The sequence below is a fragment of the Cherax quadricarinatus genome, chromosome 3 (genome assembly GCF_038502225.1).
Source record: "Cherax quadricarinatus isolate ZL_2023a chromosome 3, ASM3850222v1, whole genome shotgun sequence".
NCBI lineage: Eukaryota > Metazoa > Arthropoda > Malacostraca > Decapoda > Parastacidae > Cherax > Cherax quadricarinatus.
In genome coordinates this window covers 77016016-77088104 of record NC_091294.1, presented here as the reverse complement: position 1 = coordinate 77088104, position 72089 = coordinate 77016016, and the positions used below count along the sequence as shown (strand labels likewise).

Below are 72089 nucleotides of genomic sequence, written 5' to 3'. Positions count from 1 at the left end.
AGATCTAGGCTGGAAAACTGATGTAAACTAAGATCTAAGCTGGAAAACTGATGTAAACTAAGATCTAGGCTGGAAAACTGATGTAAACTAAGATCTAAGCTGGAAAACTGATGTAAACTAAGATCTAAGCTGGAAAACTGAAGTAAACTAAGATCTAGGCTGGAAAACTGATGTAAACTAAGATCTAAGCTGGAAAACTGATGTAAACTAAGATCTAAGCTGGAAAACTGAAGTAAACTAAGATCTAGGCTGGAAAACTGATGTAAACTAAGATCTAAGCTGGAAAACTGATGTAAACTAAGATCTAAGCTGGAAAACTGATGTAAACTAAGATCTAGGCTGGAAAACTGATGTAAACTAAGATCTAGGCTGGAAAACTGATGTAAACTAAGATTTAGGCTGGAAAACTGATGTAAACTAAGATCTAGGCTGGAAAACTGATGTAAACTAAGATCTAGGATGGAAAACTGATGTAAACTAAGATCTAGGATGTAAAATTGATGTAAACTAAGATCTAGGCTGGGAAACTGATGTAAACTAAGATCTAGGCTGGAAAACTGAAGTAAACTAAGATCTAGGCTGGAAAACTGAAGTAAACTAAAAGTCCTTTTCAAGTTAGGCTAAATTGCAGATCTGCAAAATATGCAGAAGTTCATCATGGCACATCTGATGGCTGTAGATCCTGGGAGTGCAGGTGAGGAAGGTACAGCATAATTTATACCTAGAAAATCCTAGAGGGACTAGTCAAAAATCTGTACACAGTGTCCTGTGTACAGAGTACAGTGTATTGTATATACCTGGAGAAGGTTTTGGGGGCCAACGCCCCGCGTCTCGGTCTGAAACCAGGCCTCGTAGTGGATCAGGGTCTGATCAACCAGGCTGTTACTGCTGGCCGCACGCAAACTGACGAACGACCCACAGCTGTACGCTAAGAAAAAACACAGTAAGTGTCAGGGGCCCAAGACTATACAACAGCCACCCATCATATATAAGAAAGATTGCCAACAGATCCCTGGCTGTCTTCAACAGGAAGCTGGACAGGTACTTAAAATCAGTACCTGACCAGCCGGACTGTGGTTCCTACGCTGGATTGAATGTAACCGGTAGTAACAGCCTGGTTAATTAATCAGACCCTGATCCACCAAAAGACCATAGGACCCTACCCACAGGGATGCCCCTCGGAAACCACAAGTAAAACCTCCTCATTAGAGAAGGTATTTAGGATGGCGATCTGTCAAAACACAAAGGATTATGATATATATTGTGTCAAATTACATAAGATTACTGTAACAGAACCAGATACGATAATGTTACGACTGGTAACACGTAAGTAACAGATGGAATCTTACCAGTAACACTGACAACAAGGGAACTGTAACAGAACCAAACACGATAATGTTACGACTGGTAACACGTAAGTAACAGATGGAATCTTACCAGTAACACTGACAACAAGGGAACTGTAACAGAACCAAACACGATAATGTTACGACTGGTAACACGTAAGAGGCAATAAGTTAACAGTTACCAGGGTACAAGGTTACTAGCTGCCCTCTCATGTGTTGTGGATCCTCACTTAAATATTATGTAAATGAAGAATTATTATACTTAGTGAACACAGTTTTCTTATGTTTTCTTAATCTTGTGTATCAACAGAAGGTAAACTTTTTGTTTTGTTTGTTTTCTTGGTGGAAATTGAATACATTTGTGTTAATTATAAGAATAAGATGGTCATACGGCTGGCAGTGAGCGCAGACACTACTAAGTTATCTTACTCTCCCTCCCTCCAAAACTCCCTCCAACATTCCTTCCCTCCCTCCCTCCAACAACACACTCTCCATCACTCCTTCCCTCCTATCTTCTCTTCTTGCCTCCCCCTCTCTATCGATTTGTGACGCACTGGCCTCACACACTGAGGGCCGTGGTTCGATCCCCGGTGCGGGTAAAAACATTAGGGTACTAGTGTTGTCCTGGAGGAAAGTACTCCAGAGGGTCCTAGTGTTGTCCTGGAGGAAAGTACTCCAGAGGGTCCTAGTGTTGTCCTGGAGGACACTGAAGACAACCTTATTCAGTCCACAGACGTACAAAATAGAGATACTGCTGGAGATGGATCAAAATGGGATGATGCCTCAGGGAACAGTGTCGACACTACCAGCAAAACCTGGTGGAAGCACTGATGTCCATACAGGGGTAAAAAATATTGAGGAAACAGGAAAAATAAATGCACCAGCAGTGAACGCAGCTACAATAAATCCTAGCAAACAGAAGTACAATCTATGTAAATACTATGCCTTGGGTATCCGATCACAACCTAATCGAAGTCCAGACGTACATGCATAGGGGTACTGATCAGCAGAATGCATGTACCTGTGAAGGTGTCTTCACAAAATACAACTTCAACAACAAGAACATCAACTGGGACCAGGTAAACCATGTCCTAAACGAAACATGTTGGGAAGATGTCTTAAATGACATGGATCCAAACCAGTGCCTTGAAAGGATCAACTTCCTGGTAGCCGAAGCATGTTCTAGGCATATTCCCCTAAGAAAGAAGAAGAGCAGGAGTAAACTGGAGAGAAAAAGACGCTCCCTCTACAGAAGACGACGAAGAGTCACTGAGCTCCTCAGGAGTGCTAGAATATCTGATACACGAAAGGAGGCGCTGACCAGGGAAGTGGAAACTATCGAACTTAAGCTAAATGACTCTTACAGGAACCAGGAGAGGCAGAAGGAGCTTAAAGCTATTAGTGAAATTGAAAGAAATTCAAAATATTTCTTTTCATATGCCAAAAACAAGGCAAATACCACATCTAGTATCGGGCCCTTACTCAGACAGGATGGGACTTACACAGATGACAACAAGGAAATGAGTGAAATATTGAAATCCCAGTACGACTCTGTGTTTAGTGAACCACTAATCGGTCTGAGGATCGACGACCCAAATGATTTCTTCATGAATGAGCCTCAAAACTCCATAAATGTATGCCAGATTTCCGACATTACCCTAACTCCGATAGATTTCGAAAAAGCCATTGACAACATGCCTATGCACTCAGCCCCGAGCCCAGACTCGTGGAACTCTGTTTTCATTAAGAACTGCACGAAACCCCTCTCGCGTGCCCTAAGTACACTATGGAGGAGGAGCTTGGACATGGGTGAAATTCCACAGTCACTTAAAACAACGGATATAACCCCACTCCATAAAGGTGGCAGCAAAGCATTAGCTAAGAACTATAGACCAATAGCTCTGACGTCCCACATCATAAAAATCTTTGAAAGAGTGCTAAGAAGCAGGATTGCAAATCACCTGGATTCCCAAAATCTGCACAATCCAGGGCAACATGGGTTCAGGGCAGGTCGCTCCTGCCTCTCACAACTACTGGATCACTATGACATGGCCTTGGATGCACTGGAAGAAAATCAGAATGCAGATGTAATATACACAGACTTTGCAAAAGCATTTGACAAATGCGATCATGGCGTAATAGCCCATAAAATACGTGCTAAAGGAATAACTGGGAAAGTGGGGAGATGGATCTTCAACTTCCTAACAAATCGAACACAAAGAGTAGTGGTCAACAGAGTTAAATCGGAGGCTGCCATAGTGAAGAGCTCTGTTCCACAAGGCACAGTACTCGCCCCCATCTTATTCCTTATCCTCATATCAGACATAAACAGAGATATACACCACAGCACCGTATCATCCTATGCGGATGATACTAAGATCTGCATGAGGCTGTCATCTGCTGAGGACGTGGTTAACCTCCAAGAAGATATAAACAAAGTTTTCCAGTGGGCAACGGTAAACAATATGATGTTCAATGAGAACAAATTCCAACTACTCCGTTATGGAAAACTGGAGGAGATAATAACTAGAACAGAGTATACTACTGACTCCGGCCATACAATAGAGCGGAAAAATAATGTAAGGGACCTGGGAGTAGTAATGTCTGAGGATCTCACTTTCAAGGATCACAACAGTGCCACGATCGCACGTGCAAAGAAAATGATAGGATGGATAATGAGAACTTTCAAAACGAGAGATGCCAAGCCCATGATGATCCTTTTCAAATCACTTGTTCTTTCTAGGCTAGAATACTGCTGTACATTAACATCTCCATTCAAAGCAGGTGAAATCGCAGATCTAGAGAGTGTACAGAGATCCTTTACTGCACATATTATCATGTGGGAGTTCGACACGTGGATTAGGTAAGAAATACTCACGTAGGCTGTTATTACGTATAATTGCAGATATGTGGAGAGAGCCCTTGCAACCGTACCTATCTCCTTGCTCACACTCGTAACACTAACTGACCGGCCGCCCACGTACCCATAGAGGGTCTTTGAATAATGCCAGGTCAGCTCAATATGAATAGACAGTGACTCAGGCAGAGACGGTTGGTCGTTGAGTCAACGGTACACTGGTTACTGGTAACTGGTTGCTACTACTGAGAATATAAGTTCTGTCAAACACCTTAACTACTGGGAACGCTTGGAAGCACTTGACTTGTACTCGTTGGAACGCAAGAGGGAGAGATATATCATAATCTACACTTGGAAAATCTTGGAAGGAATGGTCCCAAATCTGCACACAGAAATCACTCCCTACGAAAGTAAAAGACTGGGCAGGCGATGCAAAATGCCCCCAATAAAAAGTAGGGGCGCCATTGGTACACTAAGGGAAAACACCATAAGTGTCCGGGGCCCAAAACTGTTTAACAGCCTCCCATCAAGCATTAGGGGAATTGCCAATAAACCCCTGGCTGCCTTCAAGAGAGAGCTGGACAGATACCTAAAGTCAGTGCCGGATCAGCCGGGCTGTGGCTCGTACGTTGGACTGCGTGCGGCCAGCAGTAACAGCCTAGTTGATCAGGCCCTGATCCATCGGGAGGCCTGGTCATGGACCGGGCCGCGGGGGCGTTGATCCCCAGAATAACCTCCAGGTAACCTCCAGGAACGGTATATCTGGTAAAACAGGTGGGACATGCACCTTTGACCATCTCAAAAAATGCGAGCGCTGTATAGCCCTTGTGGCTTAGCGCTTCTTTTTTATTCTAATAATAATAATAATCAAAAAATGCGGCACCTACATGACAAGAGAGTACAACTTCCTTTTTTGCAACCTATTTCACCCAGAAATGTGTCACTCATCAATCCATGAAAGAAAATGTTACAATACATACTGCCAGGTGCATCATCTAAAGGGGACTAGAAGACACAGACCAGTCAGACTATGGGAAACAGAGAGGAGCCACAACCTCTCCAGGGACAGAGTTTTTTTTAGGGCCAGGAGGGACAAAAGACTGGCAAGAAATGACAATAATCCTACACCACCTGAAAACACTTCTGGAGCAGAGGCACAGACACTGGCCTCTACCCCAGAACAACAGATATTAGAGCCAGCAAATAAAACTCTCCTAAATTCCACCAATACGACATTTGTCCTTGCAAACATACAGGGTCTAAAGCCGTCAAAAAAACAACAAAATTCCTTACATCAAGGGACTGCTCATGGAGTCAAATGCAATGTTTGCAGCATTCACAGAGACCCACATAAAGGATCATTATGACAATTCAATTCAATTCAATTCAAGTTTATTCTCTATAATGGTTACAATGTGGGATTTACAGGTTCTGGGTATTTTGTGGTTTACATGTTATAAAATACTAATTACAGAGGGGGCCACTAGGACACCTAGCATGGCTAGGCATTTCGAGCAGACTTAGATTAATTCTTAACATTAAATCCTTACAGATTATAGTATTAAGGCTAAGTGACTACATCATAATTTGTGAGTTTAGCAATGTGAATGCTTTTGTTTTGGCACAATATGGATATGGATCCCAGGTTATAACCTATTCCGATGCGACAGACTAAACAGACAACAAGATGGGGTTGTCCTGTATGTCACAGAGTCGCTCATTTGCACAGTACTACCAAACACCCTAAATGATGTAGTTGAAGTTTTGGGGGTAAAGATCGAAAACCAAAACCTTGTCATTGTGGTAGTATACAAGCCTCCAGGTGCAACTTCCCGGCAATTCCAGGAGCAGCTTGAGAAAATTGACCAGTCTGGAAAATCTCCCAACTCCTGCCCCAAACATCTTACCACTAGGAGATTTCAACCTGAGACACCTAAAATGGAGGAGAATAGCAAACAATGTTTTAGCAGAAATCACCCCGGGAGGCAGCTCAGATGAATATAAACATACACACGAACTATTAAACCTCTGCAACAAATTCACCTTAAACCAGCAAATATTAGATCCTACAAGACTGGAAAATACACTAGACCTCATCTTCACTAACAATGATGATCTGATACGTAACATAACTGTACCAGAAGACAATTCACCCAGATCACAACATAATAGAGGTACAGACATGTACACACAGGGCTCCAGACCAGTAAAATGTGAGCAGTCATGAAGGTCTCTTCACGAAATTCAATTTCAATAACAAAAACATACAATGGCATCTGCTAGAAAAATGACAGGATGGATAATGAGAACCTTCAAAACTAGGGATGCCAAGCCCATGATGACACTCTTCAGGTCACTTGTTCTATCTAGGCTGGAATATTGCTGCACACTAACAGCACCTTTCAAGGCAGGTGAAATTGCTGACCTAGAAAATGTACAGAGAACTTTCACGGCGCGCATAACGGAGATAAAACACCTCAGTTACTGGGAGCGCTTGAGGTTCCTAAACCTGTATTCCCTGGAATGCAGGCGGGAGAGATACATGATTATATACACCTGGAAAATCCTAGAGGGACTAGTACCGAACTTGCACACGAAAATCACTCACAATGAAAGCAAAAGACTTGGCAGACGATGCAACATCCCCCCAATGAAAAGCAGGGGTGTCACTAGCACGTTAAGAGACCATACAATAAGTGTCAGGGGCCCGAGTCTGTTCAACTGCCTCCCAGCATACATAAGGGGGATTACCAATAGACTCCTGGCAGTCTTCAAGCTGGCACTGGACAAGCACCTAAAGTCGGTTCCTGACCAACCGGGCTGTGGCTCGTATGTTGGATTGCATGCAGCCAGCAGTAACAGCCTGGTTGATCAGGCTCTGATCCACCAGGAGGCCTGGTCACAGACTGGGCCGCAGGGGCGTTGACCCCCGGAACTCTCTCCAGGTAAACTCCAGGTAATGGGATCAAGTAAACCATGTCCTAAATGAAACAAGCTGGGAAGACACATTGCATTAAGAAAAAGAAAGAGAAGATGTAAACTAGGAAGAGAGAGACGTTCCCTATACATACGAAGGCAAAGAGTCACAGAGCTGCTGAGTGGGGTCAATATATCTGAAATACGAAAGGAAGCACTAGTCAATGAAATTGCAAATATCGAACTTAAGCTGAAGGAATCTTATAGGAGACAAACATCACAGGAAGAACTAAAAGCCATAAAGGAAATTGAAAAAATCCAAAATACTTCTTCTCTTATGCCAAACCTAAGGGAAAAACAACATCCAGTATTGGGCCCCTGGTTAGGCAGGATGGGACATACACAGATGATAGCCAAGAAATGAGTGAGATACTGAAGTCCAAATGTGACTCAGTGTTCAGCGATCCACTGCCCACTCTAAGGGTTGACAATCCAAATGAATTCTTTAAGAACGAAACCCAAAATTTGGTCATCCCAAAACTCTAGGATATTATTATAACTCCAAAAGATTTTAAGGAGGCAATTAATGACATTCCCATGCACTCTGTCCCAGGCCCAGACTCATGGAACTCCGTGTTAATCAAGAATTGCAAGAAGTCCCTATTGCGTGCCTTCAGCATTTTGTGGAGAGGGAGCATGGACACAGGGGTCATCCCACACACACTAAAAACAACAGACATAGCTCCACTCCACAAAGGTGGCAGTAAAGCAATTGCAAAGAACTACAGACCGACAACACTAACATCTCATATCATAAAAATCTTTGAGAGGGTTCTAAGAAGCAAGATAGCCACCACCTTGATACCCGTCAGTTACACAACCCAAAGCAACACGGGTTTAGAACAGGTCACTCCTGCCTGTCCCAGCTACTGGACCACTATGACAAGGTCCTGCATGCTGTAGTGTAGAGGATAAACAAAATACAGATGTAGTATACACAGACTTTGCAAAAGCTTTCGACAAGTGTGACCATGGTGCAATAGCACACATAATGCGGGATAAAGGAATAACAGGAAAAGTTGGTAGATGGATCTACAACATCCTGACAAATAGAACACAAAGAGTAATAGTAAACAGAGTAAAGTCTGAGGCAGCCATGGTAAAAAGCTCTGTTCCACAAGGCACAGTACTCACTCCCATTATATTCCTCATCCTCATTTTTGACATAGACAGAGATGTAAGCCATACCTCCGTGTCTTCCTTTGCGGATGACACCTGGATCACCATGGCAGTGACCTCCATTGAAGACACTACGAGACTCCAAGCGGACATCAACCAAATCTTCGAATGGTCCACTCAAAACAATGTGAAGTTCAACGAGGAGAAATTTCAACTTCTCAGATACGGCAAACTTGAAGAAATTAAAAATTCTAACCATGCAATAGAGCGGGAAAAGTAATTTGAAGGACCTGGGAGTGATAATGTCAGAGAATCTCGCCTTCAATGACCACAACAATGTATCTACCTCATCCGCTTGGAAAATGATAGGATGGATAATGAGAACCTTCAAAACTAGGGATGCCAAGCCCATGATGATTCTCTTCAAATTTCTTGTGCTCTCTAGGCTGGAATACTGCTATACACTAACGGCCCCCTTCAAGGCTGTCGACATTGCAGACCTGGAGAGTGTACAAAGAACTTTCACGGCACACATAAGTGCGATAAGGCACCTAAACTAGTGGGAACGGTTGAAGATCCTTGATGTGAAAATTTGTCTGGGCTGCCTCCAAGTGAGTCGCCTACCCTGGCAAACTCTGTTGACACCGAGCTCTGAGATGGGTACCTCAGCCTCACAAGTGGCTTATAGGACAGATTTTTTCACAAATGATTGGTATTGCAAGAAACCTCGCCTGCATGCACGTATAAAGGACTAACTTACTTGGTGTTGCAGCATATATCCTGATCTTCAACTTCCTAAGCCTAGCTTTAGCCCCCTTGGACTTCCCCTTGGGAACCACGTGCAACCGGGAGCATTAATTCCTGCAATATTCAATCGTTATTAGTGTCCTGCCTGCACCTCAGAAATTCCTATATCCAAGAGGGTATGTATCCCCTACCTGGAGTTTACCTGGAGAGAGTTCCGGGGGTCAACGCCCCCGCGGCCCGGTCTGAGACCAGGCCTCCTGGTGGATCACAGCCTGATCAACCAGGCTGTTGCTGCTGGCTGCACGCAAACCAACATACGAGCTACAGCCCGGCTGATCCGGAACTGACTTTAGGTGCTTGTCCAGTGCCAGCTTGAAGACTGCCAGGGGTCTGTTGGTAATCCCCCTTATGTGTGCTGGGAGGCAGTTGAACAGTCTCGGGCCCCTGACACTTATTGTATGGTCTCTTAACGTGCTAGTGACACCCCTGCTTTTCATTGGGGGGATGGTGCATCGTCTGCCAAGTCTTTTGCTTTCGTAATGAGTGATTTTCGTGTGCAAGTTCGGTACTAGTCCCTCTAGGATTTTCCAGGTGTATATAATCATGTATCTCTCCCTCCTGCGTTCCAGGGAATACAGGTTTAGGAACCTCAAGCGCTCCCAATAATTGAGGTGTTTTATCTCCGTTATGCGTGCCGTGAAAGTTCTCTGTACATTTTCTAGGTCGGCAATTTCACCTGCCTTGAAAGGTGCTGTTAGTGTGCAGCAATATTCCAGCCTAGATAGAACAAGTGACCTGAAGAGTGTCATCATGGGCTTGGCCTCCCTAGTTTTGAAGGTTCTCATTATCCATCCTGTCATTTTTCTAGCAGATGCGATTGATACAATGTTATGGTCCTTGAAGGTGAGATCCTCCGACATGATCACTCCCAGGTCTTTGACGTTGGTGTTTCGCTCTATTTTGTGGCCAGAATTTGTTTTGTACTCTGATGACGATTTAATTTCCTCATGTTTACCATATCTGAGTATAACTATAACTAGTATAACTAGTATAACTAGTATAACTATGCAGACTCAGACGCTAGCTTCAGACGACTCTGAGACGCTGGTACTTACTGGGCATACTCTCTCTGTAGCACGCCGAGCCCTCAGTTAACTCAACCCACAAATCTCCTAAGTCACTGGCCAGATCCTACGGAAAAAGGTGAATATCTCGTCTTACTGTATGGGCTGATGGAGGAGATCATCTACGGTACATCGAGGTGTCTCTACCAGATTTCCCCAGGTCTCAGATGTGAAGACACGTGGGGGCGCCGCCTGATGTTCACGGCACGTCTTGTCTAGTCGAAGTCTATCGTAAGAAGGACGCTATTCTGTCTTTGTGACCTGCGCCCCGCCATTCAAGCTAGGGCTGCCAGTTCTCCCTAGCTAACTTATCCTAATGTTTGCCTACATTATCGGCCTATTACTACCTATGTTAAGGTCTTAGGTCTACTCTATCATTATCTACAGATGCCTTAGTAAACCTAATATTAGTGTATTACCAGTAAACCTACCTACTCCTTCCCTGAAGAGTAAATCTATAAATTAAATAAGCTTACCAACCGCCAACCAGAGAATGCCTTGCTTGTTTGGGAGGGTTTAAGGGTCGCTCGGCTCAGACGACCAGACGCTCATGCTGGATCTGAGCTGTGGAACTATTTGGACCAAATAAATTTCCACATCCTCCCGCCGGCGAAGGTAGGCGCTAAGTCTAGATCAAGTCTGCCTCCCGCAGGCCCCCCCAGTGGGCCCTGGACTCGAGCGCCGTTCGACGGGTCGTCCGGCCGCTCAGCTCACTCAACCTCTGGTCTGATTTCTCATGTCCCGGTCCCACCGTGTGGACCTCGAGAGGCAAAAGCCTGTTGATGGGTCTTATAGTCTCGACACCGTTCATTCTCACTTTCACCATTCTCAACCGCCCAGCCTTGTCTGGGTGGGTTGACACTACCAGGCCAAGAGGCCAGTATGCCCTCGGCGCCTCGGATTCTACTAGCACCAGGTCCCCTTCACTTAGCATCATCTTATTCGCCTCGGGGTCGGCACCATAGAAATGTTCCCGCAAGGTTGTCAAGTAATCCCTGCGCCACACCTGGTTCCATTTGTCCAGGATGTTCACCAGTCTGTTGTGACTCCTGTGCAGTTCTTCATTGATGGGGGGACCATCTGGCCCATAATAATCCAGCTCCTTGGAAGACTGACTCAAAATTGCGGGGAAGGGCTCAATCCTTCTTCCAAACAGCATGTGATTGGGGGTGAGAGCTTCTTGCTCGTCAATCCCATTTTGTACGTAGGTCAGAGGCCTGTTATTAACTCTTGCCTCTATCTCAACTAACACTGTCCTCAGTTCATCACAGCTCACCCTCCTGCCGTGCAAGACCTTCCGAATGCACCTTTTGACTGTGCCCACCATGCGTTCATAGAATCCCCCTTGCCAGGGTGCCCTGGGAGCTATGAACCTCCACTCGCACTCTATTCTCTTCAGGTGTTCTCGTACTTCTCCGTTGTCCCTAAGATTCCTGAAAACTTTATCGGCCGCCCTAAAGCTTGTGCCATTGTCCGAGATAATCAATCGCGGGCACGAGAATCTGGCAGTAAACCTCCTGAACAACTTCACGAAAGTCTCTGTCGTCATATCTTCTGCCAACTCCAAATGCACCGCTCGAGTAGTGGCACAGGTAAACAGGCAGACATATACTTTCTGAGGGCCCTCCTTAACGTCTCCTGGGTTCTTCAATGTGATAGCCCCCGTATAGTCTATTCCTACAGTCTCAAAGGGCCTGTCACTATGTACCCGCTCCTGAGGCAGCGGTGGTGGACCTGGGTAGGGTAGGGTCCTCCCATCGTACCGCCGGCAGACCGTGCAACTCTTTAGCACCCTTTTGACGGCAGCTCGACCCTTCAGTACCCAGTAATTCTGATGTAGGCAGGTGAGGGTATCTCCAAACCCCCCATGTAAGGTCCTCTGATGGGCATCTTGTATCAATAGCTCTGTCGCCCATCCCTCCTTTCCCAGCAGCACGGGATGTTTGGCCCCATAGCTGAGCTCAGAGTTTTGTATTCTTCCCCTGCATCTTATTAGCCCCGCATGATCTAGGAACAATCCCAATGAGTGAACCAATTTGCTGTTCCCTGAGTCGTCATCGCTGGACACGCGTCCTGATGCCATAACCTGCTGCCGGGTCGCAAGTACTTCCAGCACTCCTGGAAACCTCCCCCTTTGGTACTGCCTTATCCAATATTCTCTGGGACCCACTAGAGACAACTGTCGACCCTGGCTTACCTTGTCATGCAGCTTCCTCACGAATCGAAATACCATTTCCGTGACTCCTATAAGTTTTCTCCACGAGGAGTAGCGCCTGGGGTCAAATAATTCAGTGTCGTGTTCCCCCGCAAAATGTACTATGCTGCTGATTGTCTCCACGAATTTCTGCTCCGGCCAGCAATCCCTTGCCGGTAACCAGTCTGGGCCTTTGAACCAAAGCTCGCTTTTACTCAACTTTCTGTGTGTCACCCCTCGGCTTATCAGGTCGGCTGGGTTTTGATCTGTAGGCACATACAGAATTGTTGATGTTGACTGTAGTTCCCGTATCTCCTTTACCCGATTCCTGACATAGGGGAGCTTAGACCTGTCATTCTGGACCCACTGTAAGGCCACCTCCGAGTCTGTCCATACATAGGTGTGTGTCACCCTCAGATTACTTAACACCTCCTCTACGTACTTACCCAGTCTTGCTCCCAGCAACATCGCTGTGAGCTCTAGCTTTGGGATCGAGCAATCCTTCAGGGGTGTCACCCGCGCACGACTGGTGACCAGATTGACTTGGTCCCCGGCCACCAAATACGCTACTGCCCCATAGGCCCTGGAGGAGGCATCACAAAAGACGTGCAAGTCATAATCCCGCCCGGTGCACCCGATGGACCTGGGGAATGTGAACTCGTGCAATTCCGCTAGGTCTTTGTTAACCAGATCCCACTCCTGGCAGACTGTTTCTGGCAGTGGGTCGTCCCAACCTAGGTTCAGCTCCCAGGTCTGTTGTACTAGCATCCTCCCTCGAACGGTGATGGGTGTCAACAAACCCAAAGGATCGAAGGCAGTCTGCACTTTGCTCAGCAAAGACCTCCTGGTCAGCTTCCCTTCCCCATCAGGCTTCCTCTTTAGCCTAAGTCTGTCTTCCTTGACTTCCCACTCTAGTCCCAACACCGATGTTACCTCAGGCACTGAGTAGCCAGTATAGTCATGTTCCACCATGCCCCGCAACGTTGGATTGTTTGTCACCCATTCTCTCAATGGCATGTTAGCTGAGAGCATCTCCTGATTAGACTCTCGGTAAATATCCATCAACAGCCTTTCATCTGAGGTGGTACCCTGCATGTTGTCTACATAAAATAGGGTCTTCAGTAATTCTTTAAGCGGGCTGTTACAGTTCACAAGGTGGTAGTCTATGGTAGCCTGTAATAGGAATGGTGAACTAGTGGCACCAAACAACACTGCCCTGAATCTATAGGTATCATACCCTTGCTTGGGCATCTCCCTGTTAGCCAGCCACAAGAACCTTGTGTAGTCCCTATCCTGTGGCTGCAACCCAATACGTAGGAAGGCTTTGCTAATGTCTGCCGCATAGGCGTACTGTTCCGTCCTGAATCTCAACAACACATCTGCTAATTTCTGCGTCAGGGAGGGCCCTGTGAGCAGACAGTCGTTCAACGATGGCTCTCGGGGACTCGCCTGCGAGCTGCAGTTGAAGACTACTCTGATGGGAGTGGTTACCGACTCCTTGGTGACTGCCATGTGTGGAAGATAATGGGTGTTTTCCCCAGGGCTGGCATTGGGCACTTTCTCGATGAACCCAAGGGCCAGCTGTTCCTTAATAATATCATCATATTTCCCCACCAGACCCTTCCTGGTCAGGCTGTTCACCAATGAATTCAACTGACCACGTGCCCTCTTGAAATTAGTGGGCAGCGTTGGGTGGCCCGGTTTCCATGGGAGTCGCACCCAATACTGCCCATCCCTGAACTGCACATGGTTCAAGTAATCTCGATACGTCTCTTCGTGTTCGGGGGGCGGCTGGTCACCTTTAATCCCTACTACATCCAGGTCCCATAGTTTATGGACCGGCTCACTGTCGGATATGCCAACTTGCGCCTCTGACAGGCCTTCGTGCACACCAATCTGCATCACCAGTACAGCCTCAGTCGCTGTAATACCAGAGCCCTCCTTTCCCGGGGTCGCAGGGAAGTGAGCTGGTATTCTGCCTCCTACGATGTACCCCGCTGGAGTCCTGTACAGGCCCACACCTTCCTTGATAACCCTTCTCGTAGACACGAACTCGTCTAGGTAATCCCCTCCTACCAATATGCCTACATTACTAACATTGTCTGTAGCAATGTCTGGTTCTGCTAGCTTCACACCCAACTCCCTCAAACGTTTGACTGCTTCAGCCAGTCCCCTAGTGGTAATGATATTGGGCAGCCTCTTCACCATCAAGGCTGAAATTTCCCGTCGATGCCCGGCTAACCTGACCGTCACATTGACTACTGGATAAGACCTGCGTGGGACTTCCCCACCAAACCCTTCCACCTTCATGTCAACTTTACCAACTGTCTCCAGCTTCAACCTAGTGGCTAGACTCTCTGCTATGAAGGATCTCTGTGCCCCACTGTCGAAGAACAAACGGGTTGTTTCAGACTTCTTCCCGTTCGCGACCACCGCCATTATGGTGGGCAAGGCCACCGAGCCTTGAAATTGCTCACCAGAACAAATTCTCGGTGCCGTACTCACCACACTCATCGTTACTTCTGACTTGTTCTTGCTCTCCGCCCTTTCTTGCGGTTTGCTCTCCTTAACTTGTGCTAATCCGGCATCATTAGGACACAGTGCACTGTGGTGCTTTCCCTTCCGGCAGCCCCGACACTCCCTGAGCATGGTGTTACAGTCCCTGGCAAAATGTTCTCCACAACACTTGAAACAAAGTCTCAACTCTCTTAGCCGTTGAACCCTTTGGTTATAGGTGGTGAAGCTTGAACACCCTGAACTAGCGTGTTCTTCATCACAAAACACGCACCGTCTCATACTGGCCGCTTTAGTGGCTTCTCCCTTGGCCCTGTGGGTGGAGGGTTCGCCCTGGGCATAATACGTGCCTACTTTAGTGGGAGGTGGTTTAGGTCTATCTCTCGAATGTCTGGGGAAGTCGACCGACTTCTCCTTGGTAGGTAATTTCTCCCCCTGACCTATGCTCAGGTGAGATATGAGATCCCCTAACCCTTCAACAATTTGGTCTATCGTGAACCTATTCGTCCGATGTTTTAAGTGTAACTCATGCACTGTCGTGCTAGCCAGTTTCCTCTGAATCACCTGGCTAAGGATCCATTTTGAATCATTCTCATCATGCAAATCTCTGAAACTATTGGACAAGCTCATAACCTCAATACGGAACTTCTCTAGACTTTGACGGTCATGTCGGCAAGCCTCTAGATCCAACAACCGATAAAGTATAGCTACCTTTATCTCCTCAGTGTTGCCAAACATGTCTTCTAATTGGTCTTTGGCATGTTGGTAATTAGCGTCAGTAATCGGGTAGTGCCGGACCAGATCTAAGGCTTTACCCTTGAGCTGCGACCGCAAATACTGCAACTTGACGGCATCTGACAAATCATTTCTGTCATCTATCTGGGCTCTAAACTGATCCCAGAAACCAATGTACTCTGTTAAGGTTCCGTCAAACGTTGGTAAATTCAGCTGGGGCAACTTGGGCAACATATTGACAGGTGTGTGGTTGTTTGGGGTACCTGCGGTGTTCAACACCATCCTTGGAATACTAGCCTTTAATGTACTTAACTTATCTTTGTACATATTCATCTCCTGATGACAATCTACATCATCCTTAGTGAATTCGTCCACAGCCTGCTGAAGACTTCCCTGGGATTCCTCATCCTCAATAGCCTGTAGCTCATATGCTGAGAATGCTTGTTCATAGGCTTCCCATTTTTCCCCCAAACTCTTCAAGCAGTTCTGCAAATCATCGCAGTCTACATTACTGCGTTGGCAAGTAGCCTTGCACCTGTTACGCGTTCTGTTCAGATGCCCTTTGTATGCTGCTACTGATCGTTTTAATTTTGTTAGCACTGAACCAGACTCTCCTGAACCCCCATCTGCCATTGTCGAAGTTTAATGAGGAGTGTGACACTAATTGTACTTTACCCAGTCCACCCCACAGCACGTCACGGTGTTAGGTGAGAATGAACGAGTCTTAAGGCTTCTCAACAAGCTTAACAATTCCCTTTGTTATATTGACTCTACTATGAATCAAAAATGTACACTGTTAGCTCTCAAATCCCAATCAAAATGTGTATCGATGTGAAAGCTTAACCTAGCACTTAACTGTACAATGCCAGCAAATAATTACAGGACTTAACCTAGTCTCAGGTATAATTCACAAATCCCACATTAACATGAATCAAAGATGATGAAAATCACAATAAAAGTGCAGTGTACAAATTAAATCACTTGGTTAACACAAGCAAATTCAACAATTCAACTTGTGAAACAGTAAATAAATAATGTATGTAAACAGCTTGGCCTAACTGTGCCCAGCTTACTCTGTTTAGCGTGGATGGTTGGATAAGGTAAATCCTAACCTAGCTAGTGTGCTATAACTTAAACCTGGCTTTATAACTCCCTGTAAATAATAACTAGGTTAAATCTGTCCTAGCTACTATAACCTTTTGTAAATATTGCACAAGCCTAGCCTAACTGTGGCTACCTTGCAAATCCACTGTAAGTAATTAACACACAAGTCTCCTACTCTGGATTACTTGTAATCACTGTAAATAATTAAATTCACAAGCTTCTCTAGCCTACCTGGCCTGCCTGTAAATTACTGCAAATAACAACTTCTGTGTATAGTCAGCTTGGCCTAGCCTCTGAGTAACTTTGACCTAGGTGTGCTAACTTAAACCTAACTTTTTTAAACTGGTTCCTAACTGTGGCCTAGCTATGATAGCTTAACCTGTGGCCTAGCTATGATAGCTTAACCTAACTTTGTTAAACTGGTTCTTAACTGTAGCCTAGCTATGATAGCTTAACCTAACTGTGGCCTAGCTATGATAGCTTAACCTAACTCTGTAAAACTGGTTCCTAACTGTGGCCTAGCTATGATAGCTTAACCTAGCTATTCCACATCCGGTTCGAAGGACCACTTTTGTGAAAATTTGTCTGGGCTGCCTCCAAGTGAGTCGCCTACCCTGGCAAACTCTGTTGACACCGAGCTCTGAGATGGGTACCTCAGCCTCACAAGTGGCTTATAGGACAGATTTTTTCACAAATGATTGGTATTGCAAGAAACCTCGCCTGCATGCACGTATAAAGGACTAACTTACTTGGTGTTGCAGCATATATCCTGATCTTCAACTTCCTAAGCCTAGCTTTAGCCCCCTTGGACTTCCCCTTGGGAACCACGTGCAACCGGGAGCATTAATTCCTGCAATATTCAATCGTTATTAGTGTCCTGCCTGCACCTCAGAAATTCCTATATCCAAGAGGGTATGTATCCCCTAGTATAACTATGCAGACTCAGACGCTAGCTTCAGACGACTCTGAGACGCTGGTACTTACTGGGCATACTCTCTCTGTAGCACGCCGAGCCCTCAGTTAACTCAACCCACAAATCTCCTAAGTCACTGGCCAGATCCTACGGAAAAAGGTGAATATCTCGTCTTACTGTATGGGCTGATGGAGGAGATCATCTACGGTACATCGAGGTGTCTCTACCAGATTTCCCCAGGTCTCAGATGTGAAGACACGTGGGGGCGCCGCCTGATGTTCACGGCACGTCTTGTCTAGTCGAAGTCTATCGTAAGAAGGACGCTATTCTGTCTTTGTGACCTGCGCCCCGCCATTCAAGCTAGGGCTGCCAGTTCTCCCTAGCTAACTTATCCTAATGTTTGCCTACATTATCGGCCTATTACTACCTATGTTAAGGTCTTAGGTCTACTCTATCATTATCTACAGATGCCTTAGTAAACCTAATATTAGTGTATTACCAGTAAACCTACCTACTCCTTCCCTGAAGAGTAAATCTATAAATTAAATAAGCTTACCAACCGCCAACCAGAGAATGCCTTGCTTGTTTGGGAGGGTTTAAGGGTCGCTCGGCTCAGACGACCAGACGCTCATGCTGGATCTGAGCTGTGGAACTATTTGGACCAAATAAATTTCCACACTTGATCTGTATTCCCTCGAACGCAGGCGAGAGAGATACATGATAATATACACTTTGAAGGTCCTGGAGGGATTGGTACCAAACCTGCGCACGAAAATCACTCCATATGAAAGTAAAAAACTCTGCAGGAGATGCAACATTCCCCCGATGAAAAGCAGGGGCGCCACGAGTACACTGAGAGACAACACAATAAGTGTCAGGGCCCCAAGACTGTTCAACTGCCTCCCTGCATACATAAGGGGGATTACCAATAGACCCCTGGCTGTCTTCAAGAAGGCACTGGACAAGCACCTAAAGTCAGTACCTGACCAACCAGCCTGTGGTTCGCACGTCAGCTTGCGTTCGGCCAGCAGTAATAGCCTGGTTGATCAGTCCGTGATTCACCATGAGGCCTGGTCTCAGACCGGGAGGCGGGGGCGTTGACCCCCGAAACCCTCTCCAGGTAAACTCCTTAAGACACCTGCTATCACTGTTCACCTAGCAGTAAGTAGGTACCTGGGTGTTAGTCACCTTACACCTGCTGTCCCTGTTCACCTAGCAGTAAGTAGGTACCTGAGTATTAGTCACCTTACACCTGCTGTCACTGTTCACCTAGCAGTAAGTAGGTACCTGGGTGTTAGTCACCTTACACCTGCTGCCACTGCTCACCTAGCAGTAAGTAGGTACCTGGGTGTTATTCACCTTACACCTGCTGCCACTGCTCACCTAGCAGTAAGTAGGTACCTGGGTGTTAATCACCTTACACCTGCTGGAGATAGAGATGATACAAGGTAGAGATGATACAAGGTAGAGATGATACAAGATAGAGATGATACAAGGTAGAGATGATGCAAGGTAGAGATGATACAAGGTAGAGATGATACAAGGTAGAGATGATACAAGATAGAGATGATACAAGGTAGAGATGATACAAGATAGAGATGATACAAGGTAGAGATGATACAAGGTTTCTGCAAAGATGTCCTGTATTTGCTGGTTTGTTTTCCTGTCACAATCACTACACCCAACTTACGCTCCTAAGAAGGTCAAACCACTATACCCAACATACGCACCTAAGACCGTCAAACCACTATACCCAACACACACACCTAAGACCGTCAAACCACTATACCCAACACACACACCTAAGACCGTCAAACCACTATACCCAACATACGCACCTAAGACCGTCAAACCACTATACCCAACATACGCACCTAAGACCGTCAAACCACTACACCCAACATACGCACCTAAGACCGTCAAACCACTACACCCAACACACACACCTAAGACCATCAAACCACTACACCCAACATACGCACCTAAGACCATCAAACCACTACACCCAACACACACACCTAAGACCGTCAAACCACTACACCCAACACACACACCTAAGACCGTCAAACCACTACACCCAACATACGCACCTAAGACCGTCAAACCACTACACCTAACATACGCACCTAAGACCATCAAACCACTATACCCAACATACGCACCTAAGACCGTCAAACCACTACACCCAACACACACACCTAAGACCGTCAAACCACTACACCCAACATACGCACCTAAGACCGTCAAACCACTACACCCAACATACGCACCTAAGACCGTCAAACCACTACACCCAACATACGCACCTAAGACCGTCAAACCACTATACCCAACACACACACCTAAGACCGTCAAACCACTATACCCAACATACGCACCTAAGACCGTCAAACCACTATACCCAACATACACACCTAAGACCGTCAAACCACTATACCCAACACACACACCTAAGACCGTCAAACCACTATACCCAACATACGCACCTAAGACCGTCAAACCACTATACCCAACACACACACCTAAGACCGTCAAACCACTACACCTAACACACACACCTAAGACCGTCAAACCACTACACCTAACACACACACCTAAGACCGTCAAACCACTACACCTAACATACGCACCTAAGACCGTCAAACCACTACACCTAACACACACACCTAAGACCGTCAAACCACTACACCTAACATACACACCTAAGACCGTCAAACCACTACACCCAACAGCCACAACAACAAAGGCAGACATTACTGACGCCGTCGTCACCACTAAATAACCTCGTCAGTGCTCATCTTGCTGCGGGAGGAAGGAGATGTGTCTCGGTGCCTCCTGGAGACGGTGTCCTGGCAGTGACTGTTCACCAGCAGTGAGTGAACAGTGTTGAGAACAGTTCTGGGCGGTGTTATAAGTGTTCTTTGTGTGGGGGTGGAGTGTCAGGCGGCCTGGTGGTGTTCATTTTGAACTCTTTGTTATGGTTGTTGATGTTCAGCAAGAACCACTGATGAAGGTTCATGATATTCAGCTAGAACTCTTTCTTCATGTTCACTGTTATGTTCAAGAACCCTTCATGGGCCTTCTTCATGTTCACTGTTCATCAAGAACCCTTCATAATGTTCATCATGAACCCTTCATAATGTTCATCAAGAACCCTTCATAATGTTCATCCAGAACCCTTCATAATGTTCATCATGAACCCTTCATAATGTTCATCATGAACCCTTCATAATGTTCATCATGAACCCTTCATAATGTTCATCATGAACCCTTCATAATGTTCATCAAGAACCCTTCATAATGTTCATCCAGAACCCTTCATAATGTTCATCATGAACCCTTCATAATGTTCATCAAGAACCCTTCATAATGTTCATCAAGAACCCTTCATAATGTTCATCAAGAACCCTTCATAATGTTCATCAAGAACCCTTCATAATGTTCATCAAGAACCCTTCATAATGTTCATGAACCCTTCATAATGTTCATCAAGAACCCTTCATAATGTTCATCAAGAACCCTTCATAATGTTCATCAAGAACCCTTCATAATGTTCATCAAGAACCCTTCATAATGTTCATCAAGAACCCTTCATAATGTTCATCATGAACCCTTCATAATGTTCATCATGAACCCTTCATGCTGTTCATCATGGACCTTTCATGCTGTTCATCAAGAACCCTTCATAATGTTCATCAAGAACCCTTCATAATGTTCATCAAGAACCCTTCATGCTGTTCATCCAGAACCCTTCATAATGTTCATCATGAACCCTTCATAATGTTCATCCAGAACCCTTCATAATGTTCATCATGAACCCTTCATGCTGTTCATCATGGACCTTTCATGCTGTTCATCAAGAACCCTTCATAATGTTCATCAAGAACCCTTCATAATGTTCATCAAGAACCCTTCATAATGTTCATGAACCCTTCATAATGTTCATCAAGAACCCTTCATAATGTTCATCATGAACCCTTCATAATGTTCATCATGAACCCTTCATGCTGTTCATCATGGACCTTTCATGATGTTCATCAAGAACCCTTCATAATGTTCATCAAGAACCCTTCATAATGTTCATCAAGAACCCTTCATGCTGTTCGTCCAGAACCCTTCATAATGTTCATCATGAACCCTTCATAATGTTCATCCAGAACCCTTCATAATGTTCATCATGAACCCTTCATGCTGTTCATCATGGACCTTTCATGCTGTTCATCAAGAACCCTTCATAATGTTCATCAAGAACCCTTCATAATGTTCATGAACCCTTCATAATGTTCATCAAGAACCCTTCATAATGTTCATCAAGAACCCTTCATAATGTTCATCAAGAACCCTTCATAATGTTCATCAAGAACCCTTCATAATGTTCATCAAGAACCCTTCATAATGTTCATCAAGAACCCTTCATAATGTTCATCAAGAACCCTTCATAATGTTCATCATGAACCCTTCATGCTGTTCATCAAGAACCCTTCATAATGTTCATCAAGAACCCTTCATAATGTTCATCAAGAACCCTTCATAATGTTCATCCAGAACCCTTCATAATGTTCATCCAGAACCTTTCATAATGTTCATCATGAACCCTTCATAATGTTCATCAAGAACCCTTCATAATGTTCATCAAGAACCCTTCATGCTGTTCATCAAGAACCCTTCATAATGTTCATCATGAACCCTTCATAATGTTCATCATGAACCCTTCATAATGTTCATCATGAACCCTTCATAATGTTCATCATGAACCCTTCATAATGTTCATCATGAACCCTTCATAATGTTCATGAACCCTTCATAATGTTCATCCAGAACCCTTCATAATGTTCATCATGAACCCTTCATAATGTTCATCATGAACCCTTCATAATGTTCATCATGAACCCTTCATAATGTTCATCCAGAACCCTTCATAATGTTCATCATGAACCCTTCATAATGTTCATCATGAACCCTTCATAATGTTCATCATGAACCCTTCATAATGTTCATCATGAACCCTTCATAATGTTCATCATGAACCCTTCATAATGTTCATCCAGAACCCTTCATAATGTTCATCATGAACCCTTCATAATGTTCATCATGAACCCTTCATAATGTTCATCCAGAACCCTTCATAATGTTCATCATGAACCCTTCATAATGTTCATCATGAACCCTTCATAATGTTCATCATGAACCCTTCATAATGTTCATCATGAACCCTTCATAATGTTCATCATGAACCCTTCATAATGTTCATGAACCCTTCATAATGTTCATCATGAACCCTCCATAATGTTCATCATGAACCCTTCATAATGTTCATCCAGAACCCTTCATAATGTTCATCATGAACCCTTCATAATGTTCATGAACCCTTCATAATGTTCATCATGAACCCTCCATAATGTTCATCAAGAACCCTTCATAATGTTCATCCAGAACCCTTCATAATGTTCATCCAGAACCCTTCATAATGTTCATCATGAACCCTTCATAATGTTCATCATGAACCCTTCATAATGTTCATCCAGAACCCTTCATAATGTTCATCATGAACCCTTCATAATGTTCATCATGAACCCTTCATAATGTTCATCATGAACCCTTCATAATGTTCATCATGAACCCTTCATAATGTTCATCCAGAACCCTTCATAATGTTCATCATGAACCCTTCATAATGTTCATCATGAACCCTTCATAATGTTCATCATGAACCCTTCATAATGTTCATCATGAACCCTTCATAATGTTCATGAACCCTTCATAATGTTCATCATGAACCCTCCATAATGTTCATCCAGAACCCTTCATAATGTTCATCATGAACCCTTCATAATGTTCATCCAGAACCCTTCATAATGTTCATCATGAACCCTTCATAATGTTCATCATGAACCCTTCATAATGTTCATCATGAACCCTTCATAATGTTCATCATGAACCCTTCATAATGTTCATCATGAACCCTTCATAATGTTCATCCAGAACCCTTCATAATGTTCATCATGAACCCTTCATAATGTTCATCCAGAACCCTTCATAATGTTCATACAGAACCCTTCATAATGTTCATCCAGAACCCTTCATAATGTTCATCATGAACCCTTCATAATGTTCATCATGAACCCTTCATAATGTTCATCATGAACCCTTCATAATGTTCATCCAGAACCCTTCATAATGTTCATCATGAACCCTTCATAATGTTCATCCAGAACCCTTCATAATGTTCATCATGAACCCTTCATAATGTTCATGAACCCTTCATAATGTTCATCATGAACCCTTCATAATGTTCATGAACCCTTCATAATGTTCATCATGAACCCTTCATAATGTTCATCATGAACCCTTCATAATGTTCATCATGAACCTTTCATGCTGTTCATCAAGAACCCTTCATAATGTTCATCAAGAACCCTTCATAATGTTCATCAAGAACCCTCCATAATGTTCATCAAGAACCCTTCATAATGTTCATCAAGAACCCTCCATAATGTTCATCAAGAACCCTCCATAATGTTCATCAAGAACCCTCCATAATGTTCATCAAGAACCCTCCATAATGTTCATCAAGAACCCTCCATAATGTTCATCAAGAACCCTCCATAATGTTCATCAAGAACCCTCCATAATGTTCATCAAGAACCCTCCATAATGTTCATCAAGAACCCTTCATAATGTTCATCAAGAACCCTCCATAATGTTCATCAAGAACCCTCCATAATGTTCATCAAGAACTCTTCATAATGTTCATCAAGAACCCTTCATAATGTTCATCAAGAACCCTCCATAATGTTCATCAAGAACCCTCCATAATGTTCATCAAGAACCCTTCATAATGTTCATCATGAACCCTTCATAATGTTCATCAAGAACCCTCCATAATGTTCATCAAGAACCCTCCATAATGTTCATCAAGAACCCTTCATGCTGTTATTTATGGTTAATATAAGATGGTATCTATATTGAATAAGTTATTTGTTTAATATTAGATAAGTTATTTATTAAAAAATAAATAAATATTAGATATGTTATTTATATTTAATATTAGATATGTTATTTATGTTTAATATTAGATATTTATGTTTAATATTAGATATATTATTTATGTTTGATTGTCTCATGAAAGTAATATTGCTTCTTTTTTTTTTTTAATTCGTTGAGTAGAGTTTTGTAATTCATGAAATTTAGTGTTGATCTGCCAGAGTTGCCCCACGTAACTGGGGCTGTCTTTAATATTTCCCAAAACTTACAGGAAGTCTTCGATGTAATGGAATACAGGTGGTCCTTGACTTACTGTGGTTCAACTTAGGATTTTCAACATTCCAGTGGTTCAAATTACGATATTTCAACTTTACAATGGTTCAACTTAAAAAATTTCAAATTTGTGATGGTTTGATATGTTAGCCAAGAAGAGTACCCAGAAGGAGAATGTAGAATATAACTTTGGTATAACTGTGTCTAGCATTAGGAATAATATTAGGAGAGAAGTAAATAATGAAAATGATTGTTATAGGAATGCAGTTAGAAGCCTGAGTAGATCTATAACCCACTATGATAACATGAACGTAGATAAGTATGTTTATGGAGCAACTTGCAATGTGAACAGACTGACTGATGTTGTAGTGGCCAGGCTTAGGCTTGGTTACAAGTACTTCTGGCAGTTTGGGAGACACACAGATGATGATCAAACTAAATGTAAATTATGTGATCAGGCATATGGTCACTCTCTTGAACACTATGTGCTTAATTGTCCACTCATTGAGGAATACAGAGACAGACAGTATAATAACCTATGTGACATGTCAAGATATCTTATTAATGAAAATAAGATACTAGATATACTAAGCAAATTTCCTAAATTTGCTTGTAACAGATAAGTGAACTATAGATATGTAGATATAAATCCATATGTATTCCTGTTAACCCTTTGGGGCCTCGTTCCTAGGCCTTTTGTGTATCCATATGCTCTCGCGCTACCGTCCACAGGATGGATATGGGGTGCACAATAAACTAGCCACTTCGGTGGCAAAATCTAAAAAATCTGACTTTTGTATAAAACTATCATACATTAAGTGTGCAGTAGACCTAGGTCTAAAAACAAAAATAAGTTAAATAAGTTCACACATTACTTAAAAGAATTTTTGTCAGGCCAGAATAACGGAACCAGTGCCAAATAAATGAAAAATGGCTATAATTGATAATCGCCGCATTAGCAGAATGCCAAGAAGTGGAACTCCGTAAAGTGAGCTCCACCTGTACAGTGGACCCCCGGTTCACGTTATTAATCCATTCCTGAGAGCTCATCGTAAAGCAAAATTATCGGAAAGTGAATCAATTTTCCCCATAAGAAATAATGGAAATCAAATTAATCCTTGCAAGACACCCAAAAGTATGAAAAAAAAAAACTTTTACCACATGATATATTAAGTTTAATGCAATAGAATAATTACAATAACAATAATAACAATAGAATTATCACAATAGAATAATTGACACTTACCTTTAATGAAGATCTGGTGATGATTGATGGTATGGGAGGAGGGGAGAGTGTCGAAGTTTTTAATATTTAGAAGGGGAATCCCTCTCCATTAGGACTTGAGGTAGCAAGTCCTTTTCCAGGGTTACTTCCCTTCTTCTTTTAATGCCACTAGGACCAGCTTGAGAGTCACTGGACTTCTGTCGCACAATATATCTGTCCATAGAGGCCTGTACCTCTCGTTCCTTTATGACTTTCCTAAAGTGGTTCACAACATTGTCAGTGTAATAGTCACCAGCACGGCTTGCAGTAGCTGTGTTAGGGTGATTTTCATCCATAAAGGTTTGCAGTTCAACCCACTGTGCACACATTTCCTTAATTTTTTAATTAGGCACAATGGATTCCACAACTGGCATAGGCTTCTCAGGGTTAGCCCCAAACCCTTCAAAATCTTTCTTAATTTCCATACTAATTCTCACCCTTTTTACCACAGGGTTGGCACTAGAAGCTTTCTTGGGGCCCATGGTGACTTATTTGGCAGAAACAAGCACCAAAAACAGTGATGATATGGATAATATGGAATGTACCGAATGTATCCTTAGATGTACGCACACTGGCTGGCTTGTAAACTGGCACACACGGGGCAGTTCAGGCCACACGTGGACATGTCTTGTATGAATCGTATCGCGTACCGGGTTTTGTAATGGGAACCGAGGCAAATTTTTTGCGATATAGTGCTTCGGATACTGGATTTATCAGATACCGATGACTTCGCGAACCAGGGGTCCACTGTAATGTATTGGGGTCTTTATATTGAACATTTACTGTAATTTCACATCTCAGTCTACACCCTGTAAAAAATGAAATGGCCTGGAGATATTAGGACCCCCTTTGCCACGAGTTCAACCTACTACCCATTCCGTTATTTTTATTTTTGCTTTTGTGCCATTGCGATTTTGTAAGTCGGCTACACTCTGTAATTCTTTGAAAAAAATTTTAATTTGATTTGAACTAAATTGGCAGATCAACAAGTAAATATGATGACAATAACACCATTAATAATAAATAATAATAATAATAATAAAAATTTTAATTTCTGCAGCATACATGTTAGGTGTCCCGTGGCTGGGTTGGTAGCATACTCGCCTTACACATTGAGGTCCATGACTCGATTCCCAGTACGGGTGGAAACATTAGGACGTGTTTCCTCAAGACATCTGCTGTCCCTGTTCACCTAGCAGTGAGTAGGTACCTGGGTGTTACCTTACACCTGCTGTCCTTGTTCACCTAGCAGTGAGTAGGTACCTGGGTGTTACCTTACACCTGCTGTCCTTGTTCACCTAGCAGTGAGTAGGTACCTGGGTGTTACCTTACACCTGCTGTCCTTGTTCACCTAGCAGTAAGTAGGTACCTGGGTGTTAGTGGACTGGTGTGGGTGGCATCCTGGGGACAAAATTAACCCAAGCTGTGGGAAATGCTCTTTATAACCAAGGACTTTCTATATAGAATGTCATTGATGTCAGCTATTGTCTATATAAGTTGCATCATGTACAGTGGAACCTCAAAAATTGAACTTAATCCGTTCCAGGAGTTAGTTCTAAATTCGAAAAGTCTGAAATTCGAAGCAATATTTCCCATAAGAAATAATGGAAATACAATTAATCCGTTCCAGAAACCCAAAAATATTCACAAAAATAATACATTTTATAGAGATTAATTACAGTTTTACATACACACAACAAATGCTATAGTCTTTAATTATGTATAGTAATATAAAATAACATTTTTACTCAATTTTATTAAAGATTGGTGATGGCATCTGGAAAATAGGGAGGAGGAGAGAGGGAGTTGGGGTTATTGTTTGGAAGGAGAATCCCCCTCCATGAGGATTTTCGGTATCAAAACCCTCTCTGGGGTTGCTTCCCTTCTCTGTATTTTAATGCTTGAGAGTCATAGGACCCCAGTCTCACAAAATAACTGTCTACAGTCCTCTGTTTCTGTCTCGCAAAATAGCTATCCACCGTCGTCTGTTTCTGTCTCACAAAATAACTCCACGGTCGTCTGTTTCTGTCTCACAAAATAACTGTCCACAGTCCTCTGTACATCCTGGCAAGCTCAACAAGTCCCACTCCAATCTCATACTTCTGTATTATTTCCTTCTTCACATCTATGGTGTTTCTCACTTTCTTTACCACAGGGGTACCGCTAGCAAGTTTCTTTGGGCCCATGGCAGCTTATTTCACAGCCCCACAAGCACTAAACACAATTAAATAATCGTAAAATGTGTGAATGAGATCGCAGGTTAGTGTTCGCTCAAGCATAAACAAAGCTAGACTGCTCACGGCGCCTGCGCGGGGACGAGGACAGAGCGGGCCAGCGGACAGAGCGGGCCAGTGGACAGGTCCCGTACCTGGCGGTCCGAAATTTGAAACGCGTTTGATTTTTGGTACACAGTTTGTCCGAAAAAATGGTCTTGTTTTCAAAACATTCGATATTTGGTACGTTCGATTTTCAAGGTTCCACTGTACTTGTAGAAATAAATATTATTATTATTGTTAATCTTTCTTTCGTTCAACACACCGGCCGTATCCCACTGAGGCAGGGTGGCCCAAAAGAAAAAATGAAAGTTTCTCGTTTTATATTTAGTAATATATACAGAAGAGGTTACTAGCCCCTTGCTCCCAGCATTTTAGTTGCCTCTTACGACACGCATGGCTTACGGAGGAAGAATTTTGTTCCATATCCCCATGGAAAATTATTGTTAATATTTTTATTAAAATATTGTTAGGTACATTCACTGTATAATCACTGACCTCTCTCAATTCTTACAGAAACCTGGCTTAGTGATTGGTTAAAAAATTTTAGGCCCTGGTTCGGAATCGGGTAAATTCCTATCAGTGGCCTAGACCAGATCATTGATTGTTATCCAGCAAAACTACATGCGAGTCCAACTACATTATTACAGTCATCTCCTGTAGGAAGCAACTACAGGTCTCCCTCAACATTCGCGTTTTCAACTTTCGAGGGCTTCACACATTCGCGAATTCCAAACCACCAAATCATATTTATGTTGAGGACTTTGAAGTTGATGAACGACATTGATAGAGGCATAATTCCCTACAAAACTGTTTGTAAATATGAAGAAATGGTCTCAGTTCCCCATCACAATGTTCCTCACTACAATGTTCCTGCCACTACAGTCCCCATCCCTTTACCCAAGGTCCTATGTATGCTAAAACCTTGGGTAGTTTCAAATACATGAGTGAGAGGGGTTGGATTTGAGTGGGACTTGCACGTGAGTAAATTGAATTATCAAATAGTATTGCTTGGGTAGCGTTTATTCTGTTAGTGGGTTGGATTTGTGAAGGACCTGCCAAGTATGGGCCAACAGGCCTACTGAAGTGTTCCTCCTTTATGTTCTTAGGTTGATGAGTGGAACAGTCTGTCTAGTATGGTTATAACACCATACAAACATAAGAAAGGAGTAACAATGCAGTAGGCCTGATTTCCCCTTACTAGGCAGGTCCTTCACAATCCTTCCCATTAGCAGAATAAATATTCAGCTACCCATGCAATAAGAACATAAGAAAGTAATAAATCTTTTTCTTTTTTTGTGAATAAGAATTCAAAATGGAAAGAAAGTGTAATATAGGTGAGGCCAGAGGACATGACTAATGAACAATAGAAATGTTGTTTTAGTGCCAGAAATGTCTATACTGTTTATCCTGAACCCTTTTTGGACATTTTGCATTTTTTTTTTAATTTTGTGTGGAATTAGTCAAAAACCAATTTCTGGTCACTTGATTGGATGGTTGAAATAGTTGAACGGGTGGTTTCTTGTACTCAATCCATAGATGGAAAAGCATACTAGCAAAATAGGTAAGAATTTGGTTGACTGGGACAATGGCATTGGCCTAAAATAAGACTTTTAATTGGGCAAAATCACAGGTGAGTAAATTACACCAAGACTGCTAACTTTGCACCAGCATAATTCCCTAAGTTTTCCATTAAATTTTATACTTTTGGCATCAATACCATCAAAAAGAAATTCTCTACCATTTCAGGGCTTTTTTTTTTGGGGGGGGGGGGCTTTTGGCCATTGAGATTTTGGTGATCTGGACAATGAATGGGTTAATTATCAGGACAACCTATACCATGACCAGTTATTTTTGGTAATAATTTATTATCCAAGAAATAGGGTAAAACTTGTATTTCTTGTGATGAATTCAAAATAATACCCAGGATGCAACCCACACCAGTCAACTAACACCCAGGTATGTACTTACTACTAATTGAACAAGGATAACAGGTGTAAGGTGATTTAACACTCAGGTACCTACTGCTAGGTGAACAGGGACAGCAGGTGTCTTAACCCTTTCAGGGTTCAGACCCCTGATCTGGAAATTGTCTACAGGGTCCAAGAATTTAAAAAAAAAAAAAAAATTATGGTATAGAATCTTTTTCTGAAGGTAATAAAGCAAAAAGTACAAAATTTGATGGAAAATTGATGAAATTACACTTTCACAAATTTTGTCGTGTCAGTGATGTTTACGTATCAGCGATTCTGCCCACTTTGAGTCTTATTTTAGGACAATTACATTGCTCCAGTAGGCCAAACCCTTAGTTACTTTGCTAATATGTCTTCCATTTTTATCAACTGAGCACAAGACACCACCCAATCAACTATTTTGACTATCCAATAAAGTGATTTGGCCAATTTCACATAAATTTCAAAATATGCCAATTTCAAAATAGGGCCCATAAACAATGCAGACATTACTGGCACTAAAATAACATTTCCTCTGTTCATTAGTTACATTTCCAGGATTTACACGTGAATTCCATTTTGAATTTTTATTCACACAAATAGATTTACTGTTATGCATTATTGTAATTATCATATAAATAATGTCAGCACATTCATGAACGCATATTAGACCCACCAGTTGGATACATATTAGACCCACCAGTTGGATACATATTGGACGAGTGACAATTTGTTTACTCTGGATTATTGAAAAAATTTAACATTTCTGCTATTTAGAGCTTAATTTCAAACTATTTTCAGTCCTAAAATCCATTAAAATCATCTCTATTTCTGTAATATGTCTTCCATCCTATCAAATAAGACCAAGAAACTGAATACAACCATAAAATCCGTATGAAAATACGTACATTGCAAAGTCGCTCTTTTAAACCATAAATACGGTTGCAGTTTTTTCTCATGCACTGCGTCCTGCAGGATTTTTTTTTTACATGGTTCGGTTCCCAGTACAGGTAGAAACATTACGACAAGTTTCCTTAACCCTTTCAGGGTCCGTCCCGTAGATCTACGGCTTTATGTTCAGGGTCCAAACCGTAGATCTACGCCATGAGCTCAGCTCACTCTGATAAACTGTGAGTGGTACATTTGGGCCTAGATATGAGAGAATACATCTATGTGGTATGTGTGCACCACATAAAACAGATCCTGCAGCACACTGTGTATAATGAGAGAAAAAAATATAATCATGATTTTTCGATTAAAACAGCGACTTTGCAGTGTTTTTTCGTATGTTTTTTATAGTTGTATTTGCGATTTCTTGGTCTCATTTGATAGAATGGAAGACATATTACAGAAATAGAGATGATTTTGATTGGTTTTAGCACTGGAAATGGCTTGAAACTGAGCTCAAAGTAGCAGAAATGTTAAATTTTTGCCGATATTCAAGAGTAAACAAACGACCTCACACGTCTAATACACGTCAGCTGGTGGGTCTAATATACATTCACAAATATGGTGATGATATTTATACAATTATTACAGTATTGCATAACAGTAAATCTTCTATTTTTTGGTGTGAATAAAAATTCATTATGTGAATAAAAAATCAAAATGGAATTTATTTGTAAAGCCTCAAAACATAACTAATGAACAGAGGAAATGTTAGTTTAGTGCCAGGAATGCCTACATTGTTCATTCTGGACCCTATTTTGAAATTGGAATATTTTGAACTTTGTGTTAAATTGGCCAAATTAACAATTTCCGATCACTTTATTTTGTAGTTGAAACAGTTGACTTGGCGATTTCTTGTGCTCAATCGATAGAATAGAAGTAATACTAGTGAAATAGCTAAGAATTTGGTTGATTGGAATAATGTAATTGGCCTAAAATGGGAGTCAAAGTCGGCAAAATCGCCGATTCGTAAATATCGCTGACACATCAAAATTTGCGAGAGCATAATTTCGTCAATTTTCCACCAAATTTCGTACTTTTTGTTTTATTACCTTCACAAAAAGATTCTCTACGATTTCATAAGAAAAAATAACAAATAAGACACCTGCTGTCCCTGTTCACCTAACAGTAAGTAGGTACCTGGGTGTTAGCTGACTGTTGTGGATGGTATCCTGGGGTGTGGTAGTATACCTTAGAGCTGGTCTTTGAAATGAGCTGAGGTTCGATAACAGCTGTTGGCATGTAAAATTGGTTTGTGTATAAAAAAAACTACCTAACTATTGTTTGTGATAGAACTCTGATATCTGTTGTTGTTAACCAGAATTCTTTTGTTTCGGAAGGCCTTCTGCTATGAAATTTTGGGAAAAATGGCATTTGTCTGAAATACAGTGACTTGGTGTAGGTAGAAGGTATAATATAGCCTGTGAACACATAGAAGGTGTAATATATATTAAATATATTAAGTTCATTAATTCTTCCCAGCCTTAAAACAAGCAGTTACTTCACTGAACATAATACAGCCTCTCCTCGCTTAACAACAGAGTTGCGTTTCTAAGGCCACATTGGTAAATGAATTCGTCGTTAAGCAAGGAGCATACAGTGGACCCCCGCATAACGATTACCTCCGAATGCGACCAATTATGTAAGTGTATTTATGTAAGTGCGTTTGTACGTGTATGTTTGGGGGTCTGAAATGGACTAATCTACTTCACAATATTCCTTATGGGAAAAAATTCGGTCAGTACTGGCACCTGAACGTACTTCTGGAATGAAAAAAGTTCGTTAACCGGGGGTCCACTGTATTATAATGGTAGCGGCTTTGTGTCGACCATCTTTGATACTGTTTTAATGTCACCTTTACATCATTTGTAACATTTTTAGTATATTTTTAATTGTTTATACAGTAGTGTACTGTATATTGTAAACAGAATAGAGGAAATCAACTCTAATGTACATTATTTAGGTTTGCATACTGGTCAGAGAGCCCGTCCTAAATCCAAGGCATCGGACTTACAACGGACTACTGTAGGGCCAGACTTATATGGCAGGTTAGGTTCTGGGCTACTGTATGGCCCTGCTTATACAGCAGGTTAGGTTCAGGGCTACTGTAGGGCCCTGCTTATACAGCAGGTTAGGTTCAGGGCTACTGTAGGGCCCCACTTATACAGCAGGTTAGGTTCTGGGCTACTGTATGACCCTGCTTATAAAGCAGGTTTGGTTCAGGGCTACTGTAGGACCCCACTTATACAGCAGGTTAGGTTCTGGGCTACTGTATGACCCTGCTTATACAGCAGGTTAGGTTCAGGGCTACTGTAGGACCCCACTTATACAGCAGGTTAGGTTCTGGGCTACTGCATGGCTCTGCTTATACAGCAAGTTAGGTTCAGGGCTACTGTAGGACCCCACTTATACAGCAGGTTAGGTTCTGGGCTACTATAGGGCCCTGCTTGTACAGTAGGTTAGGTTCCGGGCTACTGTAGGGCCCCACTTACACAGCAGGTTAGGCTCCGGGCTGCTGCTGTTAAGTGAAATTTGCTGTAAAGTGAAAAACAGCCTTTTTTTTCACTTTCGAATATATATAAAAGCCTAATACAGTAATATGTTTACACTATCATATATTAAGTGAACCATAAAGCTAGGCCTAAAAAATGCATATGCAGTACGCACACTACTTGCCTTAAAATATTTAAATTTTTAGCTTATAGCGAGTGCTGAATATATTTATTATAGCAAGTCTGAATAAATGAAGAATGGCTATAATTCAAATTGACTACATTAGTGAAATGCCGTAAAATGAAGCACTGTAAAACTGGGCCCTCATGTACCGCACATAATTGTACATGCAATACTTCTGTATGATCAGCAGCGCAGGTTTGTTTACACCATCACATATGTGGTCTGTCATTCAAAGTTCAAAGTTCAAAGTTTATTCTCTATAAGGATTACAGTGCTGAGTTTACAGAAATTTGGTTATTGTTTGGTTTACATGTAGTAAAATTGTGATTACAGAGTGTACCACTAGAACGCTTAGCATGGCTAGGCATTTCGGGCAGACTTAGTTTTATTCTTAATTGTAAAATATTACAAATTATGAGGTAAGTTGGTATTATGGCTAAGTGACTAAATACTAGTTTATGAGTTTAGCAATGTGAATGCTTTTGTTTTGGCACAGTATATAGTTTCAGTATTGGAGTATCACAGGATTCATTGAAATGTCATTATGCATCACACGACTATACTGCATTGTACCACTTCCGTTTTTTTTTTCAGAATACAATGTGTGCAGGATACATTATATTTCGGATACCTTTCAATAGATGTTCTCAGAATGATCCTAGTGTTCAGGTTTATCTGTTACAGGTAAACATTACTCTGGTAGTAAAACAGTACACAGTGGTAGCGCCCAGTGTTGTCAAACTGCTGTAAATGAGACAACGACCAGCTTCGTCTAACTTCTGTGAATGAGTGTAAACAGCCGGTGTCAGCCCTGAGTGTTGCACAGCCAACAACAACATGTGAAAGGTAATCTGCTTGTTTATAATTAAGTCTTGACTACTGACTTACTTAACCCTTTCACTGTGCCTCATGTAGAACTACATCATTGATGTCAGGGTCCCTTGTGTAGAACTACATCATTGATGCCAGTGTCCTTCATGTATTACTACATCATTGATGCCAGTGTCCTTCATGTATTATTACATCATTGATGCCAGTGTCCTTCATGTATTACTACATCATTGATGCCAGTGTCCTTCATGTATTATTACATCATTGATGCCAGTGTCCTTCATGTATTACTACATCATTGATGCCAGTGTCCTTCATGTATTATTACATCATTGATGCCAGTGTCCTTCATGTATTACTACATCATTGATGCCAGTGTCCTTCATGTATTATTACATCATTGATGCCAGTGTCCTTCATGTATTACTACATCATTGATGCCAGGGTCCTTCATGTATTACTACATCATTGATGCCAGTGTCCTTCATGTATTATTACATCATTGATGCCAGTGTCCTTCATGTATTACTACATCATTGATGCCAGTGTCCTTCATGTAGAAATGCATCATTGATGCCAGGGTCCTTCATGTATTATTACATCATTGATGCCAGGGTCCTTCATGTATTATTACATCATTGATGCCAGGGTCCTTCATGTATTACTACATCATTGATGCCAGGGTCCTTCATGTATTACTACATCATTGATGCCAGGGTCCTTCATGTATTATTACATCATTGATGCCAGGGTCCTTCATGTAGAACTACATCATTGATGCCAGGGTCCTTCATGTATTACTACATCATTGATGCCAGGGTCCTTCATGTATTACTACATCATTGATGCCAGGGTCCTTCATGTATTATTACATCATTGATGCCAGGGTCCTTCGTGTATTATTACATCATTGATGCCAGGGTCCTTCATGTATTATTACATCATTGATGCCAGGGTCCTTCATGTATTATTACATCATTGATGCCAGGGTCCTTCATGTATTACTACATCATTGATGCCAGGGTCCTTCATGTAGAAATGCATCATTGATGCCAGGGTCCTTCATGTATTATTACATCATTGATGCCAGGGTCCTTCATGTATTATTACATCATTGATGCCAGGGTCCTTCATGTATTACTACATCATTGATGCCAGGGTCCTTCATGTATTACTACATCATTGATGCCAGGGTCCTTCATGTATTACTACATCATTGATGCCAGGGTCCTTCATGTATTACTACATCATTGATGCCAGGGTCCTTCATGTATTACTACATCATTGATGCCAGGGTCCTTCATGTATTACTACATCATTGATGCCAGGGTCCTTCATGTATTATTACATCATTGATGCCAGTGTCCTTCATGTAGAAATGCATCATTGATGCCAGGGTCCTTCATGTATTACTACATCATTGATGCCAGGGTCCTTCATGTATTACTACATCATTGATGCCAGGGTCCTTCATGTATTACTACATCATTGATGCCAGGGTCCTTCATGTAGAAATGCATCATTGATGCCAGGGTCCTTCATGTATTACTACATCATTGATGCCAGTGTCCTTCATGTAGAAATGCATCATTGATGCCAGGGTCCTTCATGTATTATTACATCATTGATGCCAGGGTCCTTCATGTATTATTACATCATTGATGCCAGTGTCCTTCATGTAGAAATGCATCATTGATGCCAGGGTCCTTCATGTATTACTACATCATTGATGCCAGGGTCCTTCATGTATTACTACATCATTGATGCCAGTGTCTTTCATGTATTATTACATCATTGATGCCAGTGTCCTTCATGTATTACTACATCATTGATGCCAGTGTCCTTCATGTAGAAATGCATCATTGATGCCAGGGTCCTTCATGTATTACTACATCATTGATGCCAGGGTCCTTCATGTATTACTACATCATTGATGCCAGTGTCCTTCATGTAGAAATGCATCATTGATGCCAGGGTCCTTCATGTATTATTACATCATTGATGCCAGTGTCCTTCATGTATTACTACATCATTGATGCCAGTGTCCTTCATGTAGAAATGCATCATTGATGCCAGGGTCCTTCATGTATTATTACATCATTGATGCCAGGGTCCTTCATGTATTACTACATCATTGATGCCAGTGTCCTTCATGTAGAAATGCATCATTGATGCCAGTGTCCTTCATGTATTACTACATCATTGATGCCAGTGTCCTTCATGTATTACTACATCATTGATGCCAGTGTCCTTCATGTATTACTACATCATTGATGCCAGTGTCCTTCATGTATTACTACATCATTGATGCCAGTGTCCTTCATGTAGAAATGCATCATTGATGCCAGGGTCCTTCATGTATTACTACATCATTGATGCCAGGGTCCTTCATGTATTACTACATCATTGATGCCAGGGTCCTTCATGTATTACTACATCATTGATGCCAGGGTCCTTCATGTATTATTACATCATTGATGCCAGGGTCCTTCATGTATTATTACATCATTGATGCCAGGGTCCTTCATGTATTATTACATCATTGATGCCAGGGTCCTTCATGTATTATTACATCATTGATGCCAGGGTCCTTCATGTATTACTACATCATTGATGCCAGGGTCCCTCATATAGAACTACATCATTGAAATGGAAATGGATAACATGCCCACTCACTCAGCACCTGGACCAGATTCATGGAATGCTCTATTTATAAAGAAGTGCAAAGTACCACTAGCACGAGCCCTCAGTATTCTTTGGAGAAAGAGCTTAGATCTAGGTGAAATACCGGAGGCCTTAAAGAGTGCAGACATAGCTCCTTTGCACAAGGGAGGTAGTAGAGCACTAGCTAAAAATTACAGACCAGTAGCCCTAACCTCTCACATCATAAAAATCTTCGAAAGAGTGATGAGACGACAGGTTACAAATTTCATGGACCAGCACAACCAACATAACCCGAACCAGCATGGTTTTAGAGCAGGACGATCATGTCTGTCACAGCTGCTGAACCATTATGACGGGATTACAGAGGCACTGGAAGATGACCAAAACGCAGATGTAATTTACACAGATTTTGCAAAGGCGTTTGACAAATGCGATCATGGAGTGATAGCACACAAAATGAAGGCCATGGGTATTAGCGGGAAGGTAGGCAGATGGATTTTCGGTTTCCTAACACACAGAACACAAAAAGTAGTAGTGAACAGGGCAAGATCCAGCATCAGCGAGGTCAAAAGCTCAGTGCTCCAGGACACTGTCCTGGCACCTCTGCTGTTCCTCATCCTCATGGCAGACATAGACAAAAACACCCGGCACACTTTTGTATCATTTGTAGATGACACTAAACTAAGCATGAAAGTCAGTACAGTAGAGGACACTGAAAAAGTACAGGAAGATATAAACAGGGTTTTCCAGTGGGCAGTGGAGAACAACATGATGTTCAATGGTGATAAGTTCCAGCTGCTTAGGCATGGAAAGAATGAAGAACTCAAAAGGAGCACTATATACAAAACTCAAGAGGGTCACCAAATAGAACGTAAGGAACACGTAAAAGACCTAGGAATAATTATGTCAGTGGACCTTTCTTTTAAAGACCATAACAAGACAAAGATCACGACAGCCAGGAAGATGACGGGGTGGGTATTGAGAACTTTCAAAACAAGGGAAATAATGCCGATGGTGACACACTTCAAATCGCTAGCGCTCCCTCACTTAGAGTATTGCTCAGTGCTGACGGCCCCGTTCAAGGCAGGAGAAATATCGGAGCTGGAACAAATACAGAGATTGTTTATGGCTCACATTGAGCCAGTAAAGCATCTAAACTACTGGGAACGCCTGCAAGTCTTGAACATGTACTCATTGGAGCGGAGGAGAGAGAGGTACATGATAATATATACCTGGAAGGTACTCGAGGGCTTGGTCCCAAATCTGCACACTGCCATAACAACATACTGAAGTGAGAGATATGGGAGGAGCAGGGGTGCGGTGGGGACAATAAGGGAACACTGTATCAACATCTGGGGTCTCAGACTTTTCAACTTCTTACCAGAAGATATCAGAAACACTGCTGGAACAAGTGTAGAAGCCTTCAAGAGGAAACTGGACAAGTATCTTCACCAGGTGCCAGATCAACCAGGCTGCGATGGATATGTGGGGCAGTGGGCCTCCAGCAACAACAGCCTGGTTGACCAGGCAAGCACCAGACGAGCCTGGCCCATGGCCGGGCTCAGAGAGTAGACAAACTCTCGAAACTCTTCAAAGGTATATCAAAGGTATGTCCTTCATGTAGAACTACATCATTGATGTCAGGGTCCTTCATGTAGAACTACATCATTGATGTCAGGATACTTCATGTAGAACTACATCATTGATGTCAGGATCCTTCATGTATTACTACATCATTGATGTCGGGATACTTCATGTAGAACTACATCATTGATGCCAGGATCCTTCATGTATTACTACCTTGGAAGGTATCCCCTGCAGATACAAGGGTCATGTCCTTGAATGATATTCCCAGGGATACAGGGGTTAGGTCCTTTGAAGGTGTCCCCAGGGATACAGGGGTCAGGTCCATGGAAGGTATCCCCTGGTGATATGGGGGATCAGGTCCTTGGAAGGTATCCCCTGCAGATACAAAGGTCAGGTCATTGAAAGATATCCCCAGGGATACTGGGGTCAGGTCCTTTGAAGGTGTCCCCGGGGATACAGGGGTCAGGTCCATGGAAGGTATCCCCCGGGGAAACGGGGATCAGGTCCTTGGAAGGTATCCCCCGGGGATACAGGGGTCAGGTCCTTGGAAGATATCCCCCATGAATACAGGGGTCAGGTCCTTGGAAGGTATCCCCCACGGATACAGGGGTCAGGTTATTGGAAGGTATCCCCTGCGGATACAGGGGTCAGGTCCTTAGAAGTTATCCCCGGGGATACAGGGTTCAGGTCCTTGGAAGGTATCCCCCCCAGATACAGGGGTCAGGTTATTGGAAGGTATCCCCTGCAGATACAGGGGTCAGGTCCTTAGAAGGTATCCCCGGGGATACAGGGGTCAGGTCCTTAGAAGGTATCCCCGGGGATACAGGGGTCAGGTCCTTGGAAGGTATCCCCGGGGATACAGTGGTCTTACTGTATATAGTATACTTTATAATTGTTATTATGTATTTTTCTACTATTTTGGTCTTCTATAGCCATGTGTAATGAATATTTATAATAACAATTATTTTAGTGTAGATACCCCTCAAAAAAACCATACCCCCGGCCGGGATTGAACCCGCGGTCATAGTCTCAAAACTCTATGACCGCGGGTTCAATCCCGGCCGGGGGTATGGTTTATTTGCAATCGTGTCATTACGATTTCTTGAGTCATACCCCTAAAAATATAGAAATTATTCATCTTGGCTTTACTGGGTTATCTTGCCTTATATATCTAGTGTGTTTTGTGGCTAAATTCCACTGTTAGTATCATGAAATTGTAATAAATATGGAATGAATAAGCCATCTTTGAGCCACTTGTGTAGCCTGTTTGCTGGTAGGTGAGCTGGCAGTTGTGCTACAGCTCCTGGGTCCTTTGTTTACTTTTGTTAGTGAGGCGTACTGGTATGTCAGACACAGTACTGGCACCTGCGTATGTACTAGTACGTCGGACACAGTACCAGCATACGTCGGACACAGTACCAGTGTACATGTACTAGTACTTCGGACACAGTACCACCACCTGTGTACTAGTACAGTGGACACAGTACCACCACCTGTGTACTAGTACATCAGACACAGTACCACCACCTGTGTACTAGTACATCAGACACAGTACCACCACCTGTGTACTAGTACATCAGACACAGTACCACCACCTGTGTACTAGTACAGTGGACACAGTACCGCCACCTGTGTACTAGTACATCAGACACAGTACCACCACCTGTGTACTAGTACATCAGACACAGTACCACCACCTGTGTACTAGTACATCACACACAGTACCACCGCCTGAGTACTAGTACATCAGACACAGTACCACCACCTGTGTACTAGTACAGTGGACACAGTACCACCACCTGTGTACTAGTACATCAGACACAGTACCACCACCTGTACCACCGCCTGAGTACTAGTACTAGTACATCAGTACACACACACAGTACCACCGCCTGAGTACCTGACACAGTACCACCACCTGTACTAGTACATCACAGTACACAGTACTAGTACATCAGACACAGTACCACCGCCTGAGTACTAGTACATCACACACAGTACCACCGCCTGAGTACTAGTACATCAGACACAGTACCACCACCTGTGTACTAGTACATCACACACAGTACCACCGCCTGAGTACTAGTACATCAGACACAGTACCACCACCTGTGTACTAGTACAGTGGACACAGTACCACCACCTGTGTACTAGTACATCAGACACAGTACCACCACCTGTGTACTAGTACATCAGACACAGTACCACCACCTGTGTACTAGTACATCAGACACAGTACCACCACCTGTGTACTAGTACAGTGGACACAGTACCACCACCTGTGTACTAGTACATCAGACACAGTACCACCGCCTGAGTACTAGTACATCAGACACAGTACCACCGCCTGAGTACTAGTACATCAGACACAGTACCACCGCCTGAGTACTAGTACATCAGACACAGTACCACCGCCTGAGTACTAGTACATCAGACACAGTACCACCACCTGCATACTAGTACATCAGACACAGTACCACCACCTGTGTACTAGTACATCAGACACAGTACCACCACCTGACACAGTACCACCACCTGTGTACTAGTACATCAGACACAGTACCACCACCTGTGTACTAGTACATCAGACACAGTACCACCACCTGTGTACTAGTACATCAGACACAGTACCACCACCTGTGTACTAGTACATCAGACACAGTACCACCACCTGTGTACTAGTACATCAGACACAGTACCACCACCTGTGTACTAGTACATCAGACACAGTACCACCACCTGTGTACTAGTACATCAGACACAGTACCACCACCTGTGTACTAGTACAGTGGACACAGTACCACCACCTGTGTACTAGTACATCAGACACAGTACCACCGCCTGAGTACTAGTACATCAGACACAGTACCACCACCTGCATACTAGTACATCAGACACAGTACCACCACCTGTGTACTAGTACAGTGGACACAGTACCACCACCTGTGTACTAGTACATCAGACACAGTACCACCGCCTGAGTACTAGTACATCAGACACAGTACCACCACCTGCATACTAGTACATCAGACACAGTACCACCACCTGTGTACTAGTACATCAGACACAGTACCACCACCTGTGTACTAGTACATCAGACACAGTACCACCACCTGTGTACTAGTACATCAGACACAGTACCACCACCTGTGTACTAGTACAGTGGACACAGTACTACCACCTGTGTACTAGTACATCAGACACAGTACCACCACCTGTGTACTAGTACATCAGACACAGTACCACCACCTGTGTACTAGTACATCAGACACAGTACCACCGCCTGAGTACTAGTACATCAGACACAGTACCACCACCTGCATACTAGTACATCAGACACAGTACCACCACCTGCATACTAGTACATCAGACACAGTACCACCACCTGTGTACTAGTACATCAGACACAGTACCACCACCTGTGTACTAGTACATCAGACACAGTACCACCACCTGTGTACTAGTACATCAGACACAGTACCACCACCTGTGTACTAGTACATCAGACACAGTACCACCACCTGTGTACTAGTACATCAGACACAGTACCACCACCTGTGTACTAGTACAGTGGACACAGTACCACCACCTGTGTACTAGTACATCAGACACAGTACCACCACCTGTGTACTAGTACATCAGACACAGTACCACCACCTGTGTACTAGTACACCACAGTACCACCACCTGTGTACTAGTACATCAGACACAGTACCACCACCTGTGTACTAGTACATCAGACACAGTACCACCACCTGTGTACTAGAACATCAGACACAGTACCACCACCTGTGTACTAGAACATCAGACACAGTACCACCACCTGTGTACTAGTACATCAGACACAGTACACCAGTGTACTAGACACAGTACCACCACCTGTACTAGTACTAGTACATCAGACACAGTACCACCACCTGTGTACTAGAACATCAGACACAGTACCACCACCTGTGTACTAGTACATCAGACACAGTACCACCACCTGTGTACTAGTACATCAGACACAGTGTGTACTAGTACATCAGACACAGTACCACCACCTGCATACTAGTACATCAGACACAGTACCACCACCTGTGTACTAGTACACAGTACCACCACCTGTGTACTAGACATCAGACAGTACTAGTACAGTGGACACAGTACCACCACCAGTGTACTAGTACAGTGGACACAGTACCACCACCTGTGTACTAGTACAGTGGACACAGTACCACCACCTGTGTACTAGTACATCAGACACAGTACCACCACCTGTGTACTAGTACATCAGACACAGTACCACCACCTGTGTACTAGTACATCAGACACAGTACCACCACCTGTGTACTAGTACATCAGACACAGTACCACCACCTGCATACTAGTACATCAGACACAGTACCACCACCTGTGTACTAGTACAGTGGACACAGTACCACCACCTGTGTACTAGTACAACAGACACAGTACCACCACCTGTGTACTAGTACATCAGACACAGTACCACCACCTGTGTACTAGTACAGTGGACACAGTACTACCACCTGTGTACTAGTACATCAGACACAGTACCACCACCTGTGTACTAGTACAGTGGACACAGTACCACCACCTGTGTACTAGTACAGTGGACACAGTACCACCACCTGTGTACTAGTACAGTGGACACAGTACCACCACCTGTGTACTAGTACTTCAGACACAGTACCACCACCTGTGTACTAGTACATCAGACACAGTACCATCACCTGCATACTAGTACATCAGACACAGTACCACCACCTGCATACTAGTACATCAGACACAGTACCACCACCTGTGTACTAGTACATCAGACACAGTACCACCACCTGTGTACTAGTACATCAGACACAGTACCACCACCTGTGTACTAGTACATCAGACACAGTACCACCACCTGTGTACTAGTACATCAGACACAGTACCACCACCTGTGTACTAGTACAGTGGACACAGTACCACCACCTGTGTACTAGTACATCAGACACAGTACCACCACCTGTGTACTAGTACAGTGGACACAGTACCACCACCTGTGTACTAGTACATCAGACACAGTACCACCACCTGTGTACTAGTACATCAGACACAGTACCACCACCTGTGTACTAGTACATCAGACAGTACCACCACCTGTGTACTAGTACATCAGACACAGTACCACCACCTGTGTACTAGTACAGTGGACACAGTACCACCACCTGTGTACTAGTACATCAGACACAGTACCACCACCTGTGTACTAGTACAGTGGACACAGTACCACCACCTGTGTACTAGTACATCAGACACAGTACCACCACCTGTGTACTAGTACATCAGACACAGTACCACCACCTGTGTACTAGTACATCAGACAGTACCACCACCTGTGTACTAGTACATCAGACACAGTACCACCACCTGTGTACTAGTACAGTGGACACAGTACCACCACCTGTGTACTAGTACATCAGACACAGTACCACCACCTGTGTACTAGTACATCAGACACAGTACCACCACCTGTGTACTAGTACATCAGACACAGTACCACCACCTGTGTACTAGTACATCACACACAGTACCACCACCTGTGTACTAGTACATCAGACAGTACCACCACCTGTGTACTAGTACATCAGACACAGTACCACCACCTGTGTACTAGTACAGTGGACACAGTACCACCACCTGTGTACTAGTACATCAGACAGTACCACCACCTGTGTACTAGTACATCAGACAGTACCACCACCTGTGTACTAGTACATCAGACACAGTACCACCACCTGTGTACTAGTACATCAGACAGTACCACCACCTGTGTACTAGTACATCAGACACAGTACCACCACCTGTGTACTAGTACATCAGACACAGTACCACCACCTGTGTACTAGTACAGTGGACACAGTACCACCACCTGTGTACTAGTACATCAGACACAGTACCACCACCTGTGTACTAGTACATCAGACAGTACCACCACCTGTGTACTAGTACATCAGACAGTACCACCACCTGTGTACTAGTACATCAGACAGTACCACCACCTGTGTACTAGTACATCAGACACAGTACCACCACCTGTGTACTAGTACATCAGACAGTACCACCACCTGTGTACTAGTACATCAGACAGTACCACCACCTGTGTACTAGTACATCAGACAGTACCACCACCTGTGTACTAGTACATCAGACAGTACCACCACCTGTGTACTAGTACATCAGACAGTACCACCACCTGTGTACTAGTACATCAGACACAGTACCACCACCTGTGTACTAGTACATCAGACACAGTACCACCACCTGTGTACTAGTACATCAGACACAGTACCACCACCTGTGTACTAGTACAGTGGACACAGTACCACCACCAGTATACTAGTACATCAGACACAGTACCACCACCTGTGTACTAGTACATCAGACACAGTACCACCACCTGTGTACTAGTACATCAGACACAGTACCACCACCTGTGTACTAGTACATCAGACACAGTACCACCACCTGTGTACTAGTACATCAGACAGTACCACCACCTGTGTACTAGTACATCAGACACAGTACCACCACCTGTGTACTAGTACATCAGACACAGTACCACCACCTGTGTACTAGTACATCAGACACAGTACCACCACCTGTGTACTAGTACAGTGGACACAGTACCACCACCTGTGTACTAGTACATCAGACACAGTACCACCACCTGTGTACTAGTACAGTGGACACAGTACCACCACCTGTGTACTAGTACATCAGACACAGTACCACCACCTGTGTACTAGTACATCAGACACAGTACCACCACCTGTGTACTAGAACATCAGACACAGTACCACCACCTGTGTACTAGTACAGTGGACTCTCAGTTTACGATATTATATCATTCCAGAAGTATGTTCAGGTGCTAGTACTGAACGAATTTGTCCCCATAAGGTATATTGTGAATTAGATTAGTCAGTTTCAGACCCCTAAACATACACATACAAATGCACTTACATAAATACACTTATATAATTGGTCGCATTGGGAGGTGATCGTAAAGCGGGGGTCCACTGTACATCAGACACAGTTAAAGGGTTAAGTTAATAATAAAGCTAGGTCTAAAAAATGTATATACAGTACACACATTACTTACCTTGAAATATTTTTACCCTTAGCTTATAGTGAGTGCTGAGTATATTTATTGTAGCAAGTCTGGATAAATGAAGAATGACTATAACTAAAAATTGCTGTAAAGTGGGGTCCTCTTGTATAAATGCACTTTTTTTTTACTTTATAAGTGCTGCTCGATTTATGATGGGGTTGTGTTCCAGAGAACCCATCATAAGTACTGTAACTTATTACTGTAACTAAATACCAGTATTGAAAAGTCAGTAAACGAATACACGTTAATCCCGTCCTATTGCACCAAAGTCAAAATATACATTGCATACTAATGACCTTGTTTTTTTGTGTGTGTACCATTTTTTATTACTTGTAAATTATATTATCTTTGTACATCACAAAGAAATATAAATTTGCATTTGTTTAGTAATAAGAGAATTCATGTTTGAAAAAAAATTTCATTTGCAGTGACTTGAATAGAAGATTATATAGAAATGTCTACAATGATATAAATCTAAATAATTTTTTTTTTTTTCAGAGTTCAGTGTCTTCAGTTGTTCAGGAATGCATGAAAGTTCATACTGGAACAAAAAGGTTCTGACAGTGTAAATAATCTGACTATGTTATGAGTCTTCGGGTGCATTATAATTGTTTTTAGAGTTGTTTTTGTATATAACTTTTTAAGGAATTAAAGCAGAGATGAGTTATCCTGACGGTAAATCAAGTATGGGTTATCCCGACAGTAGGGCAGGTATTGGTTATCCAGATGGTAAATCAAGTATAGGTTATCCAGATGGTAAATCAAGTATTGGTTATCCAGATGGTAAATCGAGTATAGGTTATCCGGATGGTAAAGCAAATATGGGTTATTCACATGGTAAAGCAAGTATGGGTTATCCAGGTGGTAAAGCAAGTATGGGTTATCCAGATGGTAAAGCAAGTATGGGTTATCCAGATGGTAAAGCAAGTATGGGTTATCCGGATGGTAAATCGAGTATGGGTTATCCAGGTGGTAAATCAAGTATGGGTTATCCGGATGGAAAATCAAGTACGAGTTATCCGGACGGTAAATCAAGTATGAGTTACCCGGACAGTAAATCAAGTATGAGTTATTCAGACGGTAAATCAGGCATAGGTTATCCAGATGGTAAAGCAAGTATAGGTTATCCAGACGGTAAAGCAAGTATAGGTTATCCAGACGGTAAAGCAAGTATAGGTTATCCAGACGGTAAAGCAAGTATAGGTTATCCAGATGGTAAATCAAGTATGGATTATCCAGATGGCAAATCAAGTATGGATTATCCAGAGGGTAAATCAAGTATGGATTATCCAGAGGGTAAATCAAGCATGGATTATCCAGAGGGTAAATCAAGTATGGATTATCCAGAGGGTAAATCAAGTATGGATTATCCGGAGGGTAAATCAAGTATGGATTATCCAGACGGTAAATCAGGTATGGGTTATCCGGATGGTAAATCAGGTATGGGTTATCCGGAGAGTGAAACAACCATAACATATCATGAAAATGATCCCAATATAAGTTATCTGGAGAGCAAAGTAAACATGAATTTCCAGGAAAGTTTAGCCAACATGGATTTCCAGGACAGTAGCGCAAATGTAAGTTATCAGGAGAGCCTAGTCAATATGCACTTTCAAGAAAGTACAGTAGATGAAAGCTTTGAGGACAGTAAAGCTAATATCACTGTCGGCACTAAAAAAAAGCCTTACCAGTGTCCGGTGTGTTTTAAGAAGTTCTCATTTAGCTGTCGTCTGACGATACATCAGAGGATCCACACTGGGGAGAAGCCCTATCAGTGCTCTGAGTGTCTCAAAAACTTCAAGGATAAATCTGCTCTGACGCAGCATAAAAAAATCCACACGGGGATCAAGCCGTTTCCCTGTTCAGTGTGTCAGAAAAGTTTTAAGAGGAGAAGTCACTTGATGACACACATGAAAGTTCACACAGAACGGGTGACACATAAGTGTTCAGAGTGTCCAAAGCAATTTACAATTAAAACTGCCCTTGATAAACACATGAGAATACATACTGGAGAAAAACCGTATCATTGTCCGATATGTTTAAAGTCCTTTAAGTTTAGCTTTAACCTTAAGACACATCAGAGAGTTCATACAGGGGAGAAGCCGTATCATTGTTCAGAGTGTCTAAAAGACTTTCAGGATAAATCTACCCTAAAACAACATAAGAGAATTCATACAGGAGAAAAACCATATCAGTGTACAGTGTGTCAAAAAGAATTTAAACAAAGAGGTCACCTTGTGACGCACATGAGGGTTCACACAAGAGAGAAACCATACCAGTGTTCGGTGTGTTCCAAAGAGTTTTCTGTAAACTCATCTCTGGTTAAGCACATGAGGCTTCACACGGGTGAGAAACCATACCAATGTTCTGAGTGTTGGAAGTCGTTTCCTCGACACTGCTCTCTGATTCAACACATGGCTCTACACTCGGGACACAAACCATACACCTGTTCTGAGTGTCAGAAAGATTTCTCCACCAAATCAAATCTAATAGATCACATAAAGATCCACACAGAAGATAAATCGTATAATTGTTCAGTATGTTCCAAAAGTTTTTCACGACGATTTCGCTTAGCAAAACACATCCGTAGTCACAACAGAGAACAACCTTATCGGTGTTCAAAATGTCTGAGGGGTTTTTTATACAAAACCAATCTTGTAAATCACATGAGAACTCACATACAAGATAGGATAGATAGCAATGTTCAATGTCTTAAAGACTTCAGGATAATCTCGCCGTATAAGGCATACGAGGACTCTGCCTCCAGCAGGGAGACCTCTGACATGAAGGATACTGATAAAGAAACACAGGATCACAGTGACAATAGTAGTTGAGCTCGACATGTCACATCGAAATTCATAAAATATTTACACTTACGACTGAACGACAATGTAACAAGATGAATTCAGTTTCAACAAGAGTGCTGCTAAAATGCTACCTTTATCACCTTAATAAAGTTAAACTTTACATTAAAGTTCAAAAAACAAATGAAATCTGCCAGCAAAACATTAATATTTATATTTACATGGTTAAAAATTATTTGCAGAAATTTTAACATTGAATTTGGCTGCAAATTTTATGCTACAACCATGAATATTTTTTTATTTAATAATAACATAATTCATGTAGAATCAAGGTTCATGTAAAATCAAGGTTCATATAGAATCAAATCTTGATTATTTCATATAATTGCTACAGTAGATATCTGTACTGCTAGGTCTCAATTAGTGCACATTCAAATACTAGTGTGAATTTCGATGTAATGCAAAATTGATTAATTCTAGTTCTCCCCACAATCTTCAAATATTGCACAAAAATTATATATACCATATTTTCTGGTATATATAAGGTGCGCCTTTTCCCTACAAAAAGTCTTTGAAAATCAGTCTGCGCTTTACATGCTCAAGGTCTGGGTCAAGGGTCGGCTTTGTTATGATTTAGCAGTTGTTTACTAATGTTACAACTGTTTGCAAACATCGTCTTACATGCTCATGCATATTATATGCCGGAAAATACAGTGCCTTATTTTGTGGCATATAAGACGTTTTTTTTTTTTTTTTTTTTTTTTTTATTTTATTTTTTTTTTTAAATCTGACCCTCAAAATTGTGCCCTACACAGTGAAGATCAGTCTTGAGGTCAGGCTTGGGGTCATGGTTGGGATCAGGCTTGGGTTCACGCCTGGGGTCAGGCTTGGGATATACGAATAATTCCATTTAACTGGCTAGAAAATTCCCCTCGAAGTTTATTTGTCCAACACATTTTGTGCAAAATTTGTGGTGCGTCTTATATGCTGTAAAATACTGTAATTCAAATCGTGCGAATTTGAATAATGCGACCAGTCCACAGGATCCATTATTCACACTAATCAAGACCTGGCTGTATTTTAACCCTTTGGCTGTTTCGGTCATATATATACCTCTTACGAGCAAGTGTTTCTGACATATTTATACTCCAAAATTCTAGCGGTTTCAAATTAAGCAGGAGAAAGCTGGTAGGCCCACATGTGAGAGAATAAGTCTGTGTGGTCAGCGTGTGCAGTATAAAAAAAATCCTGCAGCACGCAGTGCATAATGAGAAGAAGAAATTCTGACAGTGTTGTTGGATTAAAATGCCGACTTTGAAGTTTATTTTCATAAAGTATTTATAATTGTATTGTCGTTTTCTTGGTCTCATTTGATAGAATGGAAGACATATTACAGAAATGGAGATGATTTTGAATAGTTTCATGATGAAAAGGACCTTGAAATTCAGCTCAAAGTAGTGGAAATGTTCGATTTTTGCTGATGTTCAAGAGTAAAGGAATCATGCCACGCGTCCGATACACATCAACTGGTGAGTCTAATATTCTTTCACAAGTGCACTCATATTATTTATACCATTTTTACAATAATGCATTAGTCTACATAACAGTAAATCTTCCTATTTTTTATGTGAATAAAAACTCAAAATAGAAAGCAAGAGTAATATAAGAGGGGCCAGGAGATGTGACTGATGAACAGAGAAAATGTTATTTTAGTGCCAGGAATGTCTGCATTGTTTATTCTGGACCCTATTTTGAAATTGGCATCTTTTTTAATTTGCATGAAAATGCCCAAATTGCCAATTTGTGACCACTTTATTGGGTAGTTGAAATTGGTAAATGGACAGTTTCTTGTACTCAATTGATAGAATAAATGGAGTTCTAAAGAAATAGCTTTGACCTTGGTCGACTGGAACAATGGAATTGGCCGAAAATAGGGCTCAAAGTGGGCAAAATTGCCGATGCGTATATATCGCTGAGATTGCTAACTTTGCGAGAGCGTAATTCTGTAAGTTTTCCGTCAAATTTCATACTTTTGGTGTCCTTACCATCTGGAAAAGATTCTCTATCATTTCATAAGTTTTTTTTTTTTTTTTTAGGGGGGGGGGATATTTTGCGACACGAGACACTTCGGGATTTCGGGGTTGCGACAGTCAAAGGGTTAATCAATTGCAAAAAAAAGCACATGTATCAAACCAGTTGAGGTAATTCTCGTTTGCAAAACCTAGTAGTGTGTACACACGGCGTGTTTATATTTATTTAACTCTTTGTAATGTGCGTGAAATACAGGGTGTTTCAAAGAGATGGACCCAGTCATGATATACATGTATACTGTTTTGAAATTGGGTCCATCAGTTTGAAACGTGTATATTACCAGCCACAAGTCAATCTCCGCCATGGCTGCCAAATTCGTTCTTGTGCAATTCCATAAATATTGCATCGGATTGGAGTTTGTAGCATTACCTTTAAAAAAAAAAAAAAGCTTCTCTGTTATTTAGAAGATAAGATGTTTTTATTTTTCAAATTTCTGGACACAGAAGCGGCTTTCAATTTGTGGAATTTTTTTGATAATTTTTTTTCTGACTTTCATCAAAATATATTCAGCAAAAATACTCATACTTCCGTGTGTTCTGGTTATTGTTTGGTTAAAGGGTTGTGGTGACCTTATAGTTGCCGTTTTTTTTTTTTTTCTTAACACATCGACCGTTTCCCACCAAGGCAGGGTGACCTGAAAAAGAAAAACACTTTCATCATCATTCATTCCATCACTATCTTGCCAGAGATGCACTTATACTACAATTAAAAAACTGCCACATCACACCCGTCCTTCAGAGTGCAGCCACTATACTTTCCACCTCCAGTACTCAAGTCCACCTAACCAGTTACTCTGAATCCCTTCCTGTTACTTTGCTCACACTAAAACAGCACGTCAAATCATAAAACCATTTATCTCCACTTCCTCCTATCTAATAGGCTCACACACATTTGCTGGAAGTCAAAGCCCCTCACACACAAAACATCCTTTACCCCCTCCCTCCAACCTTTCCTAGGCCGACCCCTACCCCACCTTCCCTCCACTACTGATTTATACACACTCGAAGTCATTCTTGTTTCATTCCATCCTCTCTAAATGTCCAGACCACCTCAACAACCCCTTCTCAGCCCTATGGTTAATAGTTTTTGTAATCCCACACGCCCTCCTAATTTCCAAACTACGAATTCTCTGCATTTTATTCACACCACACATTGCCCTCAGACGGCATCTCCACTACCTCCAGCCTCCTCCCTCCCTCCCTCCACCGCCTCCAGCCTTCTCTTTGTTGCAACACTCATCACCCATACTTCACACCAATATAGGATCATTGGTACCACTGTACTCCCATACATTTCCCTCTTTGCTTCCATGGATAACATTCTTTGTCTCCACAGATTCCTCAGTGCTCCACTCACCTTTTTTTCCTCGTCAGTTCTATGAATCTCCTCATTGGGGTATATTAACCTAACCCTCAAAAAGCAGCTTAGTAATATTGAGTGGGTATATTCCATTAAAACCTGAATGTAGTGCTTTTGTTAGAGAAGGAGGGGAAGTTTTGTGTGTGTGTGTGGCAAGTGTACTCATTTGTGGTTGCAGGAGTCGAGTCACAGTTACCGGCCCTTCCTCTTTACTGTATGAGAGTGGGTTTGAACTAGGCAAGAGGAAATTAAATTTGTTAATTTTTAACACAGCGGCTGTCACCCACCAAGGGAGGGTGACCCGAAAAAGAAGAAACACTTGATCATCATTCACTCCACCACTGTAAAATAATATTTCTAAGGACATTATTTATAGTATTTGTTAGGTTATTATTCATATATTTATATGTCCTAAGGTAGTAGGTTGGTAGACAGCAACCACCCCGTTAGGTACTACCATCCTGTGGTAATAGGTTGGTAGACAGCAACTTACCAGGTAGGTACTACCATCCTGTGGTAGTAGGGTGGTAAACAGCAACCACCCAGGTAGGTACTACCATTCTGTGGTAGTAGGTTGGTAGACACCAACCACCCAGGGAGGTACTACCATCCTGTGGTAGTAGGTTGGTAGATAGCAACCACCTAGGTAGGTACTACCATCCTGTGGTAGGAGGTTGATAGACAGCAACCACCCAGGTAGGTACTACCATCCTGTGGTAGTTGGTTGGTAGATAGCAACCACCCACAGATGTACTACCATCCTGTGGTAGTACTACTGTCCTGTGGTAGTACTACTGTCCTGTGGTAGTACTACTGTCCTGTGGTAGTACTACTGTCCTGTGGTAGTAGACTGGTAGACAGCAACCACCCAGGGAGGTACTACCATATTGTGGTAGTTGGTTGGTAGACAGCAACCACCCAGGGAGATACTACTGTCCTGTGGTAGTAGGTTGGTAGACAGCAACCACCTAGGGAGGTACTACCATCCTGTGGTAGTTGGTTGGTAGATAGTAACCACCCAGGGAGGTACTACTGTCCTGTGGTAGTAGGTTGGTAGACAGTAACTGCCCAGAGAGGTACTATGGTCCTGCCAGATGAGTGTAAAATGGAAACCTGTAATTGTTTTACATGATGGTAGGATTGCTGGTGTCTTTTATCTGTCTCATAAACAGGCAAGATTTTAGGTATGTCTTGCTACTTCTATTTACACTTAGGTCACACTACGCATACATGTACAAGCATATACAGTGGACCCTAGGATAACGACATTAATCCATTCCAGAGAGCTTGTCTTTAACCGATTTTTTCATTATCCGAATTAATTTTCCCCGTAAGAAATAATGGAAATCCAATTAATCCGTTCCAGACACCCAAAAGTATTAAACAAAATAATATTTTACATGAAATATACATTTCCCTACACAGAAAACAATGAGATATGCAGAATAAACAATACTGAAATGACACTTACCTTTATTGAGGACTTAATGATGAGTGATGAGATAGGAGGGCAGAGGATGGAGGAGTTTACAATTGTTTGGAAGGGTTACCACCCTTCTTTGTTTTTAATGCCACTAGGACCAGCTTGAGAGTCACTGGACCCCTGTCGCACCAAAAATCTGCCCAGAGAGCTCTGCTTCTGGTGTCTCTTTAAGATTTCCCTAAAATGGGACACAATATTGTCATTGTACATGTTGCCAATACAGCCTGCAACAGCTGTGTCAGGGTAATGTTCATCCATAAATGCTTGCACCTTTGTCCACATTGTACAAATGTCCTTAATCTTTGACAAAGGAAACTTCTTCCATCTCTCTTCCTCCTCCTCCTCCTCCTCCTCTGAAGGAAATTCCTGAGCTGTGGTCTGTTGCTGTTGCACCTCAAGCTCTTGCAGCTCTGTAGTGGTTATCTCTTCATTGTCGTCCTCCACCAACTCTTCCACATCCTCATCACTAGCCTCCAACCCCATGGACTTCCCCAATGCCACAATAGATTCCACAACTGGCATAGGCTCCTCAGGGTTAGTCCCAAACCCTTCAAAATCCCTCTCTTGTACACATTCTGGCCACAGTTTTCTCCAAGCAGAGCTCCAAGTCCTGCAAGTCACTCCCTCCCAAGCTTTACCTATAAGGTTTATGCAACTGAGGATATTGAAGTGATCTTTCCAGAACTCTCTTAGGGTCAATTCAGTGTCTGAGGTCACTTAAAAGCACTTTTGAAACACTGCTTTGGTGTACAGTTTTTTGAAGTTTGAAATGACCTGCTGACCTGCTGGTCCATGGGCTGGAGGAGAGTTGTGTTAGGAGGCAAAAACTTGACTTTGATAAAACTAAACTCCCCCACAATTCGCTCTTCCAAGTCTTGAAGCTGAGCAGGAGCATTGTCCATTAACAGGAGGCACTGGAGTGGCAATTTATTTTCCAGGAGGTATTTTTTTTCACACTGGGGCCAAACACGTCATAGAACCAATCAAGGAAACTACCCCTGGTTACCCATGCCTTACTGTTTGCTCTCCACATCACACACAATTTAGTCTTGACGACACTGTTTTTCTTGAACACTCAGGGAGTTTCAGAGTGATACACGAATAAAGGCTTCACTTTGCAATCCCCACTAGCATTACTACAAACCATGAGAGCTAGCCTGTCTATCATAGGCTTGTGTCCTGGGAGTGCCTTTTCCTCCTGAGTAATGTAGGTCCTGTTTGGCATTTTCTTCCAAAACAGGCCTGTTTCATCACAATTGAACACTTGTTGGGGTTTTAATTTTTCAGCCTTTATGTACCCCTTAAAGTCCTGCACATATTTTTCAGCCGCTTTTTTGTCAGAACTGGCAGCTTCACCATGCCTCATCACACTGTGTATGCCACTACAATTCTTAAATCTCAAACCAGCCTTTGCTGGCCTTAAATTCATCAATATGAGCACTATTTGGAGGCATTTTCTTAATGAGATTCGCATGCCTTTCACATATTATTGACTGAGAAACACTATCTCCTAATACTGTAATTGTTTCTTGTTGATCCACACCAACAACAGTCTCTCCACATCTTCGAGTATTTGCGATCTCTGTTTTGTAAGCACACTTGCACCTTTCGCAACAACAGCTTCTTTGATTGCCTTTTTGTTGGCCAAGATAGTAGTGATGGTTGAATGGGGTTTGTTATATAACCTGACCAACTTGGAGACACGCACTCCACTTTTGTATTTTGCGATGATCTCTTTCTTCATTTCAATAGTATTTCTCACCCTCTTTACCACAGGGCTGGCACTAGAAGCTTTCTTTGGGCCCATGGTGGCTTATTTAACAGTTACAAGCACTGAAAACAATGGAATAATACAAAATATGTCGCATGTACATGTGGAATCATCCTCACTGGCTTGTAAACAATGGCACACTGGCTGTACATGGAGTAGCAGGGTGGCTCAGACCGTGCGGACACGGATGAATGTCTTCAACCGAGTTCTTTTTCGGTAACCGAGCCAATATTTTGACGCAAAAATGTGTCGCTATCTGATTTTTTTGTTATCCAATGACATCGTTACCCAAGGGCCCACTGTATATACACACCCCTCTGGGTTTTCTTCTATTTTCTTACTAGTTCTTGTTTAATTCCTCTTATCTCCATGGGGAAGTGGAACAGAATTCTTCCTGCGTAAGCCTTGTGTCTTAAGAGGCAACTAAAATGCCACTAGAATGTATATATTACTAAATTTAAAAGGAGAAACTATCGTTTTTCCTTTTGGGCCACCCTGCCTCTGTGGGATATGTCCAGTTTGTTGAAAGATGAAGGCAGGATAAGGGGTCATCCTAGGAATGGCTGGAGGGTTTTTGTGTGTGAGGGGCTTGAACTTCCAACAAGTGTGCATGAGTGTGTTAGAAGTGACGTGGTTTTTATGACGACATATTGTTGGAGTATGACCAAAGTAACATGAAGGGATTCAGGGAAACCAGTTAGCCGGACTCGAGTCCTGGAGGTGGGAAGTACAGTGCTTGCACTCTGAAGGAGGGGTGGAGATATGTTACAGTTTTTGAACTGTAGTATCAGCACTTCTCTGGCAAGACAGGGATGGAGTGAGTGATGATGACGAAAGAATGTCTTCTTTTTCGGGTCACCTGCTTTGCTCAGACTGACTTTTGTCTGGTAATATACAGTGTACATGTATAATAAGTGTGTTACAGCATGAGAATTGTCTTCAAGAATGTGCTGTACATTGCATTCACAGAAACAGGGATAGATAATGATTATGGTAATAACCTATTTCCCCATTTTTATGGGTTTGGGCATCTTAGTGCCCCATCATCAGGGGGCAGTGTACTACGCTCACCTATAATAATAATGTTTATTTCTACAAGTACATGATACAACTTGTATAGACCATAGCTGACATCACTGACATGCTATATAGAAAGTCCCTGGCTATACAGACCATAGCTGACATTAATGACATACTCTACAGAAAGTTCCTGGTTATGCAGAGCATTTCCAGCGATTTAGGTTAATTTTGTCCCCAGGATGCCACCCACACCAGTCCACTAACACCCAGGTACCTACTTACTGCTAGGTGAACAGGGACAACAGATGTCTTAAGGAAACACATCCCAGTGTTTTCATCCATACCAAGGATTGAACCACAGACCTCAGTGTGTGAGGCGAGTGCGCTACCAACCCAGCCATGGGACACTTTCACTCTGACTCATCTCACATAATAAGAGAATTCTCTGCTTCCCTGTTTCTATTTCACAATTCTTCATTCTAATAATTATCCTGTGTGTGTGTGTGTTCCCTTATTCATTTCATCTCCCTTCTTTAATATATAATGAAATGGTTATAATTATGTATTACTATAATTTTTAAAGGGGTGGAGTGGTTAGCCAGTAGAAAGCCTCAGTCAGACGACCAATAACTCCAGCTGTGGGTCATCATCTGACTAAGACCCACGTCAGGAAGCACTTGTCATGTCTCCTGACAAATCTTACCTAAATTATCCTAACCTAACCTTTCCTTAGCTTACCCAACATTACCTTACCTTACCTTACCTTACCTTACCTTACCTTACCTTTACCTTTACCTTTACCTTTACCTTACCTTACCTTTAAGAAATACATAGAGAAATAATTTAGAAAGTTACTGATGGAGTATGGAGTATGGTTTAAATAAGTGACCCACTGATCAGATCAGATAGACTGGTCCGAACCCTTGACTGGTCCGAACCCTTGACTGGTCCGAACCCTTGACTGGTCCGAACCCTGGACTGGTTTCAAACGGTTTCGTTGTGCACCACCTAGCAGGTTATTAATAGAATATTCAAGAGGTTGCTAGTAGAATTGCAGTAAATCAACCATTCAAATCATTATGAAGCTGTGTGTAGTCTGTGGTCAGTCAAACAAACGGGCTTCCACATGCATAAATTGTCATTTCTGTGGAAATTGGTGTCACGCCCCTTGTGCAGATATCCAAGAACTAGCTACAAGCAGTATTAAAACAGGGAAGTGTTTTTGGGTATGCCCAAATGAGATAAATCTGTGGACTAAAATCACAAGGGTATTAAAAGAGGTCAACATCAAAGCTGCTTTCATAGAAAACCTGGAAGCTTTCTACAACAGATGGGAACATAAAAAGTCCGGGCTGAATGGTACTGCCCTTGATACTGGCCATGTAGTCAGAAACTGTAAGGCTGGAGATGATGTCCTGGTAGTCAGTAAATGGGGGGCTGATAGTGCTGTCCTGGGAGACAGTAATGGGGAAGCTGGAGGTGCTGTCCTGGGAGACAGTAATGGTGAAGCTGGAGGTGCTGTCCTGGGAGACAGTAATGGTGAAGCTGGAGATGCTGTCCTGGGAGACAGTAATGGGGAAGCTGGAGATGCTGTCCTGGGAGACAGTAATGGTGAAGCTGGAGATTTTGTCCAGGTAGTCGGGAATTATACGCAGGAAGGAATACATATGAATGACCTCATAGGGGACAGGAGCCATAGTAGGGAAACAAGTGTAGTCAAAGATAAGATAAAACCAATATTGCAAACTAGAAATACCGCAGGAAATAGCAAACAAGAGGACTCCACTAGCAATAGTGAGGATATATTACCAAAAACAAATGGTGGGAGCTCCATTGTTGGTGCTAGGGAGGATAGAAGTAAGACAGGGAAACATGCACCAACAGGGAATACAGTCACAGAAACCCAAGGCAAACGGAAACCAAGCCTGTGCACATACTATGCACTCGGTATCTGCTGGCATGGGAAATCTGGAAAAACAGATGGGACGTGCAACTATGACCACCCTAGGAAATGCCATGCCCATATGACAACAGGAAAATGCAAACTCCCTTCCTGTAAGCTTTTTCACCCTGAACTGTGTACCTCTTCAGTACAGGAAAGACTGTGCTATAATTTAAATTGCCAGGCATACCATCTAAAGGGGACAAAAAGATACAAAACATCCAGGCCATGGGAAAACCTGGGTAGCCACAGCCACTCAAGAGGGAGAGGTTTTTTAGTGCCAGGAAGGAAAAAAAACTGGCAGGAAATGGCAGAAATCGTACACCAAATCCAGTCATTCCTGGAGTGGAACCACAGTCGATGGCCTCCACTCCAAACCAACAGATACAGATACTAATGCCGGAAAAAAAATCCCCCCCCAGTACCAACAATACCACCAGTCCGATAACATTCTTCTTTGCAAATATACAGGGTCTAAAGCCAGCAACAAACAACAAAATACCTTTCATCCGTGGACTGCTTGCAGAGGCAAAGGCAATGTTCGCGGCTTTCACTGAGACCCACATAAAGGATCACTTGGACAACGAAATATGGATCCCAGGTTACAACCTATACAGATGTGACAGAGTGAACAGGCAAAAGGGGGGGTTGGCCTGTACATTGCAGAGTCACTTGTTTGCACAGAACTGCTAAATGCCTCAAATGATGTAGTGGAAGTTTTAGCAGTAAAGGTCGAGAACCAAAACCTAGTCATTGTGATAGTCTACAAGCCTCCGGATGCAACATCCCAGCAATTCCAGGAACAGCTGTTAAAAATTGACCACTGTCTGGAAAACCTTCCAGCTCCTGCACCCAACATCTTGCTCCTGGGGGATTTCAACTTAAGGCACCTAAAATGGAGGAATATAGCAAATAATATTGTTGCAGTAATAACACCAGGAGGCAGCTCTGATGAAAACTCACACTCACGCGAGCTTTTAAATCTCTGCACAAAATTCAATTTAAACCAGCAAATAATAGAGCCTACTAGACTGGAGAATACACTAGACCTCATCTTCACTAACAATGATGATCTGATAAGAAATATCACCATATCAAAAACAATATACTCAGATCACAACATAATTGAGGTTCAGTCATGTATGCGCGGAGCCCCAGACCGACATAAGGAGATTAGTCACGAGGGAGCATTCACCAAATTCAACTTCAATAACAAAAACATAAAGTGGGACCAAGTAAACCAAGTCCTAACCGATATAAGCTGGGAAGATATACTAAGCAACACAGACCCCAACTTATGCCTAGAACAGATTAACTCGGTAGCACTCGATGTATGCACAAGGCTTATTCCTCTAAGAAAAAGGAGGAGTAGATGTAAAACAGAAAGAGACAGGCGCTCCCTTTACAGGCGACGGAAAAGAATAACAGAGCGGCTAAAAGAGGTCAATATATCTGAAATGCGTAGGGAGACACTGGTCAGAGAAATAGCAAGCATCGAACTTAAGCTAAAAGAATCCTTTAGGAGTCAGGAATCGCGGGAAGAACTAAAAGCCATAAATGAAATCAAAAGAAACCCAAAGTATTTCTTCTCCTATGCCAAATCAAAATCGAGAACAACGTCCAGTATTGGGCCCCTACTTAAACAAGATGGGTCCTACACAGATGACAATAAGGAAATGAGTGAGCTACTCAAGTCCCAATATGACTCAGTTTTTAGCAAGCCGCTAACCAGACTGAGAGTCTAAGATCAAAATGAATTTTTTATGAGAGAGCCACAAAATTTGATTAACACAAGCCTATCCGATGTTATCCTGACGCCAAATGACTTCGAACAGGCGATAAATGACATGCCCATGCACTCTGCCCCAGGGCCAGACTCATGGAACTCTGTGTTCATCAAGAACTGCAAGAAGCCCCTATCACGAGCCTTTTCCATCCTATGGAGAGGGAGCATGGACACGGGGGTCGTCCCACAGTTACTAAAAACAACAGACATAGCCCCACTCCACAAAGGGGGCAGTAAAGCAACAGCAAAGAACTACAGACCAATAGCACTAACATCCCATATCATAAAAATCTTTGAAAGGGTCCTAAGAAGCAAGATCACCACGCATCTAGAAACCCATCAGTTACACAACCCAGGGCAACATGGGTTTAGAACAGGTCGCTCCTGTCTGTCTCAACTATTGGACCACTACGACAAGGTCCTAAATGCACTAGAAGACAAAAAGAATGCAGATGTAATATATACAGACTTTGCAAAAGCCTTCGACAAGTGTGACCATGGCGTAATAGCGCACAAAATGCGTGCTAAAGGAATAACAGGAAAAGTCGGTCGATGGATCTATAATTTCCTCACTAACAGAACACAGAGAGTAGTCGTCAACAGAGTAAAGTCCGAGGCAGCTACGGTGAAAAGCTCTGTTCCACAAGGCACAGTACTCGCTCCCATCTTGTTCCTCATCCTTATATCCGACATAGACAAGGATGTCAGCCACAGCACCGTGTCTTCCTTTGCAGATGACACCCGAATCTGCATGACAGTGTCTTCCATTGCAGACACTGCAAAGCTCCAGGCAGACATCAACCAAATCTTTCAGTGGGCTGCAGAAAACAATATGAAGTTCAACGATGAGAAATTTCAATTACTCAGATATGGTAAACATGAGGAAATTAAATCTTCATCAGAGTACAAAACAAATTCTGGCCACAAAATAGAGCGAAACACCAACGTCAAAGACCTGGGAGTGATCATGTCGGAGGATCTCACCTTCAAGGACCATAACATTGTATCAATCGCATCTGCTAGAAAAATGACAGGATGGATAATGAGAACCTTCAAAACTAGGGAGGCCAAGCCCATGATGACACTCTTCAGGTCACTTGTTCTATCTAGGCTGGAATATTGCTGCACACTAACAGCACCTTTCAAGGCAGGTGAAATTGCCGACCTAGAAAATGTACAGAGAACTTTCACGGCGCGCATAACGGAGATAAAACACCTCAATTATTGGGAGCGCTTGAGGTTCCTAAACCTGTATTCCCTGGAACGCAGGAGGGAGAGATACATGATTATATACACCTGGAAAATCCTAGAGGGACTAGTACCGAACTTGCACACGAAAATCACCCACTACGAAAGCAAAAGACTTGGCAGACGATGCACCATCCCCCCAATGAAAAGCAGGGGTGTCACTAGCACGTTAAGAGACCATACAATAAGTGTCAGGGGCCCGAGACTGTTCAACTGCCTCCCAGCACACATAAGGGGGATTACCAACAGACCCCTGGCAGTCTTCAAGCTGGCACTGGACAAGCACCTAAAGTCAGTTCCGGATCAGCCGGGCTGTGGCTCGTATGTTGGTTTGCGTGCAGCCAGCAGCAACAGCCTGGTTGATCAGGCTCTGATCCACCAGGAGGCCTGGTCTCAGACCGGGCCGCGGGGGCGTTGACCCCCGGAACTCTCTCCAGGTAAACTCCAGGTTGAGAGAGGTGCCTTGAGTCTGGTGACTGTCTCTTGATCTAATGAACGGGAGCCATGTTCTACGTTCTTAGAGAGCAAAAAGGCACAGTACCATGACTGGAACAATACACAAATAACCCCGTATACGTGTATAGGGTCGAGTTACCCTGACCATTTACAGTCATACTGGGACTTTGTAAATGGTCCAAGTCGGACTGAAGTGCTGTTGTAAATTTCTCTCCCCTATGTGCGGGTTATTTTTGTAGTATTCCCCTTCCTCCGATCAAACCTGAGTATTATATCCCAGGTGCTATATGATCCCACAAAAGATAATTCACCCCAGTGGTATTTTAACCTTTTCACCGTCTCCCACATACAGTGGACCCCCGCTTAACGATCACCTCCAAATGCGACCAATTATGTAAGTGTATTTATGTAAGTGCGTTTGTACGTGTATGTTTGGGGGTTTGAAATGGATTAATCTACTTCACAATATTCCTTAAGGGAAAAAATTCGGTCAGTACTGGCACCTGAACATACTACTGGAATGAAAAAAGTTCGTTAACCGGGGGTCCACTGTATATGTCACTGATGACAGTGTTATTGATGTGTATCTACGTTTTAATTGCAGTGCTCTCATGAGAGGCTTTCGGGGGTCAATGCGTCTGTGGCCCGGCCTGTGACTAGGCCCCACGCGATGCATGATGGGAAAGGCAAACCTCTGACCTTATGTTTGGTTTAAATTAGTAATTCAGGTGTTTCTTGGTACCACTTGATAGACTGGAAGACATACTATAGAAATAGGGTTGATTTTAGTTGGTTTCAGACCAATATAGCTTGAAATAAAGCTCAAAGTGATGGATATATTAAATTTTTTGAGATTTTCCTGCGGAAGGGCCCTCCACCCACCCCAAGTCTATTTTATGTTTTTATCTAGGCCTATTTCAATTATTTGGAAGGCTTAAACCAAGACCTATCATTCTTGGTTATATTTTGTTATCTGAGAAATATTCACCTTTTTTTGTTTGATGATCTGTTCAAAAATGGAAGGTAAATGTTATATAGGAGAGGCCTAGGGATGTAATTGATAAACACAGGATATTTTGCTTTAGCGGCTGGAATGTTTACATTGTTTATTTTATACTGTTTTTTAATTGGAATTGATTTAATTTTGTGTAAAGTTGCTCAGATTAATTCTGTGCACTTAATAGGGTAGTTCTGATAGAACAAAAGACATGCAGTAGCCTGGAACCTAACCTGATGTATAAAAAGGGCCCTACAATAGCCTGGAACCTAACCTGCTGTATAAACAGGACCCTACAGTAGCCCAGAACCTAACCTGTTGTATACACAAGACCCTCCTGTACTAGCAAAATAGCTAGAAATTGAGTCAAATTGATCAGTGGAATTGGCTGAAAATAGGACTCAAAGCTGGCGAAATTGCCAATGGGTAAGTTTCACCCAGATTAACAAATAACAAGAAAAGGCACAATACCATGACTGGAACGACACACAAATAACCCGCACATAGAAGAGAGGAGCTTACGACGACATTTCAGTCTGACTTGGACCATTTACAAAGTCACACCAACCAGAAGTGGAGCAGGATGGCTATATATAGGCAGGAGGAGGAGGAGGAGCCGGAGGAGGAGGAGGAGCCGGAGGAGGAGCCGGAGGAGGAGGAGGAGCCGGAGGAGGAGGAGGAGGAGGAGCCGGAGGAGGAGGAGGAGCCGGAGGAGGAGGAGGAGCCGGAGGAGGAGGAGGAGGAGCCGGAGGAGGAGGAGCCGGAGGAGGAGGAGCCGGAGGAGGAGGAGCCGGAGGAGGAGGAGCCGGAGGAGGAGGAGCCGGAGGAGGAGGAGGAGGAGGAGCCAGAGGAGGAGGAGGAAGCGCAGCCGCAGCCGATCAAATACAAAGAAAGGGGAGCATTGCAAGGGAGCTAGGTGCCCACAGAGGTGGGGGGAAGGGGAAGTGATGAAAAAATAATGAAGGAACAGAAACACACCTAGCCCACAGAGGTGGGCTAGGTACCCACCTCTTTGAGCACCTAGCTCCCTTGCAGTGCTCCCCTTTCTTTGTATTTTACTGGCTCCTCCTCCTTAATTCCCTCCTCCTCCTCCTCCTCCTCCTCCTCCTCCTCCTCCTCCTCCTCCTCCTGCTGCTGCTGCTGCTGCTGCTGCTGCTGCTGCTGCTGCTGCTGCTGCTGCTGCTGCTGCTGCTGCTGCTGCTGCTGCTGCTGCTGCTGCTGCTGCTGCTGCTGCTGCTGCTGCTGCTGCTGCTGCTGCTGCTGCTGCTGCTGCTGCTGCTGCTGCTGCTGCTGCTGCTGCTGCTGCTGCTGCTGCTGCTGCTGCTGCTGCTGCTGCTGCTGCTGCTGCTGCTGCTGCTGCTGCTGCTGCTGCTGCTGCTGCTGCTGCTGCTGCTGCTGCTGCTGCTGCTGCTGCTGCTGCTGCTGCTGCTGCTGCTGCTGCTGCTGCTGCTGCTGCTGCTGCTGCTGCTGCTGCTGCTGCTGCTGCTGCTGCTGCTGCTGCTGCTGCTGCTGCTGCTGCTGCTGCTGCTGCTGCTGCTGCTGCTGCTGCTGCTGCTGCTGCTGCTGCTGCTGCTGCTGCTGCTGCTGCTGCTGCTGCTGCTGCTGCTGCTGCTGCTGCTGCTGCTGCTGCTGCTGCTGCTGCTGCTGCTGCTGCTGCTGCTGCTGCTGCTGCTGCTGCTGCTGCTGCTGCTGCTGCTGCTTCTTCTTCTTCTTCTTCTTCTTCTTCTTCTTCTGCTTCTTCTTCTGCTTCTTCTGCTTCTTCTGCTTCTTCTTCTTCTTCTTCTTCTGCTTCTTCTGCTTCTTCTGCTTCTTCTGCTTCTTCTGCTTCTTCTTCTTCTGCTTCTTCTTCTTCTGCTTCTTCTTCTTCTGCTTCTTCTTCTTCTGCTTCTTCTTCTTCTGCTTCTTCTTCTTCTGCTTCTTCTTCTTCTGCTTCTTCTTCTTCTGCTTCTTCTTCTTCTGCTTCTTCTTCTTCTGCTTCTTCTTCTTCTGCTTCTTCTTCTGCTTCTTCTTCTGCTTCTTCTTCTGCTTCTTCTTCTTCTTCTTCTTCTGCTTCTTCTTCTTCTTCTTCTTCTGCTTCTTCTGCTTCTTCTGCTGCTGCTTCTTCTTCTTCTTCTTCTTCTTCTTCTTCTTCTTCTTCTTCTTCTTCTTCTTCTTCTTCATCCTCATGGGATGAAACCTAGGTTGTGGAAAATGCTCTGCATAACCAGGGACTTTCTATATAGTATGTTATTGATGTCAGCTATGTCTATATAAGTTGTATCATGTACTTGTATAAATAAAGATTATTATTACTGCTATTATTGATTATCCATCTGCATCACTCTAACCCCAACGTCTGACCCATGTGTGATGTCAGGTTTAAATATTGGTAAGTTTGGTAGACTTGCTCCTTTATGTAGTAATCTAGTCACATTTCTTCAAGTATTTCTTCATCATCAATTTCCTCACATCTGCCTTTTCATTACCTGACATGAAATTCTTTAACTTTGGGAAAATTCTTCCTTTTGTGCATATAACTTAGCCTAGCTAAGTCAATTTGCAATTGGGTTGTTGCTCTGTGCTGTTGAAATGTTGCAGGTTACTGAACAGGCAACATTCAGCAGACATCTTGATGTTATGCCTCTGTTACCAAAATTTAGGTGATGGTAAGGAAGGAGGAAGACGAGGCTGTGCAGTGGTCACTTCTCTAGAACAGTGAGTGTGGGTGAGATGTATTTACCGAGCTATTAACATACCTTACATTCATGTATATACTTTGTAATAGTGATTCTTCTCAATGATAATAGAAGTAAAATTATCTTCCCTATTTTCTGGCATATAATACACATGGCAGAAGTATCATAACAGCAAATTGGCAATTGTATTCAAGGGCTAATTACCCTCCTACTTTATGCTACAGCATGACCCAAAGCCTACCTTTGACTGTGACCTTGAGCATATAAGGCACGTGAGCATGTAAGACAGTTCCCAACATTAATAAACAACTGCTAAAGCCAACCCTTGTCCCTGACCTTTAGCATATAAGGCACAAGCTGATTTCCCAAGACTTTTTGTGGGTAAAAAGGCAGGCCTTGTATGCTGGAAAATAGGGTATGTCATGAGGTGGCTGCGAGGTTCAGTCAGTAGGCCCATGATCAGGAATGAACCTTGCTTCCACCATGAAATTCTGTATATATTTATGTATTGTTAGTGTATGACTTGAGATGTTGTGTATATTTATAATGTAGTTATTATTAAGACTGGAGTTCACCACTTGTGGAGTTCACCACTTGTGGAGTTCACCACTTGTGGAGTTCACCACTTGTGGAGTTCACCACTTGTGGAGTTCACCACTTGTGGAGTTCACCACTTGTGGAGTTCACCACTTGTGGAGTTCACCACTTGTGGAGTTCACCACTTGTGGAGTTCACCACTTGTGGAGTTCACCACTTGTGGAGTTCACCACTTGTGGGGTTCACCACTTGTGGGGTTCACCACTTGTGGAGTTCACCACTTGTGGGGTTCACCACTTGTGGAGTTCACCACTTGTGGAGTTCATCAGAAATTCTTAAGGAATAAGTTGTGTTGAAGCTCTGGCTCAGTCACAAACAATTGAACTCGTCTGGCTTGTGACTGAGACATACTTAGTTAATCTCTCTAAGATTTGAAACCAGTGAAATTACAGCAGGGCAATGACTGCTCCTACCTTTTTACCCCATATGCATTTTTAATAGCATTATTGCTTGAGTAAGCTAGTATTCGGGAATAATAATATGGGCTAGGAACGTTATAGCATTAATTTAGCTTAGAAAAAACACTTTACGGTAAGTTCTCGACTTACAAACACATTGAGTCTTCTGTATTGTATAAAATAATAATATTATACACAATAAAGAAGGTCCCCAATGTGTTCATAAATTGAGGACTTCATGTATTAGGATTAGGCTTTACTATGATGCATATATTTTGTTGTTGACCTGTTGTGATAAATATTTCTTTGTCTTGTGACATTGACTGACTTCTCAGGCTCTCATCCTTGTAGATAGTTACGTAATAAAGTATTATAACTTCTATGTGACTTTAAGTTACCCACAACTTATCACAGGAGGCCCTGTTTGTATGGCTCTATGGTTTGCATCCTTGTATGGTATGTGAAAATTGCTGAACAAGTGGAAAAGAGCGCTTTTTACATTATCGAATGCTGTATAGTCCTTGTGGCTTAGCGCTTCTTTTTGATTATAATAATAATAATTATAATACATTATCGAATGCATCTAAAATGCCTGATAACGTGTTTACACTATCATACATTAAGTGCTCAGTACAGCTAGAAATAAAAGAACATAAGTTAAATTGGTTACGGTAAGACTGGTTGCCTCTTCTCAAAGCAAGGTGACCCAAAAAAATGAAACAGCACTTCCACAATCATTCACTCCATCACTTGTATTGACAGAGGTGTGTTCATATTACTGTTCAAAACTGTAAATATCACAACCCCTCCAGAGTGCAGGCACAGTACTTCCCAGTACTGTACTTCCCAGTAGCCCAGAACCTAACCTGATGTATAAAAAGGGCCCTACAATAACCTGGAACCTAACCTGCTGTATAAACAGGGCCCTACAGTAGCCCAGAACCTAACCTGTTGTATACACAAGACCCTCCTGTACTAGCAAAATAGCTAGAAATTGAGTCAAATTGATCAATGGAATTGGCTGAAAATAGGACTCAAAGCTGGCGAAATTGCCAATGGGTAAGTTTCACCCATGGGTAAGTTTCAGGACTCAAGTCTGGCTAACCAGTTTCCCTGAATCCCTTCATAAATGTTACCTTGCTCACACTCCAACAGTACATCAAGTCATAAAAACCACTTGCCTCCATTACAGATTATTTCAGCATGATACAATGTTTGTACAGAGATAGGTGGCATTTAGATGTGTATGTAGAATGCCCCATAATATGTAGAACATTTCAGACAAACTTAAGCTGCAGTGTAGCTTAATTAAGTTTGTCTTAAATGTATTAAGCTAAGCTCCTGGACATCTTCAGAGGGCTGAGCTGTAATTCATATTTTTCTTGAGTGGCTCCGGTTCTTCTGCCTCTTAAGGGTTCAAATGTTCAACCAGTGTCTTGTGCATGGTAGAGGAGGCTGGGGTAATGTGATTTGGGGGTATATCTTTCTTATATCACACAGTGACAGGGAAAATCAACCTTTGATGTACCATTGATGAGTGTCATGTGTACTGCAGTACTGCACATATGGTAGGTTCACCTGGAGTATACCTGGATAATTTTTGTCAGGAAACAGGACAAGTGTTTCCTGATGCGGTCTTATGGAAACAGGACAAGTTTTTCCTGACACATGGGTCTTATGAACACAGAACAAGTGTATCCTGACACGAGTCTTCAGAAAACATTACAAGTGTTACCTGACGCTGGTCTTAGTCATATGATGATCCACAGCTGGTGCTTTTGGTCATCTGACTGAGGCCTTCCACTCCAACACTTATAATTATAACCATAATTTTTTAACCATTAAGTACTGTCAATGCACTTATGGATACAGTAATTATTATGGGGGAGTGCTAAACCCATTAGGATTATACAGCACCTGTGTGGGGGGGGGAGGAAGCATTCAGGCTCAATTCAGGGTACTGGAGCACAGATCCAATTCCCTTGATGAAGAACCCCTCACCAGCATCAAGGGACCTCCCTTGAAGGGTTTAATACAGTAATGTCAATTACATAAGAGAATATCTTAGACATTTTTCATCCTAGGAAAGATTGGAGGGAGGCAGTGAAAGTTTTGTGTGCAAAGAGCTTGGACATCCAGGAAGCTTGTGGGAGTGTGTTAGGATTGTAATTTCTAAATTTATTGTTACAACCATTTAGTGACTAATATAAGCAGTCAGTTATTGCTTTATTAGTCGTAAGATAGGCTTAACACGCTCTGCCTTTACTTTATCTTTCCTTCTTGCTGACGGCCCCCCAACCTTTGACACAGACTTCCTCTTTGCTTTGACTTTTTGACAGCAACAGATTTATTACACAACCTTTGATTATATTTCCTTTAGCACTCCTTACTGACCCTACTAACTCTACTTCTGTTATACTCTCCACCCTGTTAAAAATGGTATAAAATACTGACAAGTTGAAGACTGAGACCTTCCTTTTTACTTCTAGTGAATCCCTTCTCCTACAATGCCTTCGAGATCTTCAGTCTCACCTTCGACGGTATTTAAGACTCTCCTCTTGTGCTTCAGCTTCACACAGATGATATCAGGTGTTCAACACACCTGAGAATTTCCTGAGTCTGGCAATGGCTCAATTGGAGTTGAGTCACCATGCCCTTGTCACAGGGCTGTAAATGGTACTGAACTTGATACACAGATGACTCACCGTGTCTTTGTCATAGTTGCCCCTGCCATAGGCCTGTAAGCAGTACACCATTTGACATGAATGCTCACCATGGGAATGGTCAAGGCGACTGCATGATTCACTCCTCCTACCACGAACTCCAGAGTCCAAAGAGTAACACTCCGTAGAGCAAGGACAAGTTGAAATGAAATGAGTACGTCACTGCAGTTGCATCCACGAATCCCGGCTACAACTCTGCCTGCAGCCTACATGCTGCACCACTGATGGGTCATTTTATGATTAAACCCCATGCCAATAGATGACTTGGACCTGCCTAGCATGGGCTAGTAGGCCTGCTACATTGCTCCTTCTTATGTTTTTATATCCCCCAGCCTGGAGAAGAGTCCAGTAAATAGGCCAAACACATCATTCATGCTAAACATGCCAGGTAACTAAGTTTGAAGCCTTCCAGAAGATGCATTTTAGAGTTTAAAAAATGTGGTATTTATTTAAAATGTAAATTTGAAGGAAGACAGTAATAACCTGAGGCCTACTAACTGTTCTCCAGGGAGTTATACCTGACACCGCCTTCCTCAACCTAAGGAACTGGACCAATGCTCAAATTCTCTGAATCAAGTCTTAATGCCTTCCATTCACAGACGCCATGTGATCCCATGGGTGTAACTCTCCCTCCCCTAACGTCTCAGGCACTGAATGACCCCTGTGGGTTTAGGGCTCTTCCTATGACCATGTCATAGTGATCCAGTAGTTGTGATAGGCAGTAATGACTATCCAAGACCACGTCATAGTAGTCCAGTAGTTGTGAGAGGCAGGAGTAACCTGCTCTAAACCCATGTTGCCCTGGGTTGTGTAATTGATGGGTAAGTAAGTGGTTGATGATCTCACTTCTTAGGACCCTTCAAAGATTTTTACAATGCTATCGGTTTGTAATTCTTTGCAATTGCTTTACTGCCATCTTTGTGGAGTGGGGTTATGTCTGTTATTTTTAGTGAGTGTGGGGTGACCCCTGTGTCCATGCTCCCTCTCCTAGAATGCTCAAGGCACATGACGGGCTTTTTGCAGTTCTTGATGAACACGGAGTTCCATAAGTCTGGGCCTGGGGCAGAGTGTATGGCATGTCATATATTGCTTTTTCAAAGTCTTGTAGTGTTATGATGATATCAGAGATTTTTTAATTAACCAGATTTTGAGTCTCGGTCATAAAAAATCATTTAGAGTATCGGTTCTTAGCCTGGTTAACGGCTCACTAAACTGAGTCATACTGGGAATTTAGTCTCTCACTCATTTCTTTGCTGTCATCTGTGTAAGTACCACCTCATCTAAGCAGGAGTCCAATGGTAGATGCTGTAAGTAAGTAAGTAAGTAAATTTATTCAGGTATACACAATACAGTTACATAGAACTATCATACATAGCAGCATATGTGTAGAGAACCTGGGATAACCCAAAAAAGTCAGACAGAGTGACTTATTTCCATTGGGGTCCTTTTACCTTATTATTATAATATAAAGGTTATAATATTTTCTTATTATTCTATAATGAAGATAACATCTTATTATCATACTAAAAAGACTATCTACTACCCGAGGGTCATTACGACTATCTACAATACGAGGGTCATTACTAGGGATAAGGTAAAATTTACACGTATTTTAGCTAAAAAAATAGAAAATCATTCCCCTCCCTTTCTGTTGCTTCATTCATCAGACACTTTTTGGCAGTCTTCTTGAACTGGTTCAAGCTATGACTGGCTTTGACATTTGTGGGTAGTCTGTTCCATTCCTTTATTACTGTACAATAAAAGGTGTTTGAAGCCTGGCCACTGACTGTGGGTACTACAAAGTTGTGCTCTCTCCCCCTAGTACTATGATTGCTGCGGTTCCCAACCTTGACAAAATTGACAACAAGATATTCTGGACACTGTTTGTGAGCAATTTTATAAACATGATTTAGCTTCAGTTGTTTTACTCTGTCTTCAACATTCAGCATATCTAACTGCTGTAATTCATCCTGGCCTACATGTTCTCTTGGTCCCAGCCCCAGGATGAATCTTACGATTTTGTTCTGGGTGATTTGCAGTCTATCTTTCAGTTTTTTTGTCAAGGCAGAGTACCAAGAAGAGCAAGCGTAATCCATATGGCATTGTATAAGGGCTAGACATAGGGTCCTGCGAGCCTCAGTAGGTAGACACTGTGCTTGTCTATACAGGAACTTCAGTCTGGCATTCGCTTTCTTTACTACACTGTTCCCTATCAATTCTCCTGACATGCATGGGTCAAAGGGGATTCCCAAATATTTTACTGATGAAACCAAAGTGATGGACTCCCCATTACACTGAACATTAAAATTATTTACCCTTCTCAGTTTATGTTTCGTTCCAAAGAGAATGGCTTCAGTTTTCCCTAGGTGTAATGATAGTTTGTTGTCTACTAACCATTTGCTGCAGGACTCCAGTTCCAGTGTTAAAACATTAGCAATATCTTGTGGGTCTTTACCTGACACTAACAGAGCACTGTCATCTGCATACAGTAGGAGTTTGCACTTGACA

The 72089-nt window shown here is 42.7% G+C and overlaps 2 protein-coding genes across 10 annotated transcripts in view; one reads left to right on the top strand and one right to left on the bottom strand.

Moving 5' to 3' along the window:
- KFase (kynurenine formamidase) overlaps nucleotides 1–1575 on the bottom strand; it is a 38169-nt gene extending 36594 nt beyond the window's left edge. For 2 of the 5 annotated variants that reach the window (XM_070092640.1, XM_070092658.1), the window contains exon 1: nucleotides 1350–1437. The gene's annotated coding sequence lies outside the window, so the exon portion shown is untranslated. Of the gene's footprint in view, nucleotides 1–1349 lie in introns of all 5 variants that reach the window. The other 3 variants (XM_070092643.1, XM_053800040.2, XM_070092654.1) reach the window with 3 other exon arrangements.
- Nucleotides 1576–20267: 18692 nt separating this feature from the next.
- On the top strand, nucleotides 20268–57870 carry LOC128704834 (zinc finger protein 502). 5 transcript variants are annotated; one of them, XM_053800016.2, is made up of 5 exons: nucleotides 20268–20501; nucleotides 27211–27352; nucleotides 32865–32965; nucleotides 34684–34845; nucleotides 46730–57870. In XM_053800016.2, the coding sequence occupies exon 5, from the start codon at nucleotides 46891–46893 to the stop codon at nucleotides 49063–49065; it is 2175 nt and encodes a 724-aa protein (XP_053655991.2). In that variant the 5' UTR covers nucleotides 20268–20501; nucleotides 27211–27352; nucleotides 32865–32965; nucleotides 34684–34845; nucleotides 46730–46890; the 3' UTR covers nucleotides 49066–57870. The 5 variants fall into 5 exon arrangements, with proteins under 5 accessions (XP_053655991.2, XP_053655975.2, XP_053655951.2 ...); XM_053800000.2 differs by lacking the exon at nucleotides 32865–32965 and having other exon boundaries at nucleotides 27211–27348; XM_053799976.2 differs by lacking the exon at nucleotides 32865–32965.
- Nucleotides 57871–72089: the final 14219 nt, after the last annotated feature.

Bases quoted from the DNA above. Each gene is read 5' to 3' on its own strand.
- LOC128704834 (XM_053799984.2), top strand. From the start codon at position 46,891: ATGAGTTATCCTGACGGTAAATCAAGTATGGGTTATCCCGACAGTAGG.